This window comes from Nicotiana attenuata, chromosome 1 (assembly GCF_001879085.1).
Source record: "Nicotiana attenuata strain UT chromosome 1, NIATTr2, whole genome shotgun sequence".
NCBI lineage: Eukaryota > Viridiplantae > Streptophyta > Magnoliopsida > Solanales > Solanaceae > Nicotiana > Nicotiana attenuata.
In genome coordinates, this window is record NC_031989.1 from 100,542,512 (window position 1) to 100,604,108 (window position 61,597).

Sequence of the window (61,597 nt, forward strand, 5' to 3'; positions counted from 1 at the left end):
GCCCTATTGTTTGTGATTGTTGTTTGGGTGAGGAAGGGAGTGTAAAGCACGAAGGGTGATGCCGTGCCGCACGACGTACCATTCCGTGCCTAATATATTGATTTCATGGTGAGGAAAGAGTGTAAAGCACGAAGGGTGATGCCGTGCCGCACGATGTACCATTCCGTGCCTATTGTATTGATTCTTATGGTGAGGACGAGAGTAAAAACACGAAAGGTGGTGCCGTGCACTTGTCCTTGATTTCCCTGATTCTTGCTGATAATTGAGTCATGTTGTCCTTTACGTTTATTTACTGATTTCCTGTTGTTATTTGATTTTATTTCGAGGTTATAGATTCCCTTACCCTATTTGCCTTGTGGTTGTTGTTTGGGTGATGAAGAGCGTAAAGCACGAAGGGTGATGCCGTGTATTGTTTTGGTGAGAGAGTGTTAAAGCACGAAGGGTGATGCCGTGTATTTTTTTGGTGAGAGAGAGTAAAAGCACGAAGGGTGATGCCGTGCACTTGTCTTTGATTTCCTAATTTTTATTGATAACTGTGTTACGGTTTCTCTACACTAAATTGCTGGCTTCCTGTTGATACTTGTTGTTTCCCCGCAGTATGTTTTCCCCCTCCCATACTTGACTGTATATGACTGTTTCTTTCTGTACTTCTTTTCTGCTGTATATAGTTAAATTGCACAGGTTTATTTGGTAGTCTGGTCCTAGCCTCGTCACTACTTCGCCGAGGTTAGGCTAGGCACTTACCAGCACATAGAGTCGGTTGTGCTGATACTACACTTTGCACTCTTTTGTGCAGACCCCAGTGTTGTAGACTTCGGACCACAGTGGGATTGCTAATCCTTGTTCATCAGGCGACCCGAGGTAGTCCTGCAGGCGTCCGCAGGCCTTGGCGTCTCCTTCAATCTACTATTCCTGTTCTTTCATGCATTCCAGAGACAGTGTTGTATTGATTTCTTTCAGACCTTTATTTGTAGTATTCTTAGACCGTCTGTGAAACTGTGACACCAGTTCTGGGTAGTTAAGACTCAAACAGTTGTAATAGATATTCATGTTTAGATGTCTTATTGTTTTCTTCCGCTTATGTTATATTCCGTCGTTTAAATGTTATTCCTTCGTAATTGTTAAAGAGAATAAAATTGGTAGAAAGGTAGATGGTTCAATAATTGGCTTGCCTAGCTCACATTAGTAGGCGCCATCACGACTCATGAGGGTGGGAAATCCGGGTCGTGACAAGTTGGTATCAGAGCTCTAGGTTACATTGGTCTCACAGTTCACAGACAAGCTTAGTAGAGTCTGAGGGATCGGTACGGAGACGTCTGTATTTATCCCCCAGAGGCTAAAGAGTTAGGAAAAGTTTCACTTCTATTCTTCCCTGTCGTGCGATTTTGTTCTCTCAATGCTAAATTGAAACCTCTACTCTTGTCCTTTCGCGAATGGCGAGGTCATGTACCGCTTCTTCAGCCGAGCAGCAGCACAGACTAGTGATAGATCAGCTACGCCTTCGGAGGCTTTGTGGAGGTTGGATAAGTTTCACCAAGCTCTTCACTACTACATTCAGCGGTGCATCTACTGAGGATCCCCAGGATTATCTAGACAGCTGTCATGAGGTTCTCAGGAACATGGGGATAGTTGAGACCAATGGGGTCGATTTTGCTACTTTTCGCTTGCCTGGATCCGTCAAGACCTGTTGGAGAGATTATCGATTGGCTATACCAGTTAGGTCATCAACTTTGACTTGAGAATAGTTCACACAGCTATTTCTGGAGAAGTTTCTCCCCATCACTCAGAGAGAGGCCTATCGAAGGCAGTTTGAGCGTCTCCAGCAGGGTTCCATGACTGTTACTCAGTACGAGATTAGATTCATCGACTTGGCTCGTCATGCTCTTATCCTACTTCCCACAGTGAGAGAGAGTGAGGAGGTTCATTGAGGGACTCGTCCAGCCGCTCAGTTAGCTAGAGGTGGAGGTGGAGGTATTAGAGGTGGAGGTAGAGATGCTAGAGGTGGAGGTAAAGGTATTAGAGGTGGAGGTGCAGGTACTGTTCTGGTTTGTGGTGGAGAAGCTTCGGTCTTATTTTGCGCCGTATCTGGTCATGCCTAGTGAACCTTTGAGTGCCCCTGTTTATGTGTCTACGCCGGTGGGTGATTCTATTGTAGTGGATCGCGTCCATTATTCATGTATAGTGGTTATTGGAGGTCTTGAGACTCATGTAGATTTGTTGCTTCTAGACATGGTTGATTTTGATTTTATATTGGGGATGGACTGGTTATCACCTTACCACGCTATCTTGGACTGTCATGCCAAGACTGTGACCTTAGCCTTGCCGGGCTTACCTCGTTTAGAGTGGAGAGGGACTCCTGGTCATTCTACCCGTAGTGTTATCTCCTATGTGAAGGCTCGGTGTATGGTCGAGAAGGTGTGTTTGGCCTATTTGGCCTATGTTCGTGATTCTAGTGCTGAGGTTCCTTCTATTGAGTATGTGCCTGTTATTCGTGAGTTTCCTGAGGTATTCCCTTCAGACCTGCCGGGTATGCCACCCGACAGGGATATTGACTTTTGCATTGATCATGGCTCCGGGCACTCAGCCTATTTCTATCCCGCCGTATCGTATGGCCCCGCCTGAGTCGAAGGAGTTAAAGGAGTAGTTGCAAGATTTGCTTGAGAAGGGTTTCATTAGACTCAGTGTTTCGCCTTGGGGTGCGCCGGTGTTGTTTGTTAAGAAGAAGGATGGGTCAATGAGAATGTGTATTGATTACTGGCAATTGAACAAGGTTACAACCAAGAATAAGTATCTGTTGCCGAGGATTGATGATTTGTTCGATAGCTTCAGGGTGCCCAGGTATTTTCAAAGATTGACTTGAGATCTGGCTACCATCAGTTGAGGATTAGGGCATCCGATGTCCCTAAGACAGCTTTCCGCACTCGGTACGGGCATTATGAGTTCTTGGTGATGTCATTCGGGTTGACAAATGCCCCAGCAGCTTTTATGAATTTGATGAACCGAGTGTTCAAGCCTTATTTGGATTCGTTCGTGATAGTCTTCATTGATGATATATTGATATATTCCCGCAGCCAGGAGGAACACGAGCAGTATCTTAGAGTGGTTCTTCAGACTCTGAGGGATAGTCAATTATCTGCTAAGTTCTCTAAGTGTGAGTTCTGGTTGAGTTCAGTTGCATTTCTGGGTCATGTTGTATTAGCAGAGGGTATTCAGGTGGACCCGAAGAAGATTGAGGCAGTCAAGAACTGGCCTAGACCAGCATCAGCTACAGAGATCGGAGTTTCTTGGGATTGGCAGGCTACTATCGTCGGTTCGTGGAGGGGTTTTCATCTATTGCAGCCCCGATGACCAGGTTGACCCAGAAGGGTGCCTAGTTCAGATGGTCGGACGAGTGTCAGGAGAGCTTTCAGAAGCTCAAGACAACTCTGACTACGGCACCGGTGTTGGTTTTTCCCACAGGTTCAGGGCCTTATACAGTTTATTGTGATGCTTCTCGTATTGGACTTGGTGCAGTGTTGATGCAGGACGGCAAGGTCATTGCCTATCAGTTGAAGATTCACGAGAAGAACTATCCAGTTCATGATTTGGAGTTGGTAGCCATTGTTCACGCATTGAAGATTTGGAGGCATTATCTGTATGGCGTGGCAAGTGAGGTGTTCACGGATCACAAGAGTCTTCAGTATTTGTTCAAGCAAAAGGAGTTGAATTTGAGGCAGAGGAGGTGGTTGGAGTTGTTGAAGGATTATGATATCACCATCTTATATCATCCGGGAAAGGCCAATGTGGTGGCCGATGCCTTGAGTAGGAAGTCAGCCAGTATGGGCAGTCTTGCTTATATTCTGGTCGGCGAGAGACCGCTTGCTTTGGATGTTCAGGCTTTGGCCAATCAGTTCGTGAGGTTGTGTGTTTCTGAGCCCAGTCGAGTTTTAGCTTGCACGGTCGCTCGTTCTTCTTTATTGGAGCGTATCCGTGATCGGCAGTATGATGACCCCCATTTGTGTGTCCTCAGAGACACGGTGCAGCACGGAGGTGCCAAGCAGGGTACTTTGGGCGATGATGGAGTTTTGAGATTGCAGGGTCGAGTTTGTGTGCCTAATGTGGATGGACTCCGAGAGTTGATTTCAGAGGAGGCCCATAGCTCCCGGTACTCTATTCATCCGGGCGCTGCGAAGATGTATCAGGATTTGCGGCAGCATTATTGATGGAGGAGAATGAAGAAGGATATCGTTTCGTATGTGGCTCGGTGTTTGAATTGTCAGCAGGTTATGTACGAGCATCAGAGGCTCGGTGGTTTATTTCAGAGGATTGAGCTTCCCGAGTAGAAGTGGGAGCGTATCACTATGGACTTTGTTACTGGACTCCCACAGACTCAGAAGAAGTTCGATGCAGTGTGGGTCATTGTTGATAGGCTGACCAAGTCAGCGCATTTCATTCCTGTGGTAGTCTCCTATTCTTCCGAGAGGTTAGCTGAGATTTATATCCGGGAGATTGTTCGTCTTCATGGTATGCCCGTGTCTATCATTTCGGATCAAGGTACGCAGTTTACCTCACATTCTGGAGAGCAGTTCAGCGAGTGTTGCGCACACGGGTGACTTGAGCACAGCGTTTTATCCTCAGACGGACGGGTGGCCCGAGCGGACCATTCAGATTTTGGAGGATATGCTCCGAGCTTGTGTCAATGACTTTGGAGGCTCGTGGGATCAGTTTTTGCCTCTAGCAGAGTTTTCCTAGAACAACAGCCACCAGTCGAGTATTCAGATGGCTCCTTATGAGGCTTTATATGGTAGGCGGTGTCGGTCTCCGGTTGGATGGTTTGAGCTGGGAGAGGCTCGATTGTTGGGTACGGATCTGGTTCAGGATGCCTTGGACAAGGTAAGGATCATTCAGGATAGGCTTCGTTCAGCTCAGTCCAGGCAAAAGAGTTATGCCGACCGCAAGGTTCGAGATTTGGCTTTCATGGTCGGTGAGCGGGTATTGCTTCGAGTGTCGCCTATGAAGGGCGTGATGAGATTTGGGAAGAAGGGCAAGCTTAGCCCTAGGTTCATTGGCTCGTTTGAGATTCTTGACCGAGTGGGGGAGGTGGCTTAAAGACTTGCATTGCCGCCGAGCTTATCAGCCGTGCATCCAGTGTTTCATGTGTCCATGCTTCGGAAGTATCACGGCGATTCATCCTACGTGTTAGATTTCAGCACTGTCCAGTTGGACAAGGACTTGTTTTATGAGGAGGAGCCGGTGGCTATCCTAGACCGGCATGTTCGTCAGTTGAGATCGAAGAGTTTTCCTTCTGTTCGTGTTCAATGGAGAGGTCAGCCTCCTGAGGCATCGACCTGGGAGTCCGAGTCCGATATGCGGAGCCGTTATCCCCATCTTTTCCCCGACTTAGGTACTTCCTTCTTCTGTCCGTTCGAGGACGAACAGTTGTTTTAGAGGTGGAGAATGTGATGACCCAAAAGGTCATCACTTGCTTTTAAATTAAATTCTGTGTTCCGAGGCCTTAAAATCCTCTTTTATCTTCACCTCGATTTGCATGCGCAGTCCGGGCGTGTAGCCGGAAAGCTTAAATGAGAAAATCTGTGAAAAATGATAGATTTTGACTATAAAATGAATTAATATGACTTCGGTCAACGTTTTGGGTAAACAGACCCGGACCCGTGATGTGACGATCCCGGAGGGTCCGTAGGAAAATATGGGACTTGGGCGTATGCCCGGAATCGAATTCCGAGGTCCTAAGCCCGAGAAATGAATTTTTAAAGAAAATTGTTTTCTGGAATTGTTTAAAGTATTTTGAAATAAAATTTGATTAGAACATGATGGTATCAGGCCCGTATTTTGGTTCCGGTTCCCGATACAGGTCTTATATATAATTTAAGATGATTCTGTGAAATTTGGTGAGAAACGGATGTCATATGACGTGATTCGGACCTAAATTGCAAAAATTGATGTTTCATGAAGTTTGATAAAAATTCTTTGATTTTGAGGTTTAATTCGTTGTTATTGAGGTTATTTTGGCGATTTGATCACACGAATAAGTCTGTAGGATATTTTTGAGGTTTTGTGTGCACTTGGTTTGGAGTTCCGAGGGCTCGGGTGAGTTTCGGGTAGGTCCCGGGATGTCTTAGGCTTAAAAACATGGATGTTGTAGGTTCAGAGAAGTGCAAACCTCTGAACCCGCAATGCTGACCGCAGTAGTTTTTGTGCTGTCCGCACTGGTGACTGTGCGACCGCAGTCGATTTTGTGCGGTCCGCACAGACTCACTGGTCCGACTTCGGAAGCTCATATCTTTTGATCTACAAGGAATTTGGGGATTATTCAAAAACAAAAGTTGTAGATCTTTGAATATAGTTTTCAGAAACATATTATAATAGGCATTTGGACATCTGTAGCCAAAATACTAAGACCTGTCACTGCAGAACACAAGTAGTGCTGTGCGGCTACAGTTGATTTTGTGCGGTCCGCACAGGGCACCTGAGAATAGTATATTTGGACGGGATTTTCAGTTATTTTTCATTTTTCAAAACCCCAAAAACATAAGAGGCGATTTTTCAAACAACCTTTCTTCTCCAAAATGTTGGTAAGTGATTTCTAACTCATTTTCTTCACTCCTTAACATCTTTTAACATGATTTCAACTCAAAATCAATGATTTTCATGGGGGAAAATTGGGTGTTTTGGGTAGAACCTAGGTTTTTCAAAAATTGGGGATTTGGACCTCGATTTGAGGTCCGATTTCAAAACAAATAATATATTTGAGTTCGTGGGGGAATGGGTAATCAAGTTTTGGTTCGAACCTCGGGTTTTCACCATGTGGGCCCGGGGGCGATTTTTGACTTTTGGGTAAAACTTTAGAAAATTCATTTTCATGCATTCAAATTGATTCATTTAGTGTTTATTAATGTAATTAAGTAACTTGTGACTAGATATGAGCGAATTGGTGGTGGAATCAAGGGGTAAAGCTATAATTGAATCGTGAATTATGTTCGTGGCATCGAGGTAAGTGTTTGGTCTAACCTTAGCTTGATGGATTAGGAGTTGAGTCCTATTTGCTATGTGGTAATTGTTGAGTACGACGTATAGGCATGGTGACGAGTATCTATACATTGGTGTCTAGTATTCCCGTGAGTCTCTATATTGTGATTATCATGACTTTGTTGTATCTTTCATGCCTTGGTGATGGTTTCTAATTTTTGTATAAAGTTTGTGGAAAGAATTGTGACCTATGAACATTGAGGAGTGTTGGCTCAAGTTGTATAACAAATTGTGAAAGTATAAGTGACAATTGAACTTTTAGAGCACTGGCTCGAGTACTGAAATGAGTTGTGAAGGTATAAGTGATAATTGAACCTCTAGAGCACTGGCTCGAGTTGTGAAGTAAATTGTGAAGTAAAAGTGATAAAGAGAAGAGATCATTATGTTGTCACTCTTGCCGGGCTATTGTTGATTTATTTGTTATCTCCCTTGCCGGGACGTGGATGTTATTGATGTTGTTCCCTTGCCGGGATTTAATTGTTGACTTGTTGCTCCCTTGCCGGGATTCTTATTGCAAATTTCCTTTATTTCCTTGCCCCATTATTTGTGATTGTTGTTTGGGCGAGGAAGAGAGTGTAAAGCACGAAGGGTGATGCCGTGCCGCACGACATACCATTTTTTGCCTATTATATTGATTTCATGGTGAGGAAAGAGTGTAAGGCACGAAGGGTGATGCCATGCCGCACGATGTACCATTCCGTGCCTATTGTATTGATTCTTATGGTGAGGACGATAATAAAAGCACGAAGGGTGGTGCCGTGCACTTGTCCTTGATTTCCCTGATTCTTGCTGATAATTGAGTCATGTTGTCCTTTACGTTTATTTACTGATTTTCTGTTGTTATTTGATTTTATTTTGAGGTTATAGATTCCCTTACCCTATTTGCCTTGTGATTGTTGTTTGGGTGAGGAAGAGCGTAAAGCACGAAGGGTGATGCCGTGTATTGTTTTGGTGAGAGAGAGTAAAAGCACGAAGGGTGATGTCGTGCACTTGTCTTTGATTTCCTAATTTTTATTGATAACTGTGTTACAGTTTCTCTACACTAAATTGCTGGCTTCCTGTTGATACTTGTTGTTTCCCCGCAGCATGTTTCCCCCCTCCCATACTTGACTGTATATGACTGTTTCTTTCTGTACTTCTTTTCTGCTGTATATAGTTAAATTGCATAGGTTTATTTGGTAGTCTGGTCCTAGCCTCGTCACTACTTCGCCGAAGTTAGGCTAGGCACTTACCAGCACATGGGGTCGGATGTGCTGATACTACACTCTGCACTCTTTTGTGCAGGCCCCAGTGTTGTAGACTTCGGACCACAGTGGGATTGCTGATCCTTGTTCATCAGGCGACCCGAGGTAGTCCTGCAGGCGTACACAGGCCTTGGCGTCTCCTTCAATCTACTATTCTTGTTCTTTCATGCATTCCAGAGACAGTGATGTATTGATTTCTTTCAGACCTTTATTTGTAGTATTCTTAGACCGTTTGTGAAACTGTGACACCAGTTCTGGGTAGTCGAGACTCAAACAGTTGTAATAGATATTCATGTTCAGATGGCTTATTTTTTTTCTTCCGCTTATGTTATATTCCGTCGTTTAAATGTTGTTCCTTCGTAATTGTTAATGAGAATAAAATTGGTAAAAAGGTAGATGGTTCAATAATTGGCTTGCCTAACTCACATTAGTAGGCGCCATCACGACTCACGAGGGTGGGAAATCCGGGTTGTGACAGGACCGCCTCACATAGCCAACCTCCGGTCCAAATATCGCCTTCCTCCCCACGTCAAAATTGTTCCGGCCGGAAGCGACATTGTGGAGGTTCATCGACCTGGATATTGTGCCTTCTATGTCTATCTGTTCTTGATTGGTTATACTCTTCCTCTCCTTCCGCTAGCGGAGGAGTTTTGCCGATTTTACAATGTCTGCCCGGCGCAACTCTCCCCTTATTTGTATAAAATTTTCTTGATGTTGACGAAGTATACAAAGTTGTTTGGTGTTGAGGTCGACGTTCGCCACCTGCTGCATTTATTTTCGCCCAGTTTTTGCAGAGGTACTTTGATACACCTACGACATCGTGGGACCAGAGGGTTGGTGATTGGGATGGACGACAAAACGAATCGGAAGTTCTGGCATAAGTACTTCTTCATCAAGACCGAGCACCTGGTAGCGGACCCGACTGGGTTTCCCGAGCAATGGAACTATAATTGTAAGTATCTTACCGTATGCTCGTTATTTTCTTTCGTTCTTTCATTTTCGGCTCATTTGCGGCTTCCTTGTTTTTCAGCTGAGAGGCGTGTACCTTCTCCTGTATTTGATATTGAAGATTGGGTGGCTCGCGTGTTACCCCACATCGTGGGAATTCGTGATTGGGCGTCCTTTCACAAGCGTTTTGGACCCAAGATCCCGTCCAGTAAGTGTCACTTTTACTTCAGCTTATTGTTGTTTACCATTGCTCTTTGATGCGACCACCCTTTGGTGCTAGGTCGGCGAATTTCCAAGAAGAAGGCTCCAGTACTTGCATTACGCCAGGCTATCGTGTCGGCTAGAATGCAATTTGCCTTAGCTGAGTCTGCTCGAGGAAGTCAGATTCAAGTTCCGCCGATGAGGGACTCTGCCCCTTAAACTCTTGCCGTGCGGGATGAGATCTCTTCCTAGCCCATCTATCATCTTGTAGACGAGTCATCTAGTGGCGATGACTCACCGTCGAGGAAAAGGCGAAGGGTAGAAATCGGAAAGGCCGTTGTCGCTGACATCATACCAGAAAAATGCATCGCTTTGGGAACGGAATCCGCGCTTACACCAGATGTAGAGACCATTTTCATGGCGGGTGCCATTATGGAAAGGAGGCCCTCTGTAGTTGAGGAGGTTCGTGGTTGCGGAGAAGCTTGCACGGGCCGCAGAAAGTGGCGCGTCATCGGCGGCCGGGGGAAGTAGAGGGGTCCATGCGGGGGACGACGGCTCTGGCTCGGATGTCGACCCTGAGAAGGTAGGGGCCTTCCTGGAGAGGAATACTCGTGTGGAGATAAGGACGGAGGGTCCTAACCGGCACATAGTCGTTCCCGTGGACTACGACCTTTTGGCCAACTCAGAACGGGCGGTGCTGTCCTTTGCTCCCCTGTGCGCGGCTTCTAAAAACACGGTGCTATAGGCGATGAACGATGCAGAGTTGTCGTTGGGTATATCTGGCATGGCTCCGCGAGTAAGTGCTTTTTAATGTTAGGATTTGTTTCGCATGTGTATTTGCTCATACTGACTCCTTTCTTTTGCATGTCAGACTCTTATCATGGGGATCGAGCGTGACCGGCGGGAGGAGCAGAGGACGGCCATTTTTAAGAAGATGACCTTCAAATACAAGGAGTACCGTACTGAGCACCGAACATTGGCCGACTTCCTTAACCAGGATGGTGAATTTCAGTCGCTTCGTGATGGGCTTAAACAGAAAGATGATGAGTTGACGAAGAAAGATGAAGAGCTAAGGGAGAGGGACGATGAGCTTATGAGGGCCATCGGTAGGTGCAGCGAGCTTGAGGCAGCTCTAAAGTCCAAAGAGGACGAGCTCGAGGTGAGCAAGGGGGTGATGGCCGAGAACGCTGACCTTCAAATGCAGGTGGCATCCTTAACGGCTGAACTCGAGCAGAAGGAGGCGAAAGCTGTCGATCTAAGGGGTGAGCTGAGTGCCAAGGTCGAAGAATTGAGTCGTGTCGAGAAAGGTAGAATGGCCGCTATGGCTGAAGCGGCGGCTCTAGAAGATGCCCTCTGCGTTTGCAGGTCCGAGCGAGCTAATGAGGTGGAGACATCGGAGCTAAATGTGGTGAGGTTAGAAGAAAATATCCATGGTTTAGAGGCAGAGTTGTATGGGTTGGAAGAGCAGGTCGTTGTATTGAGGGCCGAGGAGGCGCGACGACAGTCACAACCGTCCACATCTCATACTTCTGCCGATATCGGTGTGTCATGGGAGTTGTATGAGATCTGGGTTCACGCCGAGGCTCAACTTGACGTGTATAAATCTTTGAAGGCTGTCGGGAAATTTTCCGAAGCAGAGCTTAAGTCGTCTGTGTCAAGGCACGTGCAACTCGTGAAGCTTGTGGTTACAACCTTGGTACGCCTGATGGGGATGAGGATGACAACGCCGCGAATAGGCTTGCCTCTGATCCTTGGTATGATGATGAGTACGCCGATGGGATGATGTGGCGTGAAGCTGTTGTACTTAGTCTTTGTTTTGCTTTGATATTTTTGTCAGGGCGTCTTTGAGCCCTTTGTAAAAAGTGTTGTAATTTGATAGTTGAAATGGAACCGTTCCTTTTTGCTATGTATTTCTTGATCCCCGATCTCTTTTCTTTTTACTATGTGGGAAGCCCCTGATTTTTATCGACTGTTTGTATATGGTTGATATTGGTTGAGTCGAACATAGCCTGACCTAAGGTTTAATTTAGCTTTAATGAGATCGAGGTTTGATGAGGTCGAACGTCGAGCAATTCGAGCGAGGTCGAATATGAAGTAATTAGAGCGAGGTCGAATGTGGCATAATTCGAGCGATATCGAATGTAAGATAATTCGAGCAAGATCGAACGACATAATTCGAGCGGGGTCGAATGTAAAATAATTAGAACGAGGTCGAATGTAATATAATTCGAGCGAGGTCGAATGACATAATTCGAGCGAGGTCGAATGTAAGATAATTCGAGCGAGGTCGAATGACATAATTCGAGCAGGGTTGAATGTAAAATAATTCGAGCGAAGTCGAATGTAAAATAATTCGAGCGAGGTCGAATTTAAAATGTAAAGTGACTTGGTGGAGTGCAAAGATGCTGCTTTATTTCATTCATTGGAGAATATTACATATTTCTGTTTCTTCCATACATATATTGGAGAAGTTCCAGTGTACCTAGTCCCTTCATCGTTCGACCTAGAGAAGTAGTGGGCATGCGGGGCGATGAATTTTACTTGAACTTCGAGACATCCCCTTCGTCGCCTCATTAAAAACCTCCCCGAGAAAACCCAATTGGGACAAAACCCGAGCGAGGGAAAAAGAGTACAACTTGGAGGGCGTCCATTTTCAAAAGTTGAAGTATTTGAGGTGGGCGACGTTCCAATTGTTTTGTAGTAGTTTTCCCTCCATTGTTTCTAGCTGGAACGATCTTTTGTTTGCTACTGCCGTGATTTTGTATGGCCCGTCCCAATTGCTTCCTAGTTTTCCTTTTCTTGAATCTTTGCTCGCCTGTGTTTTGTCCTTGAGCACATAATCTCCGACTTTGAGTGGTCGTACTTTGGTTTTTTTGTGTTAGTACCGTTCTGCTTATTGTTTTTGGGCTATCATTCTTATGTAAGCCATGCCTCTTCGCTTCTCTGCTTTGTCGAGGTCTTGTTTCCTGTTCTCGTCGTTGTTTGGTCCGCTTTCATTAGAGTATCTCAAACTAGGTTCCCCGACCTCGACTGGTATTATGGCATCAGTCCCATAGACTAGTGAATATGGCATTGCTCCTGTGCTTGTTTTTGGCGTGGTGTGATATGCCCACAGTACTTCTGGTAGCAGTTTCGGCCATAGTCCCTTGGTGTCCTCAAGCTTTTTCTTCAAGATGTTAGTATTGTTTTGTTAGAGGATTCGGCCTGGCCGTTACCAGCAGGGTGATATGGCGTGGAGAGTATTCGCTTGATGTGCCATTTTTCGAAAAATTTGGCAATCTTTCTTCCGGTGAATTGGGGTCCGTTGTCACAGCTGATTTCTTTGGGGATGACAAAGCGGCATATGATGTTTCTCCATATGAATGCGATAACTTCCTTTTCGCGTATTTGGGTGAACACACCTGCTTCTACCCACTTGGAAAAATTGTCAGTTAAAACCAAAGAAATCATATATTACTTCGCCCTGCTGGAAGGGGCCCGACAATGTCCATTCTCCATTTGATGAACGACCATGGCGATGTAACCGAGTGGAGGTGCTCGCCTGCTTGGTTTATCATAGGAGCGTATTTTTGGCACTGCTCGCACTTTTTGACGTAGTCAGCGGCTTCCTTCTTCATTGTGGGCCAATAATAACCCGCTTGAATGAGGCATCTGACGAAGGTTCGGTTGCCGGTATGGGCGGCGCAGTGGCCTTCGTGTACCTCCTCGAGGACGGGTCTTGTTTGGTTCGGCCCTAGGCATTTTGCCAAGGGGCCTCCAAACGTGCTTTTGTATAGGTCGTGGTTTATGATGTTGTACCTGGCCGCCTGCATTTGAAGCTTTTTGGCTTCCTTTTTGTATGACGGGAGTACTCCCTCCTGCAATATGTTATAATACGGTTGCGCCAGTCCCAAGTCAAATTTACAGAGTGTACCTCAAGTTGGTCTATTGATGAGTGGAGGAGGGTGACCACGTTTTCTTTTGTAATGTTTTTGGTGGCCGCCGCTAACTTGGCGAGGCCGTCTGCCTCGATTGTTTGTGTTCGAGGTATCTGGTCGAGTTGACAGTCGTCGAATTCTGGTAGCAGTTTATGAATTTCTGCCTGGTACTTTTGTAGCCTCTGTTCTTTAATTTAGAAAGTCCACGTGACTTGGTTGATGACGAGTTGTGAGTCACATCAGAGGATGACTCGTCGTGCTCCGTATTTGAGGGCTAGCTATAGCCCTGCAATTACGGCCTCATACTCGGCCTCATTGTTAGTCATATCGAGGCACCGTATGGATTGGCGGATGACTTCGCCTGTTGGGACCTCGAGTATGAGTCCCATTCCAGATCCTGACGCGTTGGATGCGCCATCGCTGTATAGGACCCATAGGTCGGATAGCCCAGGAGAGGTACGAGTAGTTTCCTGTTTGACCTCGGGCATTATTTTGGCACTGAAGTCGGCGACGAAGTCGGCGAATACATGCGATTTTATCGCTGTTCGCGGCTGATATGTTATATCGTGCTCGCTCAATTCATGGCCCACTTGGCCAATCTCCCCGACAGTTCGGGCTTATGTAGGATTCTCCTTAGGGGGAAGGTCGTCACCACCGATATGGGGTGGCATTGAAAGTAGGGTCTAAGCTTTCGTGAAGCTACGACCAATGCCAATGCCAACTTTTCGAGGTGGGGGTACCTTGTTTCGGCGTCAACTAGGGTTTTGCTGATGTAATAAATTGGAGATTGCGTACCTTTGTTTTCACGGACTAGTACTGCACTTACTGCGACCTCCGACACGGCCAAGTATATTAGGAGACGTTCGCCCGTTTCTGCTTTGGCTAGTAGCGGGGGAGAGGACAAGTATGCCTTTAGTTCTCTTAAGGCCTTGATACATTCTGTATTCCGCCGGAGCCCGTTGTCCTTCTTCAGCATGTTGAAGAATTTATGGCACCTGTCGGAGGATCATGAGATGAACCTCGACAGGGCGGCTATACGGCCTGTCAACTTTTGCACCTATTTCTTGCTGGTTAATATTTCAGATATTCCCTCAATGGCTTTGATTTGGTCGGGGTTGACCTCGATGCCTCTTTGTGATACCAGGAAGCCGAGGAACTTTCCCGAAGTTACGCTGAAGGCACATTTTTCGGGGTTCAGCTTCATACCGTATTGCCTTAGTATACTGAAGGCCTCTTTCAGGTGGTCGATATGGTCCTCCTTCCTTTTCGATTTTACCAACATGTCGTCTATATAAACTTCCATTATTTTGCCGAGTTGGTCCTTGAACATCTTGGTGACTAACCATTGGTAGGTCGCCCCTGCGTTCTTCAACCCGAATGGCATGACTCTGTAACAGTACGTTCCCTGATAGGTGATGAAAGTAGTCTTTTCCTGGTCATCCCCTTCCTTGAGGATTTGGTTGTAACCTGAGTAGGCGTCCAAGAAGCTTAGCAACTCGTGCCCTGCTGTTGCGTCGATGAGTTGATCGATATGAGGCAACGGAAAGGAGTCTTTTGGGGAACGCCTTGTTAAGGTCCGTGAAATCCACGCACATCCGCCATTTCCCATTTTTCTTTTTCACCATGACTACATTGGCGACCCATTGGGGGTATTTTGATTCTCGGATGGAACCGTTAGCGAGTAGTTTATCCTCCTCACCGCTAACGGCCTCGTTGATTGCGGCGTTGAATTTTCTTCTTACTTGTCGTACAGGAGGGGTAGAGTGGATCGACGTTCAACTTGTGTGTGGAAACGTCTTTTGGTATACCTGGCATATCTGCATGGGATTTAGCGAACAAATCGGCGTTATCAATTAAAAATTTATGAAATCTACCTGGTTCTGAGAGTTTATGGCCGATGTAAGCCTTTTTGTTGTTGTCTCTATTGTCTAGTTGGACGGGATCGAGGTCTTCTACCGTCGACCCTACGGCTTCCACGACGTCGGGGTCCTTGATGACGTCTTTTGGTGCGTCGAGTTCGGCCCCCGACTTTTGTAATTGCTACGCTTTCGAGTCTGTTCCTTTTAACTGTTGAGTGTATGTACAATCTTGAGCGATGCAATAGCATTCTTGGGATATGCATTGTTCGCCTCAGATGCTGAATATCCCCTACGGAGTAGGGAACTTGATTACTTGATACAGACTGGACAGGATGGCCCTCATGGCGTGTATCCATGGTCTCCCTATGATGGCGTTGTAAGCTGTGTCTTGGTTCATGACATGGAACGTTGTTTCTAGGGTGATTCCCCCGGCCAGAACGGGTAGCGTTATCTCCCCTGAGGTTCGCTCAACTGCATTGTTGAAACCTGTTAGTGTTATGCAATGTGGTACTATCTTGTCCTGGAGTCTCATTTGTGTGAGAACTCGAGGGTGGATAATACATGCGCTGCTTCCGTCGTCTACCATTATACTTTTTACATCAGTATCCGAAATACGTAAAGTAATGACACGAGCATCGAAGTGAGGAAAAGTCAAACCGTGGGTATCTGACTTATCGAAGATGATACTGTCTTCGAGGTCATCATACAGTTCATGGGTGATCGAGCGCTTCAGTTTATGTGTGGTGGTAAACTTCACATGGTTGATCGCTGCTTCATCGCCCCCACTGATGATCATTTGGATGGTGCGAGCGGGGGAGGGTGGTTTTGGAGGGCCTTGGTGTTGTTCTCGTCCGCGGCCAAAGTTGGCTCGTCCTCGGTCGCTCATCAGCTCCCTCATGTGCCCTTGGTGAAGCATGTTCACTACTTCTTGCCGTAGGGTTATGCAGTCCTCGGTTTTGTGACCCCGCTCCTGGTGAAATTCACAGAGGACATTCGACTTTCGGGTACTTAGGTCGGACTTCATTTTTTGTGGCCACTTCACCTTTGTGTCAAGCTTCTCTAGTGCGTACACTATTTCTGAAGGGGAAACACAAAAATTGTGAACTGATAAGAGTGGAGGCATAACTCTTTCGTTTCGCTGAGTCCTTGTATGCGGCCTGGATGGCCCTTCTGTATGTCGAGGAGATGGCGGGATGGCTGTTCTGACATATGGTTGATGCCTGTCTCGGCTGAGGCGTGGACCTGTCTGATCTCTTTGACCGTCATTACGACGGTCTATCCTCGACTCCGTTTGGATCGACGTTAACTGTTGGGTTGGACCGTTGAGGTCATCCTCGTCTGCTATCACCTCGGTGCAGTAGGCGTTGTGAATTTCTTCCCAAGTGGTGGGAGGGTATTTCATGAGCCTGCTTAATAACTTTCTGGTCGCTCTCGACCCATTTCTGTTCAACCCATTTTGGAAAGCTGCCACCGCCATCCCTTCTGATACGTTTGGTAAGCTTATTCTTACCCTGTTAAACCGAGCGAGGAAGTCGCTGAGTCCCTCGCCAGGCGATTGCCTAACGACGAATATATCATTCACCCTGCTTCCGCCTTCTTAGCCCCAGCGTGGGCGGTGAAGAACTTGTCGGCCATTTCTTCTAACGTTGTTATTAAACGTGCTGGTAATTGTGAGTACTAGGTTAGGGCTCCCCCCGTTAGGGTCTCGCCGAACTTTTTCAGTAACACTGATGGCACCTGCTCCTTTGAAAGGTCGTTGCCTTTTACTGCTGTGACGTAATGATGTGATCTTCGGGGTCTGCGGTGCCGTCGTATATCTTCAAATACGGTGGCATTTTGAAGGTCTTGGGTATGGCATGCGGGGCTGCCTCCTCGCTATATGGTTGTTCGATGAATCGGCCGACATCCCGTCTTGGTAGCAGTTTTGGGGCGCCCGGTATCTTATCGACCCTTTCTTGATGTTCCCTCATCTGGCCACGAAGTACTTTGTTCTCGTTTTCCATTTCTTCCATTTTCTTTAGAATGGCCGCTAGTGCATCATTACCTGCATCATCAGCGGTGTGAGTGTTGCCTGTTGGTGGAGCGGGTTGTTCGTCTGTGGCCGCTGCGGTATCTACTGGCGCGGCGTATCTATTCGACCTTTGAACGGGTTTGTCGGGTATGTTATTTAGAGTACTTATCAGCCACTCCTCCAGTAATTTTTTCACTGCTGGTGGCGCTTCTTCAGCTATGGATGTGGAAGCTCCCCTTTCACGTGAAGCGGTTACACTTCCATGAGGGGGAGGTGAATCACTCCGCCTAGGTGTAGCACTCGGCGTCACATTCTCATCGTCTTCTCTGTCATCCTCGTTGATGGTGTTTAAGATGTAGGTAGTGACACCCAATATTGCTTTCTGTCTTTCATCTTCTTTTCCTGTCATTATTAGTTCGTGCAAACAAGTAAGAGATGGCTGCCCTTTTTTATGATCTAGAAGAAACTAAAATTTTAACTAAAACCTACCCACAGACGGCGCCAAATTGTTTGACCAAAAAGTGTTAAGCTTTTTGTTAAACTAACTAATGATGAAATAAATGGTGAACTTAGTTAAATATAATAAATTCTAGATCAAATATTGGAGGATGTTGGCAAGATGAACAATGTTTGAGAGTATTAAATATCAGATGTATACTCAATGATTACCAATAAATGTTATAACATGAACATGCAATAAATGTAGATAATGGCAATAAATGTAATAAGAAAGAATCTATCACTCAATTATTATATGATTTGGACGATTCTTCCACCTGACAGCAACGTGGAAAGATGAGAAGCAAAGATGGATAAGGAATCTTCGGATCTTGTGAACAAAGATTAAACAACATGTGCTTGAATAAGATAATTAGTGAACAAGACAAATTTTGTATATTCTCTTTAGTCAACCTTTTACAATGTACTCTTCTCAGAAGATCCCCTCTTTGTTTTCTATCTCTTATAAGGGATATTCTCAAGAAACCCTAAAAAGTACAAAATAAGGAATATCCAAAGGAATATTCCTTGTGTCCATTTCTAAACATATCCTACCATTATTTCTTTACTCCGGTTGCTCGTCCTCGGCGATAATCCTTCTGAGGACGACTCCCCGCTATTATGCCGTGGTCGACTCCGGCCTCGATCCTGTTTATTTTCTTTCATCAAGTCGCCAAATTTAGACCAATACAGTTTCAAGCGATTTTCTGAATATTGGGACTACTTACTGTTAAAACTTAAAAGTATTATTATACAGTAGTAATTTTTTGAATAATATCATCTTAACAGTATATCGTGTATTCGTAGTGCAAATATTATATCTGTAATATGCATTTTCAAGTTGATATATCAGGAGAACAACAACATTTTAGCAATGAAAAATAAGAAGAGAAACACAACACATTCATAGAATTAACATTTGAACAATGACTAGTGGTGCAGCTAGTTGGTGCATTACCCCTTTTGCCCCCTCCACTGCGCACAAAAAAAAACTAAAAAATAATATCAGTAAAAAGAAAGAAAAAACAAAAGGAAGTGAGAAAAATGAAAAGATTGCTTTCATTTTATTTATACTTTCACACAAACAAGCCACAAGAACTCAATCATAATATATTAAAATCTGCAACACTGTTAAAGCATGCACTAGTTTTATAATTTGTCATGCCAGAAGTTCTCTAACACAATTATACCAACCTTTCTCCAACTACAGATTTAGCTCTCCATTTATATTTGATGCAATAACATGTTTGAAACAATCTCATACTAAGATTTCATCAGAGAACAGCAATCTTAAGTCTCATACTCTTAGCTTCCACATTTAGCCAATATGTCACAGAACGGCAAGAACATTAATGGTGCATCCAAGTACTTTTTTCAGCCATCGACGCGCCTTCCTACTCCAGGAAAAGCCACCATTCTTGCCATGGGCAAAGCTTTCCCTGCACAACTTGTCCCTCAGGATTGCTTGGTTGAAGGCTACATTCGCGATACCAACTGTCAAGATTTGGCTATTAAGGAGAAGTTGGAGCGCCTTTGTAAGCAAAAATTACTTCCATTTATGTTTCATGCTTACAATCCTTTGCCTTTTTCATGAATTTAACTTGTATACATCGACAATATATAGATTTTTTTACACTATCAGCGTAGTTTAACATGTTGTAGTAGATAAAAAGTCTAATTTTCCACGTTACAAGTCCAACTTTTGTTGGACGATTACCTGTAGTTATTTTTTGATGATATGATAGTGTGAAAAACTCTTTTGGCTGTTAGTGTATATAAGTTAAACTTTTTTAAACATTTCTAGTAACTTTTCCATGTTTTTATTATTTGTATGTAGGCAAAACTACTACTGTGAAGACCAGATATACAGTGATGTCAAAAGAAATTTTGGACAAGTATCCAGAACTAGCAACTGAAGGCACACCAACAATCAAACAAAGACTAGAAATTGCAAATCCAGCAGTTGCGGAAATGGCAAAACAAGCAAGCCAAGCTTGCATTAAGGAATGGGGAAGATCAGCAGAGGAAATCACACACATTGTGTATGTTTCCTCAAGCGAAATACGTTTACCAGGAGGTGATCTTTACCTTGCAACTGAGCTTGGATTGAGGAATGACATTGGACGCGTAATGCTGTATTTTTTGGGCTGCTATGGTGGTGTCACAGGCCTTAGAGTTGCCAAAGATATAGCTGAAAATAATCCAGGGAGCAGAGTTCTATTGACAACTTCTGAAACCACAATTCTTGGTTTTAGGCCACCAAATAATGCTAGACCATATGATCTTGTTGGTGCTGCACTTTTCGGAGATGGAGCTGCTGCTGTTATAATTGGAACTGAACCAATTGTAGGAAAAGAATCTCCTTTCATGGAACTGAATTTTGCAACTCAGCAATTCTTGCCAGGGACAAATAATGTGATCGATGGACGACTTACTGAAGAAGGGATAAACTTCAAATTAGGAAGGGACCTGCCTGAGAAAATTCAAGACAACATCGAGGAATTTTGCAAGAAAATTATAGCTAAGGCTGATTTGGAGGAAGCTAAGTACAATGACTTGTTCTGGGCTGTTCATCCAGGCGGACCGGCTATACTTAACAGATTGGAGAGCACACTGAAGTTACAAAGTGAGAAACTGGATTGTAGCAGAAGGGCATTGATGGATTATGGGAATGTGAGTAGCAATACTATATTCTATGTGATGGAGTATATGAGGGAAGAGTTGAAGAATAAGAAAAATGGTGGTGAAGAATGGGGACTTGCTTTAGCATTTGGCCCTGGAATCACTTTTGAAGGCATTCTCCTTAGGAGTCTCTAAATGTCATGTTATGAGACTCTTTACCTTTGGTTTAAGATATTAGGTTGTTCATTTTCTTTGTACTGTCTTTAGGCAGAACAAAGATATTTCACTCCCCCCCCCCCTTCAAATATGAAGTTAAAATAAGAAAGACATGAGTTCACTACTCATGCAATTTTAGTTAAAGTTATTGGAACTATGGAAGAATGTCATATGACAAATGAAAGAACATTAATGGAGAAATGATTTAAATTTATCCACTAATGGTCTGAACATGCTTGTTTATGCATTCAGCATAATTTTACTAGCTCTCACATGTTACTCACCGGTTTCTATCCTAGGATACCATTTGACATTTAATATATGTGTTATATACTACTAGCCATCAACATATAAAAACAAAACCGAGTAATGGACATATACATCTTTTATTCTTTTGGAAGTGGTATTCAATAAGAAAAAAAAATAATTTGGCCAAAAAACAAAACTCAAAAATGTTTTTTTGGATCAAGATCCATTTTGAGGAATAGATTCATTTTGGAATTTTTAGCTCCTATAGCAAAGGTTAACACCTTATTTATTTTAAATAAATACCATTTAAAAAAATTATATTTTATCGATACCTTTTAATGTTTATAGCAAAATATCTAATTTTGGTTACCTCCTACCCCTAAGCCACTAAATACGCTATTCAGTTACACTATTTTCTTCACTAGAATCGATGAAAAAGAATTTCTCAAAGACGTTCCTGAATTCGTCATCCAACTCGCCATCTAACTCTGCCTTCTCTGGGATATATTCCACTTCAAATTGCTCCAAAGACTTTTGAAAATCGGACTTCTCCTTATAATTAGCACCGCCATTAGCAGCGTCACTATCTTCTCCATGAGACGATACTTTATTGTCTCTCTTCTGCTTCCGCTGCGCTCGGTTTCCTTTGATTTCCTAGAGCCGGCGTTAGTGTTAGAGTTTGAGATTTGGGGTTTCATATCGCCCATGGAATGGCCGACGGCGTTCCTGACCCCATTTGTAATTTTGATGCGTGGGAACAATGAGATTCAGGGTTTTTGCTCGACGGCGGATTCGCCGGAAATTAGGGTTTGTTCTTGAACAAAGACGACGGAGTTTGGGGCTGAGCAATTTGATTTTATGTTAATATTTCAATGTATTTTCAACGTATCACGTTGTATTTTCATGTATTTCATTGTATTCATCGTCTTTTTTTCGTTGTAATTCAATGTATCTCGCTGTATTCCATGTATTTCATTGTATTCACTGTTTTTTTCCCATTGTATTTCAATGTATCCCGCTGTATTATATGTATTTCATTGTATTCACTGTCTCGCTATATGCCATGAATGTATTCATATGTTGTTTTTAATTAATATAATTTATGTATTCAGATGTATTATATAATTTCTCTGAAGATTGCTATATTTTTGGGGTATTTTTCAGTTGAGAATCTTTTTTATAACTGGAAATACAAAATTTGTGTGTTATAATTGAGTCTGTTGAGTTATATTAGGAGTCTATTATGTTAATTGATTCACTTTCCGTTTAAAAACAGTGTAATCCCATGTTTCACGCCGTGAATACAGTCGAATACAATAATCTATCCAGCTGTAATCCCATGTTTCACGCCATGAATACAGTCGAATACACTCGAATACAACAACTCATTAGCTGGACTTCCCTGATTCACGCCTATTTTTGCTACTGTATTCATGAATACAGTAGCTTAAATACATCTAATACATCTTATAACAACAGAAAGCGTATCTACAATCCGTAATATAGCAAATGGTATCTATAGATAGCTAATTACCGCTAAAAGATTTATGAAAATTTCTCATTGATTTTCGAGACTAGTCCAAAAACAGCTGCTATGGGGCCCAGCCCAAATACGTAGGGCGGTGCCCAATCTCTATTCCGCTAATCCTAACCGTCAACGGTCATTTTTTTCACGACAACCGTCATTTTCTTTCACATTTAATTGGTAATCCTTCGCACGTAAGTTTCAGTACGACATCGTTCTTTTGATTTCTAGTCGTCTTCCTCTTCTCCATGAAGAGTCCGTTAACTTTGGCATTGCTTTGCAATTAAGCAATTCCATCATTCTCGAACCTCATCTTTATAATTTTTATTTTGTTGGCAAAAACAATTAATTTTTTTCCAAAATCTTAAAATTACCTAAGCATAATTCAATCTCTTTTGCAGATTAAAGGTACATGATTTTTGTTAATATACTCTGAATTTCAGTTTTTTAGGATTGTTTGATGTATTTCGAATTTCTAATCTGAATTTAAAAGTTTGTTGATTGAAGATGTGTTTTCATGTTTTTTACTTAAATTTTGTGGATAACTTTTATTTTATTTGTTTGCTTTATTAGCAGTGGGTTTATGATATGGACAGACGTGACAACACAACTCAGGAGTCGAGCGAGCCCTTTGTGGTAAGGTTCCTCTGCCTATGATTACTAATTTATGAAATTAAATAAAAACAATAGAAAATCCATCTTGAATGGTGGGAACCAGTTTCATTTATGCTGAAAACAAATTGGGAAATTTAAATCTCCAAGGATGTACATTTTGAATTACTCGTCTAGTTTGATCGAAGCAAACTTTAGTGCTAGGAAGATCTTTATGAATTTTCCATGATTTTGCTTACATAAAACAGTGCTATAATTTTGCCTCTGGGTAGGGATAGAAGCTTTAGATATTTTCAATGTCATTCGATTCGCCACGAATTATTTACTAGAGTTGTGAAGTCTAGAGACAAAATCTATACCATTCGAATTGTTCCATCCATAAAGGCATAGAATATGCGTTGATCAGTTTCCCTAAGCATCCAGCACGTATTTCACAATATCTGAAACTTCTCCCATTTCATTTTTAGTCTAGCATCCCAGGCTTGTCCCATATGATAAGTCTTTTTTCAAAATTTGGCTTGTTTTGTTTTCAAACGAGAGAGTTTTTCCCACTGAAAACTAATAGTTTAAGAAGACTTATCCATGAATACTAATAGTTGTTATAGCTTTCTTTGTACATTCAAGTAGTTTCTGCTTTTAACATTATATTTAGGTCACTGTAATTCAGATTGCTTTTCAGTTGAAATTTAGAGTTTGTTTTTTTTGTGTGGCAGTGAATTGTAATGTGTTGATTTGACATCTTTCAACTTCAAATAACATATTACTTGTGGCATTCCTTTCCTCTTCTCTCTATTAGTTGAAGAGTGCATTAGTTGGGGTCGGCTGCATTGTCAACTAATGTGATCGTTTGGTTACTAGCCCATCCGCTTGAAAGTCCTCTATATTTGTAGTACCAGGATCATTGGAGCTGTCACCTACAAGGACTGGTTCATGGACAGAGTTACTAAATTTTCGTGATTCTTCTTCGAGTTATCTTAAGTCCGAGTTTTTTCATTTTTTGACATGGTGACATGTTAAACTATCTGCATTAAGCATGGACAGGATTCCCCGTTGATCTTATCAAATTATTGAATCATAATTTAGTGGATTGTCCACTTTATAAATCTTTACGTTCTTCCTTTAGTAGTGGCTATATAAGACAATTAAGTGGGAAGGCTAGTTCTCAGGCAGCCATAGCCCACAGAACCAAGCATCTGAGACTCGGAGCACTTCTCTTTGTTCGGTAGCACTTAGCTAGACCCTCACTCTTGACCTCCTTCTGTTTTCACAAATCTGGCTTAAAATCACATGCAGTGCTGGAATTTGACAGAGCAGCTGAGCACTGTGAAAATAGTTAGGTACGAATTTGAGGCTTCAATTGATGGAAACTTAAGACTGAGGTGGGAGAAAGTAGAAAGTGGGAAGTATTTTGTCGAATGAAATGTCTCATTCTTGAACTTTTGATTTAGATCTGTTACGTGGAAAAACCTTTGCCTTGTGAAAGGACATTCCTGTCGTTTCTGCCTCAATATTAATATAAGCTTGTGTTAACTTGCTTCTATCGGGAAAGCATTAGAAGATTGTTGGCGGTGAGGAATGGCTTTCAGGCATTGCGTTTTGTATTTCATGCTTGATGAGAGATGGTAACCGGGAGTTAGAGGAAACTGAATGACACTTCCTAGGTTAGTGTAAGGGCTGAATGGAATTGAAGTAAAGTACATGGAAGTCGTGAGTTAAGGCTGAACCAAATGTACCTGTTGGGAAAATTATAGTGACTGAAGTACTTGGAATTAAGTGCCTAGAAAAGAAGTTGTGAATATGTGAACTGAAGGTGAAGGATCCAATATATTAAGTAAATATATTGTGTAGTTACTTATCCAAAAAAGAGGAGATTACATTGTGTTTATCCTAAATGGTTGTTAACCTACTGACATCTTGTTGTTGCACTCATACTCTCTATTTTTCGCCCTGGTTTGGATTAGCCTCCACTCTCCAGTAATTTATGCAGATCCACTAGCTGACTGCTTAGGGGTTGCGGGCTGTGACGAAAATCGTTCCTGATACTAGGTATGTGAATTGCAATCTTCAACTATCATCATGCAGTGTGACTGATGGCCAGTCCTGTATATCCAAACCTTTGTGTTGACATGAAATTACGTCAGACAATATTTATAACCAGAAAGAAAAAAACAGTGGTGCAGGACTGAGTGGTTAAGAATACCTATATTGCCCACATCTCCTCTCCAGTACCGAATCCACATATCTACTCACATCAAGACTCAGGTGGTTCCAGGCGGCCTATATAGTGTAAAAGGTCGGCCCATTATCATCCATAACTGCATTTGGCATTTCTGCTTTTTCCGTCATGTTGCTCCAGGAAGTTCATGTCTCTGTTTACATGGAAAGGTCACTACCATTTTGTGCAGATTTGGTCTCTGGTCAGATATCAACTTTTTGTCCAAGAACTAAGGGCTAAAATTATCAACTTCTATCAGATATCCCTTGTTTTTCATCTTTTAAAGTGTACATGTCTATTGATAATCCTCTACCTACTGTTCTGAATCATTTGGTCCCTAACCTCTGAAAACATTTCTTCTCTTTTATCATTTGCCTAATGTTGTCTCCTTTTTCGGCTAGGCGAATGACAGTTCTTTGAGAAGCAATAGGGGTATCCCTCAGCTACTTACTTCTGTCCCGGCTCTCAATGATGCTGCTTCCTATCTTGCTGACACGACATCATTATTTACTCGCTGTTTCATGGATTTTTCTGGTGAGCTTCATGAACTTTTTCATGTGTTCCTTCTCTTCCCCCTTAGTAAATTTTTTATTCCCCCAGTTTGTTGGTTAATGATGATTGGCTGAGATTGGTCCCTACGTGATTTTTGATGCATTAAGATTTTATATGCTCCATGAATAGTCGAATTTCTACCTTTTAAAGTCTTCTATTTTATTGTTTTAGAGTATTAAAAATATTTCCTTCAGAATTTCTTGCCAATTGTACCCAAGTAATATCTTCCAGGTTAGACTTCCGATGATAAATTATGTGGCAAAAGCTAATGGAAGATGTTGATTTCCTTAATGTAAGATGTCTATTGTCTACCATGATCAAAAAGCTAGTTATAATCCTTTAGGTGAGGGATACAATAACTATCCTATTCTTTTGTTTGGATACTTGGATTATATTTGTTTTAAATTGAAGCCATGTATCTTAGTGCCACTGAATTTTAGGTTTTGAGGCTCTGGAAATTGGGAATTGAGATTTTAAACGTTTCTTTCTGTTTTTTCTTTTCCCCTTCTCTTTGAGATGCAATTTGGTCATAGATGTCAATGACATGATATTTAACTCCTGAATTCTGGCGCCAGCAAATTTCTTTTCTCCTAGAATGATATGAACTCTGGTTATGGATTTGCAATTTAGTGCTTGTATGATGTGTTTTCTACTTCCAGCTGTAGCAGAACCTGCCTCCAGAGGCTTAGGAGGCCAAGAGATGGTTACATTTGGTTCTGCAGAAAGTAGAGGATCCCCCCCCACCTTCAGTGGCGTTTCTTCAAGTGGAAGTCATTTAGCTGTTTGTAACTCATCTCAACCATCTGTTGATGCTCCGCTTCTCCATGAAGGATTAAGTAGAACCTTATCTAGAGAATCTTCTCAAAGTGGTAGTGCAACAAGGAACTCAGAGGATCTATCTGACAGTTCCTGTGCACAGGTTCAATCAACGCAGGCCAGCCCAAATGGCATTTCTATTTTCCAAGGGTATGATTATCTGAATGGATACAAGTTTGGCATGTTAAATGCCAGATCATATGCCTGTTAGACATAATCATGTATGTATAATCATCTGCACATGCATAACTGAAACTACATAGAAATTGCTGGTTTTTCGTAAAACTCACTCTATTTCTTTTTCTACTGATTTTGTAAAAACAATTGATGTTTGTGGTACTACCGGTTGGGTATAACTCGTGCTTTTATTAAAGTACCTTTCCTCATGGCTTTTGCATTTTATTTTTAGCCTTATAGAGAAGGTGAGAAGGACAGTTCGTGGGTCAGCTGATGATATTGGATGGCTACAACGTGCTTCACATATGCCTCCTGTCGAAGATCAAACTGATAGATTTGTGGAAATCCTTGATGATATTAGGTACAAACACCATATGTACAAATTGACTGCGACTGTCTGCTCGAATACAATTTGACCTTGTTTGGATCTTTTTTGTCAGGCATGGACTACATAAATTACCAAATTCAATGGTTTACTTGTTAGTACCAGGTAAAAGCACCCTTCCTCCTATCAGTAGCAATAGTAAACAACCAAAATGGTTAATATTTGAAACTAGATCAGCCTCATAGAATTTATGGAAAGCACTTTAGTTGTGCCAAAAGTCTCTCTCATCAGTACAATTATGTATATTATTTTCCCTCATTTCCCTGCACGTGTCTTTGACCACTGTTGGACAAACTAGATCAGCCTCATAGAATTTATGGAAAGCACATTAGTTGTGTCAAAAGTCTCTCCCATCAGTACAATTAAGTGGATTATTTTCCCTCAATTCCCTGCACGTGTCTTTGACCACTGTTGGACCATGCTATATTCGTGATCTTTTTAATTATTAGTTATTAGGGGATGCTGTAAAAATGATCTTATCATTCAAGAAGTCTTGAATTTATTTGCAAGCTAATCATCTTTAGTAGCATATTTCCTGATAATTGCTAGTCGTCTCTTCTCTGTGCAGGTCTCTTTAGCAATCATGGACCACTTTACTTTGTTAATACAAAAACAAGCTTTTCAAAAATGGGACTCACTTGTCATATAGCCAAAATTCATAGTGAGGTATCTCTCTTGTTTGTAAACCATGTGTGCAGTTTATTGTTTTATCTCATACCATCGAACATGAAATATGCAGGCCTCTGTGGAAAAGAATGCTAGAGAAATAAAAGATTACATTGAAGAAGTTTATTGGGGCTCCAATAAACGTGTCTTGCTTCTTGGACACAGTAAAGGGGGAGTAGATGCAGCAGCTGCTCTGTCCATGTATTGGTCTGATTTGAAAGATAAGGTTGCAGGGCTGGTTTTAGCGCAGAGTCCCTATGGTGGAAGTCCAATTGCTTCAGACATTCTGCGAGAAGGACAGCTTGGTGATTATGTAAACATCCGCAAGATTATGGAGATTCTCATCTGTAAAGTAATCAAGGTATATCCACCAGTAATTGCTTATTTGTTATTGATGTGCATTGTTTTTCTAGTGTGGGATGGGATTGTCTTGTTTTCTGTTCCAATGGAGTACAAGCAATTGAAATTTCTGTCATGCTTAAAATCATCAATAGCTCTGGGGAAATTCGCTGTTTCACGTTGTGGGTCAACTGTACAAATAAGAGATAAGAGTAATACAAGATCCCATGATACGTATTTCTGACAAGGATTGCGTATGGCTTTGTTCCAGGCGATAAAGGTAAAGATTGTGGTCAAGAAAAGTTCAAACTTGGAGTTGAAAAGTTTCCCTTTAGTAGAGGTATTAGTGGGTGCGTAGTTATTTATTAAAGACATCTACTGAAGTTAGGTCATCAAACTAGGAAAGGCGATAAATCACTAAGGAGTCGTTTGGTAGGATGTATTAGATAAAATAATGCATGCATTAGCTTTGGGTATTAATAATATCTTGTTTGGTACATTTTTTGAACATATGCATTAGTTATACACCCTATTTGGTATTATCCTATGCATAACTAATACATAGGAAATCATGGTATTAACAATACAATGGGTTTTGATGCATGCATTAACTTAGGGGTCTTTTGGTTGGAAAAAAGTTATCCCGGGATTAGTTATTCCATCTTTCCATGGGGATAAAAAATACTACAATCCCGAGATAACTAATCTTTGGATTAATTATATCGCAGTTTTCTACCAACAAAATATGGGATAAACTCTTCTTAAATTGGTCCCGGGATTAATTATTCCTTATCCCTCATACCAGAGGAGCCCTTAGAGACAAAATTGCCCTTCAAAATTTATGCTTGATTAAAATATGATATTATATTAATGCAAGTTTGATGTAAAGTTAGACACTGAAATTGCTCCCGCTATTTATATCTACACTCCGCCAATTTTTTCATTATAAATTTATAAATTTGTACTCTACATTGGACTGGTTATAAGGGTATTTTTGTAAACAAACAATTCTTTTAGAATTGTGCAATGCTTTAAATCGTCAAACCAAACAATGGATTAGAAATATGTCAGCATAACTAATGTCATCATAACTAATACTAGCATTACTAATACACCATATGCTACATTATTCTTATGCACCCTACCAAACGACCCCTAAGTCACTTATGGTGTCCTAGAGACTCGTCCATAGCCTTGCAGTTTTTCTTTACCCTTCCTGTTATTAGGAGTGGATTAGAGAGAGAGAAGGTATGGAAAAATCTGTTTTCATAGACGAGGAGTTGGAAGGCATTTCAATATATTCATTATCTTAGTTCCTTTCAGGAAAGTGCTGTTTAAACCTGTACTGGGAGAGAAATTATGTAGAGTACTGTTAGGGTATTTTGGTGAGAATGTATTAGTGTACTCTTGTTTTCTTTTCCTTTCTGAAAAGATAATACCAGCCAGAGCAAGGTTCTTGTGTGGACTTTACCTTACTAATCCTGGCGAGGGAGGTGTAAAAGAGGAGATATATTTGAAGTATTATTTTACAGTTTCAAATTGTATCAACCAGGGGCAGCCCAACCAATTTTGTGGCCTAAAGCCAAACTTTACGAGGGGCCTTAACTTTTTAATTTTTTTATTATTATTTATTTGAAATCTTTTTTTTTTAGCTTTTTTTAGATACAAAGTTATAAATAATTCTTACAAACAATAACTCCTAATAAGTATTTCTTAATTGACAATATAACTAATCCATTTAACCTTTCTTGTGACATTGTTGTTCTTAAGTAGGATTTTATCAATTTTAATTTTGGAAACTTATTTCCGCTGAAGTAACGGTAACATGAGTTATTAACATTATTCCATAAGCAATTTAGGCATTTTGTGTAACAGCCTAGCCTGCTAGTGATACTGTCCGCTCTGGGCCTAGGCCCTCATAGGTTTAAAATGCGTCACTAGGGTCTAAGACTTGTTAACTTATATACCCAGCATCCCTCTTGTGTTTTACCGATGTGGGACTTTGTCTAAAGTCTGGGGTGTTACATACACCCCCTCTTATGGACTCAGCGTCGGGATTCGCCTAGACTCAGCACTGAAGTTTGTCCCGCCTAACCGGGATTTGTCTAAACTCAGTTGAACTCTGACCCACCATCGGCATGGCTGACACAAGAGTGCCTCTGATACCATCTGTAACAGCCCAACCCACTAGTGATATTGTCCGCTTTGAGCTTAGGCCCTCACGGGTTTAAAACGCGTCACTAGGGTCTAAGGCTTGTTAACTTATATACCCAGCATCAGAAAATGGGTCGTGACAAACTTGGTATCAGAGTCACTCTAGTGTCAGCCATGCCGATGGTGGGTCAGAGTTTAACTGAGTTTAGGCAAATCCCGGTTAGGCGGGGCAAACCTCAGTGCTGAGTCTAGCCGAATCCCATACGGACAATATCATTAAGGAATTCGGGTTCGAACAGTAATTACTTTTATGTAACACCCCAGACTTTAGACAAAATCATACATCGGTAAAGCACAAGAGGGATGCCGGGTATATAAGTTAACAAGCCTTAGACCCTAGTGACGCGTTTTAAACCCGTGAGGGCCTAGGCCCAGAGCGGACAATATCACTAGCGGGCTTGGCTGTTATAGATGGTATCAGAGCCACTCTTGTGTCAGCCATGCCGATGGTGGGTCAGAGTTCAGCTGAGTTTAAGCAAATCCCGGTTAGGCGGGGAAAACCTCAGTGCTGAGTCTAGGCGAATCCCATGCGGTGGGGCAAACCTCAGCGAGGACACTGAGTCCATAAGAGGGGGTGTATGTAACACCCTAGACTTTAGACAGAGTCTCACATCGGCAAAACACAAAAGAGATGCGGAGTATATAAGTTAACAAGCGTTTGACCCTAGTGACGCGTTTTAAACCCGTGAGGGCCTAGGCCCAGAGCGGACAATATCACTAGCGGGCTGGCTGTTATATTTGGAAAAGAATTAAATCTTTTTATTTGATTAAGTGTATCAATTAAACTATTATCTTCTAATTGTACTATTTTCCTTAATACTTTTAATTCAGAAAATAAATGTAAATCATCAATATTAAATTGATTATTATGCTTTAAGGAACATCCAAAATTAAGGCAGTATTTTTTCAAATTTCCAACATCTAGCGATCTTAGTCTTTACAACTAAATAGAAAACCAAAAATATTTTCATATGCTTCGAATTGTTTAAATCTATTTTGAAGTGAAAAAATAGCCTTGTCTATTATATATAAAAGCAATCAACTCTAAAGGACTCTTCGAAAGATTTTCAGATTTCATTATCAACATTGCACATTAAATTGTTACTTCCTATATATCACACGTTTCTTGCGAAATTCGGATTCGATATTCATTTCAAGTGCAATTTCCTTGGTAGAAATCGTTGCAGTTGCAAATCCTTCATCTCTATATTTGTTAAAGAAAGAAATCAAACCTTTTCACTTTACAGAACTCTTTTTTAAACTTATACATAGTCTATTAGGTGTAACAAAAAATAGGGCCCCCACAAATATGGGGCTTAAAGCGGTTGCTTTACTTGCTTTATGGAAGGGCCGCCCCTGGAACCTACCTGAATTTGTAAAACTAAAGAACTCTCATCAAGATTTGTTCATATTCTGGGATCTCTCACTTATTATATATGATGGATTAGTAGCTTCATGCATATTGTTGGTTCCTAATCAAAGGGCACATTGTTTCAAGACACTGTGGCCTAGTTGTTATAGATGGTTTCTGCTTGAATATGGTTATGTTACGACTATGAATAGTGATTTTTTATCCGTATATATTGCTCCAAGCATTGACTCAAAACTGATCTAATGCTACTTGTAAATTTCTTGGAGGTTAAGCTTGAAACGGCTAGTATTTTGATCATCTATAAACTGAAAAACATGCCTTCTCTCTTTTTTGGATTTATGACTTAATTATGCCAATTAGAGTATGACCACCTCCAATAAGTTGGGAAAAGCACATTGTGTGGTCCAACACGCTTAGATTGAGTGACTGGATGTAATGGTTGTGGAAATGATAGACTCTCATCCCTGTTTTTAGAGAACAATTTGTACATGAGCCAGGAGATGCCCTATGGAAGTTTCAGAAATTGAATATCATGATTAATATCATGCTAAAGATATTAAGATTCCGATTAATGGTCTGAATCTGGAACTTATAAGATTATAATGGTCCAGTGCTACTCTGTTCGCCTTAATATATTGGGTTGGATGCTCAGATCCATTCACATTGTGTCCGAACAAGCTTGGCAAGCTCATTTTTTCGATTCTTCTCTCTATCTATTATAGTTCTTTAGGCTTCTTTTCTATATTCAGCACATCTGAGTCTCTTAAGTTACTCTCGGTTAACTTTTATCCCGTTGAGATTACTCTTTGTATCTGCTATACAGGTCTAGTGGGTCAGTTGTCTCTCTCTACTCCAGGTCTCTTTGTTAGCCTTTCAAGCAACTCTTACTTCCACCAAGAAAATTCTTTCTTCATAAAAAGATCTTTCAAGTCCCCGTGTGAACTTTAGAACAAGGTCACACGTATGTGAGTGTGTTAGATAATATATCACATGTCCCTCATCAGGTGTAGTAGAATCCTAAACGGGTTTACAATAGTACTATGCTACTCCACCATTGCCTTTTCTAGACTGGATGATCAGATTCTGTCACATCAAAATTTACATTTCGAGCAAATGGGTGTAGTTCGAGTTGTCCTGAAACATGCCTATCCCTTGTCTTGGATGTTCTTTGCATGTTGTTTGCTTTTCTGCTACTCATACACAACAAAGCGAAATAAACTCCGATAGATGCCATATTCCATTTGTCCGATGCGTGTTATGAGGAATTGTTTTCTTTCAGAGCTTTCTGTTTACTCTTAGGGTATTCTAATATCCGCAACCGTTTTGAAGGGTGACATGCAAGCTTTGGGAGATTTGACTTATGAGAGGAGGAAGGAGTTCTTGAGCAAATACCACTTGCCAAAGGAGCTTCCTGTTGTTTCCTTCCAAACGGAGGCCAGCATTTCTCCAGCAGTCTTGGCCACATTATCCCGTGTGGCGCACGCAGAAATGCCAACTTTTTCTACTGCCCAGCCTGCTACGTTTCCGGTGGTGATGCCTCTTGGTGCTGTGATGGCGGCATGTGCCCAGCTTCTTCAGATCAGGTATGGTGAGAAGAGTGACGGGCTTGTCACTTGTCGTGACGCAGAAGTCCCTGGGTCTGTGGTCGTTAGGCCAAAACGGAAATTAGACCACGCTTGGATGGTATATTCATCATTAAACGATGACCCGATGGAGGCTGATGCATCTCAAGTTTGTGAAGCTCTTCTAACTTTACTAGTAGAAGTAGGACAGAGGAAAAGGCATGAAATATCTAATAAAGATGAATGAAGCGTATACAAGAACGTTCTCCTCATCTGAAGATTGATGCTTAATCTGTCATCACAATGGTATTATGTCCCAATTTCAGTTTAGACGTTCAGTGAATAGAATATAGAAAATTATCCAATGCGCACCCCTACCCCCCTTTTTAAATCGGAAAAAAGGGAAGAAATGTGGTTGGAAAAAGAAGTGTCTGAATAAGAAAATTTCTGCAATATATGATGTGTATACGCCTCCCCTGGAATGATCTGTGCGGCTGTTAGGCATATTAGACAAAAGAATGGTCTTTACGGATTGGTCCTTGTGTGTCACCACCTCCCACCTACCTAGGTTTGAATTCCTTCTGGAGATAAGCAACCATCTTCCCTTTAAGATATGGATTAGGGAGGTGAAATTGAAGTGGGAGTCCTACAAGGGAGTTGCGGGCTAGGCCTCGAAGGTTCTAAGGCAGCAAGTTAGTTTTCAATCTTTTGTTGTGTAACTATGTGCAGGGAGTTTGTATTCCGATGTGCATATTTGCTTCTATCTCTAGTAAGTTCTCATGTTTCTTCGTTTTAGCCGTTTCCTCTTGTTTCTGTATCATATATTCAATATCTTGAATTTTCTTTTCAGCTATAAACTTTTCAGTATCAAATTTGGGAGCAAGAGTATAGCAATTTCAGATTTTCTATCCATTAGAAACCTGTACTCCTTTCTAAATAGTTCTCCAAGCAAAACCAGTCTTGAATATCTCAAAATCCAAAGCAGGAAGAGCTTTATAAAAAAGGTGATCGGATTGTTCACTAGGTTTTTTTGAGTATTAATGTTCAAGCTTTAGACATGAGATACACACCTAAAAAGAAAGATCCGTACCCAAACCTAGATTACTGGAACTCTTGATTCATGCCAACCAAGGAACTTCTAAAAAGAAAAATTATAAATCAAAGACTAACACAATAGCTAAAAACCTACTTTTAAAAGTTGGACTTCCATAACTCAAATTTTGGTCTATGGTTAACTCGTAGTCTTGTTATATTGAAACTCAAACATCAGAATCAGAACAAATGTCATGCCCGAAACTTGGGCCTGGACGTAATACGACACCTGGTGCCTGATTACATGCGACTGAGTGAATCAACTAGCTGACTGAATCAACATGTGGTATCATAATATATTGAATGCGGAAGATTAGTTAATACATGTTGATATACTGAAAGTCGAATGATATAAATCCAGTGTGGAAACACTAGTATTATTCTGAGACATATTTGTAGCAAATATTACTTAATATGAGAAGCTTGCGACACTATCTAATTGTTACCCTAGTGTGTAGTCTGTGAAGCCTCTGATGAAGTACTGAAAACACTGACTGCTGTAAGTACTAAAAGATTGTGAAGTAATGATAATGCCCGAAAGAACTAGGGCTCACCAAGTAGCTGGTACGACAATCCTAGCGCTCTGAATCATCAACCTGTAGATCATTACCTGCATTGTAAGATGCAGGCCCCGGGCGAAAGGGACGTTAGTACATTTGAATTGCACTGGTATGTAAAGCAATTGAAAGAAAGAACTGTAAATGCTGAATTGAAACTGAACTGATAACTGACAAATAATAACTTATAACTGAAATGATAACCGATAACTGAAATGATAACTGATAAGTGAACTGAACAAAGGAAGTAAGGATATGAATACAAAGGAAGTAATGCTATAAGCAGTTGGGCGCGCACATGAGCACGTAGACTGTGCATTGTCCAGTAGAATGCGTATAACATTTTGCACAACGGTCCATTCGGGATCCTCAATATATCATTGGAAATGTATTTCAAAGGGCTACAACTTTTATGTTTTATGGTTTCCAATATTCTCAACGGGTTTTCATGAAATTCTGCTAGAAGATAGACCTTCCATAAACTTAATCGATTCTATCGAATCTTATGAACCTCACTCTCCGTCTTGATTCCAAAACAAATATTTCCACTCATACTCATCCCGATGGGACTTTATATGCCTAAGGTGTCACATTAATACTTATTTAACACGTACACACCTAGTCTGAATTTACGAAGTGTTACATTATCTCCCTCTTGGGATCATTCGTCCTTAAATGGATGTCTTGGCTGTAACTACAACTAACTCTGGACCATAAACGGGTCTGGTGGAAACATGTGAACATTGAACTTTCACGACCACTTGCATACTAAACTGAATGAATACATGATTATAACACTGATGAGATAATTAACTGAATGACTACTGCATTGACTGAATATTGAGCTGACTAAATAGTAAAAGACATGGAGATTATAATATAAGGTCTAAATGAAAAGGTTAGTTACCTTCAACATTTCTCCGAAATACACGCCAGCTATCATAGCATATCACAAGCCTCATAGGGCATCATAATGCGCATAACATGAAACATATACGTGAATATTAGTCTGCCATGGATACATGAATACTAAACTAACATGGATATATGAATACTGAACTGACACGAATATTTGAGTACTGAACTAATATCAATATCTGAGACTAAGCTGGCATGAATATCTGAGTACTACACTGACATGAGTATTTGAGTACTGAACTGACCTAAATATTATAACATGAGATCTGAATACTGGAAACATATGTCGTGACACGAGATCTAAATAGTAGAAACTTGAATGTTATAACATAACCCGTAATTACCCTTCTAGCTTTGCCCCTGCCAATGACTACCAAATATTGAATAGTTAAAAGAACACTTAACTGCAGTTTTGATAAAGGGATTCACAATCATAACAACTTCTCATTATCCACGTGATTCAATTAGTTTAAATTGCTATCAATTAGAGTCCTAGTTATAGTGACATTCTAACTTTTGTATAAATATATGTTGTACTTATCTACTTAGATTTGGATTCACAAATCCACTGTACAAATGTATGCAATAAAGGCAATGGAGAGGTATCACTTTTAGCAACTATTTGTGTTCTTTTATGGTATCAAGAGCATCAAAGACTCCAACGAGTACCTGATTCTGGGAGAACCTTTTTTTCTTTCTTTTCTTGTCAAACCAAACCAGCAACAATGCCCTCTTCAGATGCTATTGTTGTTGCTGCTACTAGTGGCAGTGCCCCTCAACCAAATCAACTAATCACCATTAATCTTGCATCCCAACTACCTCTCAAACTTACCGGCAGTCACAATTTCTTGACATGGAAAGCTCAACTCTCCACTCTCCTCATTGGATATGATCTCATGGGTTATGTAGATGGCACAAAACTGTGTCCTCCACAGTTCCTTACTTCAACAGATGGTGCAAGAAAGACCTACCCAGCCTACAAAATCTGGACAAGGCAAGATAGCCTTCTTTGAAACGCAATCATGGCCTTAGTGGATTGCACAATCGTACCAATGATAGCCAATGTCACCACAGCTGCACTTGCTTGGAAAAGTCTTCACACTACATGTGCTAACAAATCCCAAGCTCGAATTTTTGGACTTCGTGAACAACTATCCGCGTTGCGAAGGAATTTCAAATCTATTGCTAATTTTATGGGTAAAATAAAATCCTTGGCGGATGAACTGGCAGCCATTGGATCTCCTTTAACCAGCGAAGAGTTGGCGATTAAAGTTCTTAGTGGTTTAGGGCCTGAATTTAAGGAAATTTCAGCAGCCATCCGAGCTTGAGACACACCTATAAGCTTTGAAGAACTATATGATAAACTACTTGGTCATGAAGTTTTCCTAAAGCTTGAAGATGCCAAGAATGAACAACTCACTATTACTGCTCAATTCAATCAGAGAAACTCCTCAAATAGTCGACCCTGTAGTAACAACTTCAACATCAATCGCAAGTCATTCTCCACAAACGGACAGTCTAGCAATCAACTCAGACAACAGAATGGATATAATCTGCGACAATCCAACAATCAACGAGTTCAGTGTAACTTTGCGACAAATTTTGTCATATAGCTAAAGTTTGCCGCTCAAAATCTCACTCTGTTGTTGAAATGCAAGCTAATTTCGCTGCTCGTAACAACATGTCAAATGGCCGGTGGGTGATTGACTCAGGAGCGTCACACCACATGACAAATGATCCACAAAACCTCATGTCTGCATCAGATTTCACTGGCACAGACGAGATTATCATCGGAGACGATAATGGTATTCCTATTTCACAAATAGGAAACACCACTCTCTCAAATTCCAATTTTAATTCCTTTGTGCTTAATAATGTCCTGTATCCACCTCACATAAGAAAAAATCTTATTTCAATAGCCAAGTTTTGTATACAAAATAATTCCTCTATTGAATTTTTTCCATATTCTTTTGTTGTGAAGTGTAATGACCCAACCGGTCGTTTTGAGCAATTGCACTTTGCTCGGTTGTTTGAGGGCATGAGTAGCTCCGTCTGATGTATTATGACTTATGTGAATCGTCGGTTTTGGTTTTTCAGGTTATCCGGAATTGATTTGGGAGAATGATCTCAGCTTGAAGCTTTAAATTGGAAAGGTTTGACTAAGTTTTGACTTTTTAGTAAACGATCTCGGATTTGGATTTTATGGTTCGGTGAGCTCCGTTAGGTGATTTGGACTTGGGAGCGCGTCCGAAATGTAATTTGGAGGTCCGTGGTAGAATTAGGCTTGAATTGGCGAAATTGAAAATTTGGCAATTTTGGTCGGTAGTGGAAAATTTGATATCGGGGTCGGAATGGGATTTCGAAAGTTGGAGTAGGTTCTTAGTGTCATTTGTGACTTGTGTGCAAAATTTCAGATCATTCTTTGGTAGGTTTCGGCATCGTTTACGAAAATTGGATGTTTAGAAATTCTTACGCTTGAATCCGAGGGTGATTTGGTGTGTTGATGTTGTTTTGAGGGTTCCGAAGGTTCGACTAAGTTTGAATATTGATATGTGACTTGTTGGTATTTTTGGTTGAGGTCTTGAGGGCCTTGAGATGAATTCAGATGGTTTAATGGAGGATTTGGAAATGGAATTGTGCAGCTGAAGCTGCTGCTTCTAATGTTTCCGCACCTGCGGAGTGGCAACCGCAGGTGCGAGGTCCGCAGAAGTGGAAAGGGGTCGCAGATGCGGAGTTTTGGGAGCTGAGGAAGGTGCGCAAGCTTGGTCGCACCGACGAGCCCGCATGTGCAAGGAGTGGCCCCAGGTGCAGGATCTGGGAAGATAAGTGACTTCCGCAGGTTCGGTTGTTTGGACAGTAGGAGCGTCGCGCAGGTATGAGAAAAGGGCCGCAGGTGCGAGATGCCTGGGCAGAAGGTATATAATGCACACTTCGCGAATTTTTGGGTATTCTTCACCATTGCTATTCGGATTTTGAAGCTTTTAAAGAGTTTTGAAGAGGGAATCAAGGGGGTTTCATTGAGGTAAGTTACTTGAGCCTAATACTCGTGATTATGGTGATTTTCAGTTGTTTAAGCATGTAATTAGTTGAAATTAGGGATGAAAGTGAAGGGATTAGGGCTTGGGAATTTGAAAGTTTGATTTGGGGATTGGGGGGTCAAATGAGATCGGATTTTGATAACTTTGGTATGGTTGGACTCGTGAGTGAGAGGGCTTTCTAGTTTTGTGATTTTTGTCGGATTCCGAGACGTTGGCCCGGGGGATGGGTTTGGGAGGATTTCGGGATTTGTGCCTAATTTGATAGTTTTTCTTGTGAAATTCATTCCATTAGTATATATTGATGGTATTGTTTTGGTTGTGAATAGATTCGGAGCGATTGGAGGCCGAGTCGAGAGGGAAGAGCATCGCGGAGTAGGGACTTGACTAGTTTGAGGTAAGTAATGATGGTAAATCTAGCCCTGAGGGTATGAAAGCCCTGAGGGTATGAACCCCCGGATTTTGTATCGTTTTACAATTTTGAGGTGACGCGCATGCTAGGTGACGGGCGTGTGAGCATGCACCATTGGGGATTGTGACTTGGTCCGTCTTGTAGCAACTATAAAGTTGCGTATTTGGTTGAAACTAAATGTTAAATATTTGTTTTAGAAAGAGTTTCTGTAAATTGGGCTGAATGCCATATTTGGGCCTTGTGCCAGAGCTGTTTGGACCCTTAGGGGCCTTTTCTTACCATCCTCTCACTGTTTTTGGTTGAAACTCTATACTCAGTCTTGATACACTTATTGATTTTATGACTGAGTGAGGTCGAGGGCCTGATTTGTGAGAATATTTATGGGATCGGGCTACACGCTGCAGCATGTTGTACTGATTCATGATTGAGTAAGGCCGAGGTTCTGATTGATTTGTGCCACGAAGTGGCTTGTTATGGCGTTTGGGCTGAAAGAGCCCCTCCGGAGTCTGCAAACCCCCAGTGAGCGCGGGTACCTTGAGTAGTGTTTTGCCCGAGGGGATGTATATGAGTAATATTTTCCTGAGGGGCTGTATATGAGTGATGGTGAGGTATGCTCGAGGGGTTGTATACGAGTGACTATGAGATTTGCGTGAGGGGCCGTATATGAGTAATGTTTTGCCTGAGGGGCTATTTATTATTTCATCGTTTTGCTCACTGTTGCACTGAGCCTCTGTTAGAGTACTGTTGAAAAATATCTTCAAATGATTTTTCTGAAACTGAGTTTAAACAAAATAATTTGATTCAAACCCTGCCTTTAAAAGCCCGTTGTATTTTACTGAGATTTCATGATATGAACTTGATATGTTTTATTGCTCGTCACTGCTTCTCAGCCTTTCTGTACTTTGGTTACTTACTGAGTTGGCGTACTTAGGTTGCTCCCTGCACCTTGTGTGAAGATTAAGGTATTTCTGGACCCGATAGCGGGTGTTGATTATTTAGTTGCAGATCCATCGGAGTTAGCAAGGTAGCTACCTGGCAATCGCAACCCTGCTTTCTTCTATCTTTATCTTCCCTTAGTTGTATTCAGTATTTCCCAGACTATGTTAGTCTTGATATTGCCAGACGGTTGTAGTAGATGCTCATGACTAGTGACACCAGATGTCGGGCTTTCTTTTCCGCACTTTTGTTTTGTTTTACACTCCTTATGAAGGTTTTATATTAAATAGTTTTGGGAATTTTCTTGAAAATGAAAATCTCGTTTTGTTTTGGTGATGTGACGGCTTGCCTAGTACCACGATAGGCGTCATCATGACATGGTTGATTTTTGGGTCGTGACAAGTTGGTATTAGAGCCTAGGCTACATAGGTCTCACGAGTCATGAGAAGGTTCAATAGAGTCTTGCGGATCGGTACGCAGACGTCTGTACTTATCTTCGAGAGGCTGCAGAACCCTTAGGAAACTTCACATTCTTGAATTCTTATCGTGTTGTATTGATTCAGCTTGAAGTGTAACTCTTTGAATTCCTTCCACGCATTCGTATGCGCACATGAGCGCTCGATATCAGCTGTGCAACGTCGGTTTGTGATTCCCTGGATGAGGTGTGAGATGTGATTTCTGTGTACTGATGTTGGGCCAGTCTAGAGGACTTGAGGTCGGGTTTTAACTGTAGCTTGAGCACTGAGGTGTTGATTGTGCGAGCACGTGCTTTTGGATTTATATGTTCGGTAGTTTCCCTATTAGTGGAAATGATGATGGGATGGCTGCATGATGGGTATGATGTGACTGCGAGATGTGTTCATATGATTTGAATGTGACGAGAAGGGTCTGCTTGAGGTGTAGAAAGAACTATTTGGTGCTTGAATTCCATCTTGATTTGATGTATAGCCCCGAGTTATGGGTGTGCTGAAGGATCTTTTCATGTTGTTTAGTTGGGGAGTGAAGTAGATTTCATGTCGTGATATGAGTTCAGACCCAGGAAGATTAAGTGATTGCGTGATGTTCATGACGGTGGAAGGGTATAAGGAGATGTTTGTTTGAGGCGAAGCAGGTGGGTTATCTCCTGCGGGGTGTTCTGAGGGCGTGTGGTCCCTATGTTGTTTTGTAGCGAGTCCTCTTTTACCAGTGAATTATATGTGCTGCAGTTTGAGTTTGGATCGCGTATGAGAGTTGTCTTGACTGTTACGAGGGTGAATGTGAGATTGCAAATGATTTGAGGTATTAGACGGTTGTTAAATGAGCTTATGAAGGAATTAGTTGAATTACTATGGTAGTATGGCAGTAATAGAGTATGGTTATCGTGAGTTATTGTGTGTTTTAATCTATGGATTTGAGCCAAGTGGGGGAGTCTGCTATTAATCACTTGATTGCACGGTTATGTGTTGTATTGGTTTTAGTTTGAGGCATACTGGTGAATTAGTTGTGGCTTACAGAGGTTGAGATCGAGGATGACTCGAGTAAAGGGAATTTCGGATAAGGGTTGCGTTATTCTTTATGGGTATATGAGGAACATTGGATGATTAGTTGTTGTTGTAAGGAATGTAACGTGTATGGAGTAGGAAATCGCTCGGCTGCTTAGAAGGATGGGTTACTTCCTTAGGTGTTGATGTACTAATGGGGCACAAGTCGTTCTGTTCGTTTGATCAGTTTAATTGAGACCTGAGTAGAGTGGATGACTCCCGAGAATTGTTCTAATGGATTCAAGATTTATATGTAACAATTGGGGATCTTTAGGATGTGTATTTGGCTAGAAACTGAGGTTTACATTGGAGGGTGTCAGGACTTGTGGCATTTCTAAATCATTATGGATTCTACATATCAGTATTAGGAAGGTGAAGGTAATGGCTTTAGATTCGCAGGAAGTCTTATCAAGGTAAGTATTTTGAATGTGGTGCTTTTGGGGATATTTAAGAGAGTATTCAGTGACTTATGAGCCTTAGGGCGGTGTGGTTTTATGCCTGGGTCTCGTGTGGTGAGTCTGGGTTGAGGATTGTCGTGTTATGGCGAAGAGAAGTATCAATTTGAAGGTAATTCAGGAGGAACTCTGATAGATAGGACGGCTTGGTAGTAGGTTGGATCGGCATGGTAATGGGTATGATTAGTTCTTTGGTGTTTATGAGGTAATGAGTTTCTACAGGTGTTTCGTGGCAATGCTCTTGGGTTTTTGGTGACCTGCGTAGCTTGGTTGAGTTAGAAGGATTCAGTCCTAATGGTTTGGTTTTGTGCAAATGGGATTCGGAGAGTTCTTGATGGTTTCTACCATGGCTAGAGATGTATATTTTCTACTGGCGTGAGGATCATGTGGTGTATAGTGATTTTCTCCTAGATAGGATCAAATGGAAAGTTCTTGGCTAGTGAGTACATAGTTGCTTGTGACTCAGAGGGGAATATGAAGTTCTCACATTTATCATAGGATGGCATGGTATATGCGGTATGTTGCGTAGGATTGAGATTTGCATGTGTAAGGTCACGGTTCAGTTCTGAAAGGAAGGTCATAAATTCTAAGGCAGCATGGACAAATTCAGATGACTAGGTAAATGATATTACCAATTGGTATGGTTTGATGAGAGTATACATTCAGAAAAGGGGCGATGTGTTTGAGTTATGGATACTTTATTAGTATTGCGGTTCTCTCTTGTTTGACCGACTGCTGGAGTTTAAATTTTGCTTTGTGGCACAGAAGAATTTTAGAGGTATTCCTCATGGGATGATCGTGTACTTGGAGAAGTGTGGGCATTCAAGCGGTGGAGTTGAGATCAGAGATGGTAATTCGTATGTTCTATGGATTTGGAAATCGAAAGTTCTCGTGAGTAGATTGTTTCGTGGTTGTGGACTGTGAAAATGTAGCCAAGGATTAGTCAGAGGTTAGTATGTGTTGTGATTCAATCATGGTAGACTTTCGGAGGGTTATTTATCTATCTTGGGGGATCAGAGCTGATTTCGGGTTCATTGGTAGGACCAATATGGGTGTGTGTTCTGCATCGAGTCGGATTGGTTGACTCCGAACTGCTATTGTTGAGGGAAGTGCCATTCAATGGTTGTTGAGCTTATTCGTGTTCTGAAATGATCTGAGTGTTACCCTTCTATGTTACGAGAAGTTATGATTTGTTGGTTATATGCACATATGGTGCGGTTCTATTGGGGTCTTGTAGAGGAATTTGAGGGGGAATAGTATTGGGTATTGTTGGTGGATGGCGTATTGGTTATCTTCTTTCGGGTTTTTGTGTGGTGTTATTTCATTCACTTCTCCGTGGTTATGGTAATGCACTTTGAGTACTTGATATCGAATTGCGCGTGGTTATTGATTTTGAGCAAGGTGGCTTGAAGTATTTCATGTGGACCAGTGTTTGGTTGGGATCACGCATTATAGCGAAGTTATATTGGGGTATGATCCTTGTGTTAGATTCGTGCATTTTGGTTATATGGTGTGTGATGTGTTATTAGCATTGCATTGTGGCGGTACTGGTTAAGCTTGCGGGACGGTTCTCTCATTGAAGCCATTTTCTATGTTTGTATATGTTTGGGTTGTTGCGTATTGGTGCACAGATTTCACAGTTTGTGGCTCTGGGTAGTATTGGTATGGCATGTCAGTAGAGTAACTTGTATTTGATAAGATGAGGTCATCGGAGCTAGAATGGATGCTATCGAACTTGATTGCGGTATATTTGAAAGGGTAATGTCGTTGATCGGCATAGAAGTTGGCTGCAGTTCTTGTCTAAGGAGAGGGAGTTCCACAACTGGTTGATCCGATAAATGGTTATGAGTTATTGCGTGCTTCTTTCATCGTTGGCAGTATATGGAGGTGTTAGAACGAGGCTCTGTTTGATAAGTGGTTTATTACCAGCGTTTGGTTGTTTTGGGCAGCTGCTATGATTAGAAATTGTGGACATGTAATTTTTGACCTTCCCCGAGATTTTACACATTTTAGCGTTTAAATATTTAGTTTAGGTCTAATATCGTTATGTTAACTAGTTTTGACTCTTTTACTTTATTCTATCACAAAAATAAAAATTACAAAAATATTTTCTTTGATTTAGCTAATTTATATTTTATCTAGTTACTCTTAGTTTATCTACCTTACATAAAATTCGAAAATACAAAAATAGTTCCACTTTGTTTCCAAGAATATTAGCGATTCTGGTAGTAATATTTTTTTAATTTTGCGATGATTTTAATCTAATCCTATTTTTATTTTTAGTATGATATTTAAAATATACCAAAAATAGTTTCATATTTTATGTATAGTTTAGTTTAATTAATTAGATTGATTTTTGCATTTTGTAGTATATTTATCTTATATTAAAAGGGATTTAACTAAGGTTTGGACATTTTTTTAGCCCAATGTCAAGGCCCAAGTCTAAAGCCTAGACGCCTTACCCATGCCCAACTCCCCATCAGATTTTTCTTTTTGAATTCTCAAAAAAAACCTAGACACCCTAAGCCATCAGCGACCTCACACCAACGAACGACCCCTTCATCACCTTCAGCCAACCAGTCCACCCTAAGAAGAAGAACCAGCAGCCGCCGCCACCAGCCATCAAATCGCCGGAAATTCGGCAGTCACCAATAGTCCCACCTCCATCTCTAACTCCAACTACCCTCTCCAAAAACAAGAAAGCAGTCGCCCTCGCTCATCTAAAAACCAATCTGCCGCTGCTCACTGCCACATGACTACACCATCTCCGCCACCGATCCCATGCCAAGAAGCCCATGTCACACGCCTGAACAGAAAAACATAAAAAACAGGGCAAGAACCCCTAATCTCTAAGAGCACCCCTCTTTACCTATTGCCGTTGTTCCCTTCAACGAGGCTGCCAGAATTGGTCACCGGCGAGTGGCGACGCCACGAGCAGCAGAACCGGCGACCACACACACACACACACCTTTCATTTTTCTTTCCTTGTTTCTTTGAACAATTAGAAAACAATTAAAAAAAACTAGACAAGGCAGAATTCAAAAAAAAAAAAGAGAAGTCGAGGGTTTTGAGAATTTGAGGTGAAATCCCGGTTTCAGTTCTGCCGTTCGATTTTTATTTGCTGATTTTTACTCCGTCGAGTTCCCGATTACGGATTTTTCCGCGGTTGATCGAGTGTAAAGCTGTTTGGAGGAAATTCTGCTATTGAAAAACCACCTAAAGGTCCATTTCTATCTTTAATATTTTACCTCTTGATTTTTTCTCATATGTGTTTGGATGGTTGATTCAGATGGTTTCCATGATTATTTGTGATATCATTTGATCCTTTGATGAAATTTGCTCGAGTTTAGTGTTTGGATTCGCTAATGACGTGAAAGTGACAATAAGAATGTTTTTCTTTTATTTTATGTGTGCTTTTAAGTAGGCTAGCTGGCATTTTTTTTATGTTACTGATTCAACTGAATGTGATTTTGCTTTAAGGAAGTAAGAGGTTCCAACTTGAAAACTTATTTTGGATTGATTTCATTGTTTGGATTGCTGGGAAAAAAAACTAAAAGAAAATTTAGGTTCAATATAATCATATTGTTCTATTATTCTTGTTTTATTTACTTTTCGAGTAGGAGCATGCTTAGGCCGTCATCACTTGGGTAGGCAATCTTAGGACTTTTTATTTATTTATTCGCTTTAGGTTTCGAGGTGAGAGGTCGTTCCCTTTAGTCTATATTCAGGGGAATGCCCCGTTGATTTTGTATATGTTTTTATCTGGGGTATGCCCCGAAGTATTTGTATTTGGAGGCCGAAAGTAGAACTCGTAGTATTCTTATTTTTATTTTCATTTTTATTTTTCTTTTATTAGGTGGGAACGACCTCGAGCATGTTGTGTGTTTATTTTTCTTTTCTGTGTTTAATTTTTACCTCAATTTTGAATATTTTAAAAGCCAACTATATCGAGTACGCAACCGTAACTTTTACGGGACTCGGGGAATTCCTAACACCTTCTCCCCGAGTCAAATGAACCCCCTTACCCAAATCTCTGGTGCAGACTTAGTTTTGGAGTCCAAAGTGTTTTAAAAGGAAAAATTATTTCTAAAAAAAATGGTGAACTAACACACCAAAATCAAATGTCAGGTGGCGACTCTGAAAAGTTCTTTTGAACACAATTTCTGTCACTTCTAATTGAAAACCCTTTTGAGCCTTACAAAATCATTTTTATTATTATAAGTGGGTTAATGAGGTGGTAAAAAAAGGGGTGTGACAGCTCTGGCGACTCTGTAGGGGAGTTGCAGGTTCGAGCTGATACTTGATCTTGTTGACTTTTTAGAATATTCGGTTGAGGTTTTTATCTTTTTTTTTTATTTGCTTTTTATTTTGTTTGTGTTGTTTTATTATTTGCTAGTTGTTTATGTGTTTACAGTTTTTTCTTTTATGTGTTACTGCTTTATAACTGTCATCATTTGCATAACCATGAGTCTTCTTTCTGCAACAAATCTCGTAGTACGCGTCGAGTACACGAACTCTTTGTTGAGTCACCTTTATTTTAGGAGGGGGCCGTCGGACGTATGGAGTGGGTGGAAAGCTTAAGCAGCCACCATCGACCATACTCTCCCCCGCATTGCCTTGTTAGTGAACTCCAAACGTAGGTCAGCCTTTAGGTCATTTTTATTTGCATCATATCATTATGACTTAGTAGGGCTCGGTCCTAGGTACCGTGTTCCTTCGTAGGAAGCTTGTCCAAATTGTGCCAAGTGGGCCCATGGCCCAAAAGGACATTCAATCATCCCTATGTGATACATGTTGCATTCTCTGAGGGTAGAAAGGTCATTTCGCGGACTAATGTTTGGGAAAGAAGGGTGAAAATGAAGCAAGTAGGGCCTAGTTATATTTTTCTTTCACAACTTTTTCAAGAAAAGACAAAGAAAAATGAAAATAAAAAATCCAAAAAGATTTTACACTTTCCCGTCATTTTCCAAAAAAATCAAAAATAAAGAGAAAAAGAAAATCCAAAAAGATTTTACATGTTTCATCATTTTTCAAAAAAAGACATGAAAATATGTTTTCTTCAACTCGGTGTTTTTTTTTAAATTCTCTCCCATATCCAATCTTCCCGAACTACGCACACCTAATTCTCGTATTTCGGGGTGGGATACGTAGGCATCCCACATAGGGTCCGGTCTTCCTAGTGAGTCTTAGGTTCTTGGCTTCAGGGGTCGTAGCCAAATCTAGCATGTTTAGCCACATTTGGCCACGCCGGCCGTTTTGCAAAATAGGGCTATTTTCGCAAATTGGCTTGTTTAATTATGTTTGGAGAGTCTTGAATCCACAATTAGGTGTCCCTTCAGTTTTAAGGTCCATTCTTGATCGAATTTGCCTGTCTAGCCGCTTTTGGCCACATCGGCCGTTCTTGCAAAATGGGATCATTTTTGCAAAAGTGGTTCAGTGGCCCATGTCTTAGAGTCCTAAGTCCACAACAAGGTGTCCTCTTTGTTTAAGGTCCGTTTCGTTGAGTTCGCACTTCTAGCCATTTTTCGGCCACATAGGCCATTTCTACAAAATGGGTCATCTCTGCAAAGTATTTTTTTTCCATATCTTAGGTCACCTTTGTTGAGTTTGCACTTCTAGCCACCTTTTGGCCACATAGGTCATTTTCAAAAATAGCCCAATCACGTCTTGCATGCGTCCAATAGGAGTGTTGTGGCGTCGCATAGTGTCTCAAGTCACTAACTCTATTTGGTCTTATTTTTCTCATTCAGGTGTGGATCAATGTACCAGAGCTCGAGCATGACATATTCCCCAGGACCATTGCATTTGGGAGCTTGTTTGAAGAGACTTTTATATTTTGAGTCTGTTTCATGTTTCTTTTACTATCTTGTCTTGTCTAGTAGTTTTGAGTCCTTAGGTGGTGTAAGAGTTTGTCGAGTCTTTTGTCATGGTACTTCCCATTTGTATTTGAAAATAAAAAAATAGTTATAAATGCAAAATCCAATTTTTTTTTTGTTTTTTTAGTTTATTTTGTCCATTACTTTTTCAGAACTACGCTTGATCTGATTCACGGGGGACATGATACATAGGCAACCTACATAGGGTTCGTTCGAATCATTTAAAAAAAGGGAGGATGAAGTTGTGGGATGTGAGAAATGAGAGGAAAGAAAAGAGTGATAGTCAGAAAGAAAACGAGAGGAAAGAAAATTAAAAACCAAGGGGTGCTAGAAAGGAAAATGAAGAAGGAAACGAGGCAAGAAGAGTGAAATTGGGATGATGCCATATGACCTTCGTACCCTCGAAGTCATTTTAGAACCGATAACTGTGACTAGGTGCATTGAACATAATGTGAGATTATCTTATGTTAAATGCCCTAACGCTAATGTGATGACTTCATTTTGTTCCTCTTTGTTATCTTCATTATAGCAGAAGGGTGGTTGGTTTGTGGTTCTTAAACTGGTAACTCTTCCCTACAACATAAAGTCGAAAGGCAATGGCAGGCGACAATGGAATTAAGTTGGTTGATACTAGTGCCCCAAAGCAATTGGTTGAACAGGACACTAGGTTGGTTGAAGAGGTAAGGATGTTAAGACAACATATGGCAGACATGTATCAGGCTTGGATCGCTGGGAAGGCACCACCCCCGCCACCACCTAGCTTCCTAGATGCTACCCTTACCCAAACTCCGGTCATAGTGCCAGATGATCTACCATACTCTCCAGATTTTCCCGCTTATCACAGCTTTCCCAACCTCCCTAGTAGCTCCATTGTTCGTCATCCAACTACCTTTCCAAAAAATAGTCCTCCTGTCATATCCACTACCTCCACTATCACACCTTCTCAACAACCTATTTTTAAGTCCAACAATGAACACCAGTTCAAACTCATGATACCCAATACTACCCCCAGAGTTGGCCCACCAGGTCCCTGACTCATACAATCATAGCCCTCAGAATGAGCCTCATTTTGAAAATGAAAAGTTCATAAGAAAAGAAGGGCGAGATGAGATATCCAGGAAGCTGAAAGGTATAGAACAGTCCTTAAAGAACATGCAAGGGACGGGAAATCAGATTAACATGTCTTACAATGACTTATGTATGTTCCTTGATGTTCATCCGCCCACGGGGTTTAAAATGCCAAAGTTTAACATGTATGATGGGCGTGGAGATCCAGTAGCCCATCTGAGGGGTTATTGCAGTGAAATGAGAAGTGTTGGCGGGAAAGATGATATGTTGATGGCATATTTCAGTGAGAGCTTGACTAGGGCAGCCTTGGAATGGTATACTCGTCAAGATGTCAATAAGTACATGCATGGGATGACATGGCTCAAGATTTTATTCGACACTTTCTGTACAATCTAGACATTATCCCAGGCCGCTCCTCCCTATCTAAGATGGAAAAGAAACCCGAGGAAAGTTTTAGGGAGTTTGGGCTCAGATGGAGGGAACAAGCTGCTCGGGTCAGTCCCCCGATTGGTGAAGAAGAAATGCTGAGCTTTTCCTGCAAGCCCAGGAGCCTACCTACTTCAGTCATTTGGTCCCGGCCTTGGGTAAACCTTTCAATGATGTGGTAAAAATGGGGGAGATGGAAGAAGAAGGAATTAAGTGAGGCAAAATCATGAGCTATTCTGCATTGAAAGATACTACATAAGACATTCAGTACATCTCAGTAAGTTTGGGGGAAGGAAGAGAAATAGAAAAGATGTTGTTGAGCCCCGCCAACGACAGGATCTAGTGGGCATCCCTGCTCAACGCTTTCAGCCTCAATACCGACCCCATGCATATTCTCGTACTCAAGATAATCCTCCCTACTGCTACTTCTCTCCACAAAACCCCCAAACTCGTACCCCACTTTCACAGTACTCTACCCACAATTCACCGCCATACGCTCCACATCCTCAAGACTTGCAATGGCCTGCACCGCCTCCACAAATGTCTTTCCCACCTCCTCAAGCATATCAACCACCTACCCTCAAAAGGTTCCAACCGAGGCCGGAGTACAAAATGAAAAGGCAGCAACAAATAGAAAAGTCTTTCACTCCTATTGGAGAATCATATGCTAGTTTGTTCCAAAGATTGAGGCAGTTGGACATGTTGAAGCCGATTCAGATAAAAATGTCGAACTCCCTTCCAAAGAATTTTGATTATTCTCAAAGGTGCGCATATTGCTCTAATGCCCCGAGGCACAACATAGAAAAGTGTTGGAATCTGAAAAGAGCAGTCCAGAAGCTTGTTGATGCAGGTGACATTGTCGTGCAAAATCCAGATGCAGTAGACAGTAGCCAAAGTCCATCGCCTGTTCATAATGAGGCGCATGTGGTGGGCATGATTTGTGTTGAAAACGAATATGAGAACTCTTCTGTGATCCTCGGAGGGCCACTTGCCGCAAAGCTTTCAGCGCTATCAGTCTCGATTCAGGAAGTTGATCTTAAGAATGAGTCGGCAAAAGGGACCCCAAAGCCACCCGCTGAGGTCAATGTGATTGAAATTGGTAAATGTCTGAGTAATGTCAATGTGCTAATCAGTGGCTAAGATGTTCGAGCTTGGTAACTGGAAAGACACTCCTTTCTTGGTTAGCCGTGAAGGGGTTTTGGTAGTTTATTTTGTAGTCGTTTCTGTTGTCCAGGTTATTTCAGGGTTGTAATTCAGATAGTGTCTTATGACTCAAACCCTTCTATCATTTTATTTTTCCTAGCCCAACTAGTCTTGTTACCTTGTTTAGCGTTATCTAGGTTTGTTCCAAGGTTGTAACCCTAGTTTATGTTGCTTGTTTTGTTGTTCGAACCCTTTCACCGTCTGTTTAATGCAATCTCGTGTTTTCTGTTATTTCTAGTCAGTTTTTTGTTTAGTTCTCTTTTCCTTTTATAGTTCTTTTCATGGTGACTCTAGTGATATGACATGCATGTGGAATTCTCAGCTTGGTCTTAAAAGTTAGTCTAATCATGAAGCAATGAAAAAAGTTTTGAAAATGAACATTTGAGGGAAATAAGTAAAGATTTGGACATTTTGAGATCATTTAAAGCCTGAATTGTGTGTTTAAAACAAGCAACTTTGAATTCAAGTGCATCTCAAGTTACAAGATAAAGCCAAGGGAGTTTGTCCCAAACTGACGGAGGGTATCCATTGTGAAGAAAAATTACCCAATTAGAGTTCTGTACTTGACAAGGCACAAAAAAAAAGGTTGGAAGGCATATCTATGATATCAGTGCCGTTGCTGCAAGGAAGTGCTATACATGATCTTCAATTTTTATCCTCAAGTTGCATGTGTTGTACTTGGCATTTTCAGAGATTGGAGGCTCTATTTCAGCTACCCAAACACTTTATACCCTTTGAGCCTGTGCTGATTTTTTTTGACCTCCCCTTTTTTGGAATCAAGTTAGAGTAAAAAAAAAACAGAAAAAAAAAGTTCATTTCCCCATAGGTTTGTTTTAGAAAGTTCATCCCAAAAGAAAATTCAGAAGGAAAAAAAAGAGATAATGAAAAAAAAATAGAAACAGAAAGAAAGATGAAAAATAGTTAGGTCAGACGTGCGAACTACGTTCGACCTGATTCTTGTCACCACAAGATACGTAGGCAGCCTTACGGTTCGGTCGCACCAAATACAATATTTCATAATCCCACGAAGTCAAGAGTGGGGTAGTTTTTCTTAGAAATTCCATCTCAAAAAAAAAAGAGAAGAGAGAATCAAATTCTCTTGTTTTAGAAATTGGGGCAAAGTTTTAAAATGGATTCCAAAAGTTGTAAATAAATTAACCCTGTTATCTTAGTTATTTTGAGCCTTTATGATATCCTTTCTTTCTAACCCTGTCCAAAAGCCACATTACAGTCCAAAGAAGACCTCCCAGATAATATTTGAGAGTGCCGAGTTTAGACATGCCAAGAGCATATGATATTCTTACCATGGTTTAATGCCTTGTCATCTGCAGAAGCAGAGGAAATAAGAAGAAAAGAACAAAATGAGAGAATCTTATTGGTGAAAACCTTCACATGCACCATAAGGCGACGGTAAGTTGAGAGAAAGAACAAAATGAGAGAGGCTTGATGGTGAAAATCCTTCGGGCACTACAAGTCGAATAAGGACCGTGATTCAGATAGGATAATCAGAGCATTGAAGCCCAGTTTCACGGCTTAGAGATACAACAAGAGTTGAACATTAGACTTGCTTGAAAGATTAGGCCACTCAATCCAAAATGCAGGTCACGGTCATTAGAGTTGGTATCCACATCTGATAAGTTTCTACTTGGTGATTTTCTCGTTAGATGTCATCTCTTTCTGTTGCCCCTCGACTTTGTTCTTCTTGCTTTGTTTAAGTCCTCTTGAGTCTATTTTGTCAGAACAAGTAAGAAATGACTTCAAAATCTTCTACCAGCTTTCCAATTGCACAAAGCGGAGTCTGGCTAGCATGTCAAAGTGGCATAAGTCAGGAAAGAGTAGTATGCGCACTGAGTAGGTGGCAATTGACGTGCTTTGGGATTCATGTGAAATACAAAGGTTCAGTATATGTCAATTCATGAGCACAATACAATAAATAGAGGGTATTGGGTTTGAACGAATTAGAGGTATTTCCTGTGATAAGGGTGACAGAGAAAGTGGTTAGTCAATAAACAAGCAAGGTCTTTAAAGTTGAAATCAAAGTTATCATGGCAAGTGAAGGAGCAATCACCCTCAAAGTTAAGGCCACAAACCAACCACCATGTTTAAACTCACAAGTTTTCTTTGTTTGAAACAGGGACGAAGACTATGTCCAAATCAAAGCTTGGAAGCTTGAATTTTTCAAGTGTCGTGCCCAAATATTGTCAGCACAAAGGCTGTTTGAGAAGGTTTTTACTTGCTAGGCATTCCCCTAGTTGAGAAGGTTTTTACCTCCTACACATTCCCCTAATTGAGATGACCATTACCTCCTAGGCATTTTCCCTAGTTGAGAAGAACCGTACTTACTAGGCATTCTCCCTAGTCGGAAGAGTTTTAGCTTTCCTTATGTTTAGGGGTCCCACCTGCAGAGTAGGGTTAGTTTTAGTTTCCTTAAATTATTTATCTTTAGCATCCCTTAAGTTCAGGGGTCCCGCCTGGAGAATAGGGTCAAGTTTTAGTTTAATCAAGCTCAATTATATTTTTCCTTAAGCTCAATCTCACATGAGACATCCTAGTCGAGTCTTTAATTTTACTCTCATCCCCAATAGCATAGTTGATTTACAGTTTTGCTAACAATTCACAAATCCTCCTAGTGCAAACTAGGGCAGAAAATTTTATTTGTTTTGTTGTTTTTGATTGCAGGCATCCACCTGGAGAACTAGGGGAAATGTTTCAGAAATTGGTTTCAGGTTCAAATAAGAGAAGTACCAGGAGCCCGCCTGAAGAACGGGGTCAACTTTCAATTTTGTTCGAGATCAAGTAGGAGGATCCCACCTGGAGAACGAAGGTCATTATTTCAGAAATCGGTTTTAAGTTCAAGTTAGAGAGGCATCAGGAGCCCGCCTGAAGAACAGGGTCAACTTCCAATTTCCAATTTAATTCGGAGGCATCAGGAGCCCACCTGAAGAACAGGTTCAACTTTCAGTTTTCAAGTTCAAGTTAGAGGCATCAGGAGCCCGCCTGAAGAACAGGGTCAACTTTCAGTTTTCAAGAATCAAGTCAAAGACAGCAGGATCCTGCCTGGAGAATAGGGGCAATTTTTAGTTCAAATCAGAAGTAGCACGAGCCGCCTGAGGAACAAGGTTTTCAAGCTCAAGTCTACTCCAAGTTCATGTTTATTTCAAGTGCAAGCAGCAGGACGCCTGGCTGATGAACAAGGTCAACTTCCAGTTTTCAAGATTCAAGTCAAAGACAGCAGGAGTCCGCCTGAAGAACAGGGTCAACTTTCAGTTTTCAAGATTCAAGTCAAAGACAGCAGGATCCCGCCTGGAGAATAGGGGAAATTTTTAGTTCAAATCAGAAGTAGCACAAGCCCAACAGAAAGACAAGGTTTGCAAGCTCAAGTCTACTCAAATTTCATGTTTATTTCAAGTGGAAGCAGCAGGAGACCGCCTGAAGAACGGGGTCAACTTCCAGTTTTCTTCAAATTCAAGCCAGCAGGATGCCCACCTAAAGAATAGGGTGAATTTCAGTTTCATGTTGAAGGATCAAGTGGAGATTCAGGGAAGATTCGAGACAAGAAGTAGATAGGATCTTGTATTTTTCTTTTATTTTTACTGTAATTTTTTCTTTTATTTTTGATGTAATGGCAGGAACCGCAGACCGGAACCTCGATGGCACTTCACTTGACTCTCCACCTCGGTATCCTTCTCCACTTTTCCTACTTCTAAACTACACGTGACCTGATTCTTTATAGCCAAGGTTATGTAGGCAGCTCAGATATCAGGGCTCAGTCACATTCTCCTCTCTGTTAGTTTTCGATCTCTCTAAATAAGGGTCGGGTCAAAAAACCTGTCTCGTCGTTCTTTTTCTGAAAACTCTTCGTGTTTCCAGCCAAAGAGGGGCAGTTGTAGACATGTAATTTTTGATCCTCCCCGAGATTTTACACATTTTAGCGTTTAAATATTTAGTTTAGGTCTAATATCGTTATTTTAACTAGTTTTGACTCTTTTACTTTATTTTATCACAAAATTGAAAATTACAAAAATATTTTCTTTTATTTAGCTAATTGACATTTTATCTAGTTACTCTTAGTTTATAGACCTTGCATAAAATTCGAAAATACAAACATAGTTTCACTTTGTTTTCAAGAATATTTGCGTTTTTGGTAGTAATATTATTTTAGTTTTGCGATGATTTTAATCTAATCCTATTTTTATTTGTAGTATGATATTTGAAAAATACCAAAAATATTTTCATATTTTATATATAGTTTAGTTTAATTAATTAGATTGATTTTTGCACTATGTAGTATATTTATCTTATATTAAAAGGGATTTAACTAAGGTTTGGACATTTTTTTAGCCCAATGTTAAGGCCCAAGTCTAAAGACCAGACGCCTTACCCATACGCAACTCCCCATCAAATTTTTCTTTTTGAATCCTCAATAAAACCTAGACACCCTAAGCCATCAGGGACCTCACACCAATGAACGACCTCGTTCATCACCTTCAGCCAACCAGTCCACCCTAAGAAGAAGAACCAGCAGCTGCCGCCACCAGCCATCAAATCGCCGGAAATCCAGCAGTCACCAACTGTCCCACCTCTATCTCTAACACCAGCGACCCTCTCCAAAAAAAAGAAAGCAGCCGCCCTCGCTCATCTAAAAACCCATCTGCCGCTGCTCACGGCCACACGACTATCCCATCTCCGCCGCCGATCCCACACCAAGAACCGCCTGTCACACGCCTGAACAGAAAAACATAAAAAATAGGGCAAGAACCCTTAATATCAAAGAGCACCCCTCTTTCCCTATTGCCATTGTTCACTTCAACGAGGCTGCCATAATTGGTCACCGGCGAGTGGCGACACCGCCAGCAGCAGAATCGGCGACCACACACACACACACACATTTCATTTTTCTTTCCCTGTTTCTTTGAACAGTCAGAAAAAAATTAAAAAAACTAGAGAAGGCAGAAATCGAAAAAAAAGAGAAGTCGAAGGTTTTGAGAATTTGAGGTGAAATTTCGGTTCCTGTTCTGTCGTTCGAATTTTATTTGCTGATTGTTACTTTGTCGAATTCCCGTTGACGGATTTTTTCTCGCTTGATCGAGTGTAAAGCTGTTTGGAGGAAATTCTGCTATTGAAAAACCACCTAAAGGTCCTTTTCTATCTTTAATATTTTACCTCTTGATTTTTGTCACATATGTGTTTGGATGGTTGATTCAGATGGTTTCCATGATTATTTGTGATATCATTTGATCCTTTGATGAAATTTTCTCGAGTTTGGTGTTTGGATTCGCTAATGACGTGAAAGTGACAATAAGAATGTTTTTCTTTTGTTGTGTGCATGCTTTTAAGTAGGCTAGCTTGCATTGTTTTATGTTACTGATTCAACCGAATGTGATTTAGCTTTAAGGAAGTAAGAGGTTCCAACTTGAAAACTTATTTTGGATTGATTTCATTGTTTGGGTTGGTGGGAAAAAAAAAGCTAAAAGAAAATTTAGGTTCAATATAATCATATTATTTTTTTTATTCTTGTTTTATTTACTTTTCGGATAGGAGCATGCTTAGGCTGTCATCACTTGGGTAGGCAATCTTAGGACTTATTTTTATTTATTCGCCTTCGATTTCGAGGTGAGAGGTCGTTCCCTTTAGTCTATATTCAGGGGAATGCCCCGTAGAATTTGTATATATTTTTATTCGGCGTATGCCCCAAAATACTTGTATTTGGAGGCCGAAAGTATAACTCGTAGTATTTTTATTTTTATTTTCCTTTATATTTTTCTATTAGGTGGGAACGACCTCAAGCCTCTTATGTGTATATTTTTCTTTTCTGTATTTATTTTTACCTCAATTTGAATATTTTAAAAGCCAACTAGATCGAGTACGTAACTGTGACTTTCACGGGACTCGGGGAATGCCTAACACCTTCTCCCCAAGTCAAATGAATCCCCTTACCCAAATCTCTGGTGTAGACTTAGTTTTGGAGTCCAAAGTGTTTTAAAAGATAAAATTATTTCTAAAAAAAATGGTGACCAGACACACCGAAATCAAAAGTCAGGTGGCGACTCTGAAAAGTCCTTTTGAACACAATTTTTGTCACTTTCTAATTGAAAACCGTTTTGAGCCTTACAAAATTATTTTTATTATTATAAGAGGGTTAATGAGGTGGTAAAAAAAGGGGTGTGACAGAAATCATCGCTGTGAGTATTTGAATTATGTGGTATGTCCTGTGATTTCATCTTGGGTTATGGCTATGACTGGAGACAGCTTGTTCAGACTTATACAGTGTGTGGATGCGAGAGTTCTGATCTTACAAGAAATTTCGGATGTGAAAAATTGGATTCTAAGGCTTATGGGCTATGTTTGATTAAGAAATTTCTGTCATGTTGTGTTATCAGTCCTATATGGGATAGGGTGACATGGGATCACCCCCGGGTATGTTCATAGTGAGGTTATATAGCGATCTGATGGCTTTTGGAACAACTTTGGGCACGTTCGAGAGCGAACGTATGTTTAAGTGGGGGAGGATGTAACGACCCGACCGGTCGTTTTGAGCAATTTCACTTTGCTCGGTTGTTTGAGGGAATAAGTAGCTCCGTCTGATGTATTATGACTTATGTGAATTGTCGGTTTTGGTTTTTCAAGTCATCCGGAATTGATTTGGGAGAATGGTCTCAACTTAAAGCTTTAAATTGGAAAGGTTTGACCAAGTTTTGACTTTTTAGTAAATGATATCGGATTTGGATTTTTATGGTTCGGTTAGCTCCATTAGGTGATTTTGGACTTGGGAGCACGTCCGGAGTTTAATTTGGAGGTCTGTGGTAGAATTAGGCTTGAATTGGCGAAAATGGAAATTTGGCAATTTTGGTCGGTAGTGGAAAATTTGATATCGGGGTCGGAATGGGATTCTAGAAGTTGGAGTAGGTTCGTAGTGTCATTTGTGACGTGTGTGCAAAAATTTAGATCATTCAAACGAGGTTTGGTAGGTTTCAGCATCGTTTGTGGAAATTGGAAGTTTAGAAGTTCTTAAGCTTGAATCCGAGGGCGATTTGGTATGTTGATGTTGTTTTGAGTGTTCCGAAGGTTCGACTAAGTTTGAATATTGATATGTGACTTGTTGGTATTTTTTGTTGAGGTCCCGAGGGCCTCGGGATGAATTCGGATGGTTAACGGAGGATTAGGAAATGGAATTGTGCAGCTGAAGCTGCTGCTTCTAATGTTTCCGCACCTGCGGAGTGGCAACCGCATGTACGAGGTCCGCAGAAGCGGAAAGGGGTCGCAGATGCGGAGTTTTGGGAGCTGGGGAAGGTGCGCAGGTGCACAAGTTTGGTCGCACCTGCGAGCCCGCAGGTGTGAGGCCTGGCCGCAGGTGCGGGATCTGGGCGGATAAGTGAATTCCGCAAGTTCGGTTGTTTGGACCGCAGGAGCAGTCGCACAGGTGCGAGAAAAGGGTCGCAGGTGTGAGATGCCTGAGCAGAAGGTATATAATGCACACTTCGCGAATTTTTGGGTATTCTTCACCATTGCTATTCAGATTTTATATCTTTTGGAGAGTTTTGAAGAGGCAATCAAGGGGGTTTTCATTAAGGTAAGTTAGTTGAGCCTAATACTCATGATTATGGTGATTTTCAGTTGTTTAAGCATGTAATTAGTAGAAATTATGGATGAAAGTGAAGGGATTAGGGCTTGGAAATTTGAAAGTTTGATTTGGGGATTTGAGGGGTCAAATGAGGTTGGATTTTGATAAATTTGGTATGGTTGGACTCGTGAGTGAGAAGGCTTTCTAGTTTTGTGATTTTTGTCGGATTCCGAGACGTGGGTCCGGGGGCCGGGTTTGGGAGGATTTCTGGATTTGTGCCTAATTTGATAGTTTTTCTTGTGGAATTCATTCCATTAGCGTATATTGAGGGTATATTTCTGGTTGTGAATAGATTCAGAGCAATTGGAGGCCGAGTCGAGGGGAAAGAGCATCGCGAAGTAGGGATTTGACCGGTTTGAGGTAAGTAACGACTGTAAATCTATCCCTGAGTGTATGAAACCCCAAATTTTGTATCTCTTTACTATTTTGAGGTGATGCGCATGCTAGGTGACGGGGGTGTGGGCGTGCACCGTTGGGGATTGTGACTTGGTTCGTCCCGTAGCAACTATAAGGTTGCGTATTTGGTTGAAACTATAGGTTAATTATGTGTTTTAGAAAGAGTTTCTGTAAATTGGGCTGAATGCCATATTTGGGCCTTGTGCCAGAGCTGTTTGGACCGTTAGGGGCCTTTTCTAACTATCCTCACACTGTTTTTGGTTGAAAATCTATACTCAATCTTGATACACTTATTGATTTTATAACTCAGTCTTTATTACTCTGTTTTGAGGCATATAAATGTTTTTTCGGGCTCAGTTCCCTATTTTACTGAAATGCCCGAGTGGCTTGAGAGGTTTATGATTGAGTGAGGCCGAGGGCCTGATTTGTGAGGATATTTATGGGATCGGGATGCATGCCGCAGCATGTTGTACTGATTCATGATTGAGTGAGGCCGAGGGCCTGATTGATTTGTGCCATGAGGTGGCTTGTTATAGCGATTGGGCTGAAGGAGCCCCTTCGCAGTCTGCACACCCCTAGTGAGCGTGGGTACCCTGAGTGATGTTTTGCCTGCGGGGTTGTATATGAGTGATATTTGCCCGAGGGGCTGTATATGAGTGATGGTGAGGTATGCCCAAGGGGCTGTATACGAGTGACTGTGAGGTTTGCCTGAGGGGCCGTATATAAGTAATGTTTTGCTCGAGGGGCTGTTTATGATTTCATCAATTTGCTCACTGTTGCACTTGTCACACCTCCCTTTTTCCTATACCTCCGGAAGGGGTATAAGGGAGTTTTTCCAATTAAAGGACAATCGAAACGGGATTGTTTATTAAGAGATTCAGGGTCGCCACTTGGGATAGTTTATTTGGTGTCCCAAGTCACCGTTCAAATCCCTAATCGAGGAAAGGGTTGACTCTGTATTATAGTCCGCGATCCAGAAATCCGGATAAGGAATTCTGTTAACCCGGGAGAAGGTGTTAGGCATTCCCGAGTTTCGTGGTTCTAGCACGGTCGCTCAACTGTTATAACTGGCCTATTATCTGATTTTAATACATTTTAAACCTATGGGCAATTTTAACTTTTGACCGCTTTTATTTAATTATTTTAAGAAAGATTACAACACTATTTAAAATATGTTTCGAGCCATGTCACATAAATGCACCCGTAGCCCATAACACATTTTATCTAACGTTGAGATTTGGATTTGGGTCATATAAATGTGCACCCGAATTTAGGAAGGTAATTTATTAAAATAACGTGCCTAAAACATATCACCAAGCTCATTAGTTGCTTATTTTATAGCTATAGGTTACCTATGTTCAATAAAAAAAGAAAAATAGATATCACGTTATTCAATCTCCCTTTTACTACAGAATATGAAAGTAATACAATTAACAACCATGTATGAAAATTGTCCACAAGTAAAATATGCAAGAACAAAAACCAACGCTACTGCAAGTGGTGCACACAGAAGATAATAAATAAATCTTTATGCTTTTTCATCTCTTAGTTCATGAATGCAATCCAGCGAATCTTGAAATTTTGTCTCAACCTAAAACCTCAATGTAGGACATCCCTTTTCAATTGCCTTAAAAATCGATTATCTATGAAGGAAAACATGGCAATCTTGGCCTTATTTGGCGTTTATTGGATTGGCGTGCCAAAACAATGCGGTTGACCTATATTCGGGCAGAAAACAACTTAATCCGACTTGATTCCAACAAAAATGCGTGCGACCCAATTAATAATCTGAACAAGAATTGGCCAACAATCTATCAATTACTACCAACACTCTCAAATTAAAACAATATAACATTAGTCCAAACATTTCATGTAACAGTGAACAACAAAGTTGACGGAAGTACACTATTCAGCAAAATAGAGTATGAAAAGTGAGAAACCAAACCTCAAAATGGATCAACACATTAGTTGTGAGGCAACGTTAAACTCAGACACGACAAACCAGGGACGGAGCTGAAACGGAACCCATGAACAACGACCACAGACAACCTTGAAGCTCGCTGGAATTATCGAACTAGATCAGAATGACAAAAAACTAAACTTACGCTTGGATTTTGAGTTTCTTTGGGACTGATTTGGGGTTGTACTGATCTGGTTTTGAAAGACGCCTTTGGTGGTGAAGGAATGGCAGAGTTGCTCGTTTTCCGGCGGGTTTTTGGGTTGAAGGAGACGCAGCGGAGATTTTTAGTGGTAAAAGGAGTTAGCGTTTTTGTCTTGCTTCCATGGAGTTGGAGCTCCAACTTCGAAGATTCACTAGTCTCCCATTTATGGTTTTTGTCTAAAGTCTTTTTGAAGAAGATCATCTCATTTTTAGGTGTTGGCTCTAATGAAGAAGATGATGGCTCAAAGGGAGGGGGGTCGTGTTCTTGCTGAATTGCGGCGCAAGCTTTCTGTTTTCCAGGCGTATTTTTTTTTGTCCCTCCCAAAGCTGCGCTTCATTTTTCTGATTAGTGTATATGTAGAGTCTTAGGTCTAGGGTTTATTTTGTGTATTTTGCCAATTAGTCCCTACGTCTTTTTATTTATTTATTTTTTTGTCCCAAAGAAGAGTCTAGAAGGGTCCCTAGGCTACACAATGTCTTTTAAAATAAGATAGGAATACTACACAATGCCAAAACCGATCCTAATTAATTAAACTAAACATGAAACTATTTTTGTGTTTTTGAAATTATATAAAGATAAAAAATAAGGTACTATTTTTGTATTTTTTTTAAAAAAAAAAAATGAAAAGTACATGAACTAAATGTTTTTTTAGAAATTTTTTATTTTACTTGTAATAAATAAAGTAAAAGAGTCA

At 41.0% G+C, this 61,597-nt stretch overlaps 3 protein-coding genes across 3 annotated transcripts; all 3 read left to right on the forward strand.

The window, feature by feature from the left end:
* On the forward strand, positions 10,168-11,202 carry LOC109238983. The gene is made up of 2 exons (XM_019405484.1): positions 10,168-10,215; positions 10,291-11,202. The coding sequence occupies exons 1-2, from the start codon at positions 10,168-10,170 to the stop codon at positions 11,200-11,202; spliced, it is 960 nt and encodes a 319-aa protein (XP_019261029.1).
* Positions 19,032-20,729, forward strand: LOC109241887 (type III polyketide synthase A). Its single transcript, XM_019408712.1, has 2 exons — positions 19,032-19,239; positions 19,542-20,729. The coding sequence occupies exons 1-2, from the start codon at positions 19,032-19,034 to the stop codon at positions 20,519-20,521; spliced, it is 1,188 nt and encodes a 395-aa protein (XP_019264257.1). The 3' UTR covers positions 20,522-20,729.
* LOC109231167 lies at positions 22,462-34,098 on the forward strand. The gene is made up of 9 exons (XM_019396745.1): positions 22,462-22,510; positions 22,893-22,952; positions 25,545-25,677; positions 26,355-26,661; positions 26,921-27,049; positions 27,129-27,178; positions 27,642-27,739; positions 27,813-28,100; positions 32,994-34,098. The coding sequence occupies exons 2-9, from the start codon at positions 22,905-22,907 to the stop codon at positions 33,471-33,473; spliced, it is 1,533 nt and encodes a 510-aa protein (XP_019252290.1). The 5' UTR covers positions 22,462-22,510; positions 22,893-22,904; the 3' UTR covers positions 33,474-34,098.

What these genes read in the sequence shown, in the direction of transcription:
- LOC109238983 (XM_019405484.1), top strand. Translation starts at nt 10,168, where the DNA reads ATGAACGATGCAGAGTTGTCGTTGGGTATATCTGGCATGGCTCCGCGA. An exon ending in TATCTGGCATGGCTCCGCGA is followed by an intron (nt 10,216 to 10,290) that starts GTAAGTGCTTTT and finishes TTTGCATGTCAG; the next exon opens with ACTCTTATCATGGGGATCGA.
- LOC109231167 (XM_019396745.1), top strand. Translation starts at nt 22,905, where the DNA reads ATGGACAGACGTGACAACACAACTCAGGAGTCGAGCGAGCCCTTTGTG. An exon ending in CTGTTTCATGGATTTTTCTG is followed by an intron (nt 25,678 to 26,354) that starts GTGAGCTTCATG and finishes TTCTACTTCCAG; the next exon opens with CTGTAGCAGAACCTGCCTCC. An exon ending in TAGCCAAAATTCATAGTGAG is followed by an intron (nt 27,740 to 27,812) that starts GTATCTCTCTTG and finishes TGAAATATGCAG; the next exon opens with GCCTCTGTGGAAAAGAATGC.
- LOC109241887 (XM_019408712.1), top strand. Translation starts at nt 19,032, where the DNA reads ATGTCACAGAACGGCAAGAACATTAATGGTGCATCCAAGTACTTTTTT. An exon ending in GGAGAAGTTGGAGCGCCTTT is followed by an intron (nt 19,240 to 19,541) that starts GTAAGCAAAAAT and finishes ATTTGTATGTAG; the next exon opens with GCAAAACTACTACTGTGAAG.